We start from the raw sequence: 72,089 nt of genomic DNA, 5'->3' as shown, positions 1-72,089 counted from the left end.
CATAACAAATCCTATATGGCACTGACCTTGATAATCAACAGTCTTAAGGTAAGCTCCAGCAGCTATTGCTTTGGTTGAAGCATCACAGAATACACAGAGTTTTCTCTCCTTTATTCCTACAGACAGAGTAGAAGAATATTGCCTCGGAATGTGTATGATAGACAGTGTCTCTAAAGAGTCTCTCCATTCTATCCACACTTATTCCTTTTCTGATGGAAGTGGTGAATCCCAGTCACAAGATTCTGTTGTTAGCTCGCAAAGTAAAGCTTTGCCTTGCATGGTCACTGGAGCTGCGAACCCTAGAGGGTCATACAAACTATTAACTGTAGAAAGGTTTTGTCTTCAATGGAGAGAGAGAGAGAGAGAGAGAGAGCAAGCTGGTTGTCATCTTTGGAAGACGGTATAGCCTAAATGAACCTCATCTTAGCTGCAGGGATACCTGTTATAACAAGGGTTTCCTAAGAAGTTGGTTAGCTTAGGGTTATTCTGAGTTTCTTTGATCAGAAAATGATTTGGACATGGTTGAAAGAGAGAAGGGCTACCGTTCTCTAGTGTGTTTGTATACAAAGTGTTGATGCTGGTTGGCCTATGTACATCTCCCAGGCAAACTTCCCCTATTCAAAGTCTGGCTTCTGTGCTTAGGGTGCATTGGGAGGCCCATTTATCTGGTCCCTTGCTTTGTGGACTTGTAGGATATCTCTTCCAAGAAGAAGCATTATCTGGGCCTTGGGGTCGAGTTCTGGGATCAAATGTGTTATACATTTCAGGTGCATATGGTGCTTAGTCACATCTGGTGTAGTAATTTCGGATCTATTATCGGGAATCCGATTGCATTCAATTATAGTTGGCAAGGGTAAGTGTATTTATCCATCTATGGACACCACTTAATAGCCAGATGCTTTTCTCCCTGCTGTCTCAATAACTCCTGCACAAGTTTTGAGGGAGTATGAGGTGCTTAGGCCCTTGATGTTGAATACATCAAAGAAGGCTGGACAGGCTAGAGATCTGTTGCTCTGATCATCCATAATTGCATAAAGCTTAATGGCTTTACCCTTTAGCCTGTCGGGTACACTCTGACTAAGCAAATCTTAGAGCAGGATCTGCCACCTATGGCTCCTTTGCAGACTTCTGTACATTGAGAAGTGACCTCTGGCATGGTTGTAGCAGTGTCACCTTCCTCCCCGTCATGCTCGCTAACACCCTTGTGTAAGATACAGTCCATGGGGCTGGCCCAGGGTGTAAAGCTGTGTTGTGATGTGTGCTGTCACATTCTGTGCATTTTACACTGACCTTACAGTCCTTGGCAAGATGATATGTAGATGAACAGCACTTGTAGCAGATGTTGTTTTCCTTTAAAAAGGCTTTGCAGTCCACTATGGGCTTTTCTCTGAAGCCTCTGCATTTAAGAAGGGGGTGTGGCTTCTGGTGTCGTGGACACTGCTTACCAGGGTCTTTGTTCTTTGTCTCCTCATGGGAGATGTCAGCTGACCTGTAAGAAAAAGCTGGAGAGAAAACATTAGTTTTGTGAACTGTTATTGCTGTTTTGTGAGTGTTAGGTGCTGAAGGGGTGGAATGTGGCAGAGTGAAATCAAAACTGGGGTCATTTCTCATCTTGGCTTGTTGGTATACAAAGTCAATGAATACAGTGAAGGAAAAAAATGGAACATTGTGCACTTCTTTGAACTTTGACCCATGTGCCATCCACCATTCTTGTAAGTTGTAGGGCAACTTTTGCACTATGGGGTTAACACCTCTGGCTGTGTCAAGGAATGCAAGCCCCGGTAAGTCCCCTTCAGCTTTGGCTACCTGTAGTTCCATTAACAGGTCACTTAGATATTTTAGGGAAGTCATCGATTCGATGTTGTGTAATCATACCTGTCTGAAGGTTCTACTTTAGGCTGACTTGTGACATACCACTTTAACATCATAGAGGAAGCTGGTGCAGGGTTACCCTTAGGCTTGGGTACTTGGCTGGCATGGGTGCTGTAAGCGATATCACTTTGATCAGTGTAGTCTCTTTGGTGCACTTGTGACTTGCTGCTGATGCACTGTCCCGAACGGCATTCTTGCTCCGGCTCACCAGTAACATGTTGAGCTGGTTGTTGTGCTGAAAAATAATCTGTATCCTGCTTGGAGTGCTGGTGGATGTACTCCCTAGTGCATTGTAGTGGGTCTTGGCTTGGGCCTCAAACTCAATCAATGACTGTCTCTAAAGCTTCCGCTTCTGCTATGGCTGCTGCAGTTTCCTTCTCTATGGTGAGCTTTTCTAGAAATGCTTCTAGACGTGCACTCTCTATTTTTGCCTCCATCTCCCTCTCTGCAAAGGCGGCATTGGCCTTCGCTGCTTCTGCTTTAGCGTGGGCAATCGCGGCTGCATTAGTAACAGATGAGCGTTGAGAGGAGCCCGAAACTTAGGATCTGGTTATTAATCAAGATGTCTTTTTCTGTGACATTATGCGACACTGGATAAGCCTTTGCCTGATTTAGCTGTCGTGGCTTTCTGTGCTGCAGTGACTTGATAGCAGTGGCTGTATCTGAATCACTGTACTAGGATGTTGTATGCGCATGCAGTGAGTTCTAGTTCATATACCTGCTTGGTAGTTGTTTTACTGTGCATGCAGTAAACTACAGATCCAGTTGTTGGATAGCCATTGTTTTACTGTTCTATCCTCACTCCTAACACCTCATGTGTTACCCTGGGGTACTGTGTAGCTTGACATGCAGCTAAACTCCTTCCTTTATTAATCCACTGACACAGGATATTGAGCTTCAGTTTTATTAACAAAGGGCAAGGTGTAAAACTAGGGGAGATGACAAATGACAGTGCATAGTAAGCTTTACAACATAACATAATATATATAAATACTTTAACACTGTGTAGCATATGTAAACTAAAAGGGGTGAGAGGTATCTGCATATAATATAAGGCCTAGATACCTAGGGAGAAACATATACTGTATAGCAGGGCCATGAGGTAGCTGCGTATATAACAGATATAAACTTGCATAGAAATGTACAAAACAGGTAAATAACTATCTGCCTTTAAAAATAGGCTTGGGATATAAGTAATATCTACCAACGATGCTACCATGAGGCTGGATGGGGTAGGAATACTGCGGATGGTGTTATACTAGCTGTGAACACTATGAAGATGGCAGCTAGAGTGATCATTTCCTGGTATTACACAGGGTCACATGGTAAGGGTATGGTGGCCTAAGAAGAACATTTCTATAACAATGCAAAACCATACAAGTAAATGACAAGGTGATGCAATACAAACAATAAACAGTGCTGGAGGCATAACAGCACTCATTTCAGAGCCACTTAACAGAACAATTCAGCATTTTGTCTTTAACCATTCCTGGGTGCATTATGAAGTGTGCTTAGGGTCACTGTCCTCCTGGATCCTCCTATCATCGGGAAAAGAGACCCACTTTTCTGCCATTGTTTTACTAACCTTCCAATTTCATGATGCCATACACAAACTCATGGCACCCAGTCCAGGGGCAGCAACTGAACCCCAAAATATCAATGAACCTCCTCCATGCTTGACTATAGCAATGGTGTTCTTTTCATTGAAGGCTTAATTTTTTTCTTGTAGACTAGGGTTGCCACTTTTGCTGGTGCCTAAACCCGAACAAAGGGGATGGGGCGGATAGCATTGGGGGTGGAGTAGTGGTGACATAAGAGGCAGACACATTGAAGTAGGTGGAGTTATGACACTAGGATGGGGTTATTGCATCACTAAAGGCCCCCATACACGGGCCGATAAAAGCTGAGTCGGCAGCTTATTGGCCCGTGTGTAGGGTTGCCACCTGGTCGGTATTTTACCAGCCTGGCTGGTAAAAATGATGGTTGATCCCAATGTTATTAATAGGGAAAAAAGATAAATATATAGGAAGGCCAGTATTTTTTTCCAGAAAAGGTGGCAACCTTACCCGTGTGTGGGGCCATCCGATGAGCAGCCCCTGATCAATATCTGGCTGAAAGTCAGGTAGATGTCGTTCAGGCAAGGTAAAAAATCCCGTCGGATCACGGCTGCATCTGTTAGTTGATGCGGTACCGCGATCCGACCGCTGTATTGCCTCCATTCTGGTCCGATTATTGGGCCCTAGGGCCTACGATCGGATCAGCCCGATATCGCACACCTCAATGTGGGCATTTTGGGGAGAGATCTCCCTGTGTATGGCCACCTTTAGACGCAACTAGCTGGCTTTCCATCCAGTTTTCTCAATGTTGTAAACCGGACAGAAAGTCTTGATGTCCAGTTCAAAAACCACACTGGTGGCAACCCTATCTCTTATCTATATTCTTTTTACTGATGAGTAAGCCCAATCCTTTAATTACAGATATGGGATCTATTATACAGAAATCAGTTATCCAGAAAGCTCTGAAATGCAGAAATGCTAATTTAGAAAAACAGTTTTTTTCTATTTTTGATTGATTTGCTCTTTTTTGTTCTTTCTGTAATAAGACATTTACCTCACTTGATAATTTATTGGCCAGATTAGTGTTCGGTTTTCACAAGGCTCAAAACCGAACAGAAACTGGAGACCCGAACAGGCCTAAGAAAAACCGAACTGTTCGGGTCAAACCGAACAGGTGGCAACCCTACTGTAGACAGAGATGTTTACAGAGATCAGTAACTTCTAATTATGTCTCATCTGTCTACAAAACATTCTCCCAAAAGGATTTTGGCATGTTCATGTGGGTTTTGGAGAATGTCATTTGGTATTTCTGCTTCTCTGTCATCAGAGGGGTCTTCCTGGATCTACTACCGTAGAGCCACATTTCATTGGGTTGGCAACACATGGAGCAAGTTAAAACTGTTGTACCTTCTGTCTGAAGTTTAGCTCAAATCTGTTGACTGAAGTTCTTTCACCATAATTAGAACAATCCTCTGTAATTTGTTTTTATCTTGTCCACATTCAGGAAGATTAGCTACAGTGCTATTGCCCCCAAACTCTTTTAATAACAGTGGATACAAGAACGTGAAGTTCTCTACCGGTGGACCGGAAGCCTTGAGATTCTAATCTACATGATATCTTACATTTTCCTAGCCCTAACTTGAGGTTGAAATCTTAAAGGAGAACTAAATCCTAAAAATGAATATGGCTAAAAATGCCATATTTTAAATAATAACCATATTGCACCAGCGTAAAATTTCAGCTTCTCAATAGCAGCAATGATCCAGGACTTCAAACTTGTCACAGGGGGTCACCAACTTGGAAAGTGTCTGTGACACTCAAATGCTCAGTGGGCTCTGAACAACTGTTGAGAAGCTAAGCTTAGGGGTCGTCACAAATTATCAAGCAGAAAATGAGGTTGACCTGTAATATAAACTGATGCTACAGGTTTGCTGATTATTAAATTCTGATGCTAGTTGCACTGGTTTCTGTGCTGCCATGTAGTAATTATATGTATTAATTACTAATCAGCCTTATATTGTGACATTTGTAGTCTATGTTTACTGTATATTTTGAGTCTTTTCCTAAGCAGAAAAGAAGATGGGGAGCTACTGGGGCATTTTGGAGGCACAGGTCTTCTGCTAAAGGGCTGTGGTTGCCTTGGGCTGGTATACATGCCAAAAACATAATGTACAACATCTCTAGCCTACTTTTAACTTTTAGTTAAGCTTTAGTTCTCCTTCAGTTTGACTCGATGCCAACTTTGTGCCAATAGCGATCCTAGAGGGGGGCGGGCCCTGGTGCATGATGCGCAGCCGGGCCCTGCCCCCCTCCGTACGGCCGCATTTGGCTGCATTTCTCAGTGGTGCATGGACTGCCGGGGGGCCCTGAGGGGGTGCGGGCCCGCTCGCACCCCCTGCTCCCCCGGTAGTTCCGCCTCTGCTTTGTGATTTTTATTACATTATTGGCACTTTGTTCTCGCAGGCCAGCACTCATGCCTACTGGTTAATACGTAAGCCTTGCAAGGTCAGTGTATTTAAGTATATAGCAAAACAAGAAACCTGTGGCACAACTGATATGGTTGATTCAGTGATCGGTGTTTTATTCAGCTCACAAAACAAAGCGGCAACGTTTCGGGCCTCTGCTGGGCCCTTTGTCAGGCCTGAAACGTTGCCGCTTTGTTTTGTGAGCTGAATAAAACACCGATCACTGAATCAACCATATCAGTTGTGCCACAGGTTTCTTGTTTTGCTATATACAGTTCTTGGGCTTTGGGCAGCTTTGAGCCCGATACCTGACGGCACCTGACACCAATCCGGTGTTCCAGACCTGGAGCAGCACTCCAATCTTTGGGAGTGTATTTAAGTATGTGATGCTCAAACAACTTCAACAATAAAACCACTTGCAAAAATGTGTACCGACAAACTTTAAAACTTTCAAAATCCATTCACAGTTCAGTAATACTTGCCAGAATTCTATTTCTATTGAAATTGATGGTAAACTGTGTATAAAGTGAGATTGCAGTTTCTGGCATGCTGGTCTTGTTGCCATTAGAATGCAATAAATATGGACAGTCCAGTTTATTTTGTATAGCATCTCTGAGTGTGCCAAACAGTGCATCATCCCAAAACTATCATCTGCCTCATTTTCATGATGATTAGCAATTCCCTATTCAGTGCTGTTTACCTAATACAGAAACAGTTTATTCGATGTATTTTAGATTTGTGTGTTCAAACAGAATCCTAGAAATTATTCAGTCTATTGCATTTAGTACTTTTGGTCGCTAGAGGACAGCAAAGTGTAGGGAATGCATAGTGTTTGGACATTTCCAGCACAAGGTGGTCTCCCCCATGTAAACAATAACAGAAGTTATCGCTGGTACAAGGGCTCATGACCAAGGTTCCATACACCCCACACACCCCTGGACCCCTGGGGAATAAACACTATTCTAAGCCTAAGATTTCTGAGGGGGTATACAATAGAGGAGTCAGAGTTCTCAGGCTCACCTGATAGCTGCACTGTTCGCTCAGCTCAATCTAGTAAGTGGCTGACTCAGAAAATGGTTTATAAAGCTTTAATAAAAATTTATTTAAACAAGGGACCAGGGTCAAATGGCATACACCCCCGGGTTCTAAGAGAGCTTAGTTCATGTTTAGACCGCACCGATTTCTGATTTTCTCAGATTTGCTTTCATATGGTATGGTACCTTTGGATTGGAGAAAAGCTAATGTCATTCCAATATTTAAAAAGCGATTACGATCTCAGCCTGGCAATTATAGACCAGAAAGTTTGACATCTGTGGTGGGCAAATTATTTGAAGGCTTGTTAAGGGACCACATTCAAAATTTTGTCCTAGTGAATGGCATTATGAGCAACAATCAGCATTGCTTTATGAAGGATAGGTCATGTCAGACTAATTTAAGGCCTTGAGCTGTATTAAAAGGGGCATAGATTCACAGGAGGAGAGGGTCATTCTTCCACTGTATAGAGCACTGGTAAGTCCCCATCTAGAATATTTTGTACAGTTTTGGTCTCCAGCGCTCAAACAGGACATTATTGTATTAGAGAGGGTACAGAGAAGGGCAACTAAGCTGGTAAAAGGTATTGAAAATCTTAGCTATGAGGAAAGACTGGCCAAATTGGGGGATGTTCACACTGGAGAAGAGGCGCTTAAGGGGTGATATGATAACTATGTATAAATATATAAGGGGATCATATAATAATCTCTCTAATGCTTTATTTACCAGTAGGTCTTTTCAACTGACACAACGTCACCCATTCTAATTAGAAGAAAGGAGGTTCCAACTAAATATTTTACTATGAGAGCTGTGAAGATGTGGAATTCTCTCCCTGAATCAGTGGTACAGGCTGATACATTAGATAGCTTTAAGAAGGGGTTGGATGGGGGCTGGGGAAGGGGAAAATTATACAGCAGACCACACCATCCGGGCCCCCTTGTTGCCTGGGTCCCCACACGGGGTCTTTTGTATATGTAGTTACACCAGCGGTGACCCTGATCATAAAGAATTATGAAAAACCAACCACCAGATGGCAGCATTATCTAAATTATTAATGAAAACCTAATGCACCATGAGGTTAGAGACACCCAAGCGTTAGAAAAAAAGTGGAAAGGTACAAAATAAATTTCAAAAACATGCACAGAACACTGTGTTATTTGCTCTTTGCACCTTGATCCATTCAGATTTCTTGTTGGCCATAAACCCCAATAACTGCATACATGAGGGGTGGGAGTTAATGGACATCACCTAGAACATGATTGTGGGTCATTCAGAACAATCAAACAAGTGCTTGATGTATGAGCCCCTTATGGATCCAGAATTTGCACCTGAAAATGAACGATACTCTGTTTCTCAGAAACAGAAGGAGAAAGTTTAATTGAATCAGAATATGGACATGTATATGTGAATGTTTTGTATTACCTTTCCTAATCCTTAGTTCCTTAATATAATGGACTAGTGAGCCTCCTAAAGTGCACAATGGCACAAGCAAACAGGATTCAATTGTAGGTGGGTTGCACATATACTGTAGGTTGCCCCCTTTCTTTTAGAAAAATTCTGTCCACATTTGAGGGAGGGACCCACAGGAGGCAGATGTGTGATTTAAAGGGGGCAGGACAGGGGAAGAGCATTGATGCAAAAAGGATTGCACCAGTGACATAGATTGGCAGGCTAGTGGCTAAACAGGAGCAATTTGATTAGTATGGGCAATAAGCCCCTCTTGAAGCTAGGGTTTGGGGTGAGTTGCGAGGGGGTGGAATGACAGGTAGTTACAAATTTACAGGTAACATAGTAACATAGTAAGTAAGGTTGAAAAAAGACACATGTCCATCGAGTTCAACCTTTTTTTTTTTTTTTTAACTACCTATCTGCCAGTTGATCCAGAGGAAGGCAAAAAACCCATCTGAAGCCTCTCCAATTTGCCTTAGAGGGGGAAAAATTCCTTCCTGACTCCAAAATGGCAATCGGACTAGTCCCTGGATCAACTTGGACTATGAGCTATTTCCCATAACCCTGTATTCCCTCACTTGCTAAAAAGCTATCCAACCCCTTCTTAAAGCTATCTAATGTATCAGCCTGTACCACTGATTCAGGGAGACAATTCCACATCTTCACAGCTCTCACTGTAACAAACCCCTTCCCAATATTTAGGCGGAACCTCTTTTCTTCTAATCGGAATGGGTGACCTTGTGTCAGCTGGAAAGACCTACTGGTAAATAAAGCATTATAGAGATTATTATATGATCCCCTTATATATTTATACATAGTCATCATATTACCCCTTAAGCGCCTCTTCTCCAGTGTGAACATCCCCAATTTGGCCAGTCTTTCCTCATAGCTAAGATTTTCAATACCTTTTACCAGCTTAGTTGCCCTTCTCTGTACCCTCTCTAATACAATAATGTCCTGTTTGAGTGATGGAGACCAAAACTGTACGGCATATTCTAGATGGGGCCTTACAAGTGCTCTATACAGTGGAAGAATTACCCCCTCCTCCCTTGACTCTATGCCCCTTTTAATACAGCTCAAGACCTTATTTGCCCTTGATGCTGCCGACTGGCATTGCTTGCTACAGCCAAGTTTATCATCTACAAGGACTCCAAGGTCCTTTTCCATAATGGATTTGCCTAGTGCAGTCCCATTAAGGGTATAAGTGGCTTGGATATTTTTACATCCCAGGTGCATGACTTTACATTTATCAACATTGAATCTCATTTGCCACTTAGCTGCCCAGATTGCCAGTTTGTCAAGATCATGTTGCAAGTGCCACATCCTGGATGGAATTAATTGGGCTGGATAATTTTGTGTCATCTGCAAACACTGATACATTACTTACAACACCCTCCCCTAAGTCATTTATGAACAAGTTAAATAAAAGTGGACCCAATACTGAGCCCTGGGGGACCCCACTAAGAACCTTACTCCAAGTAGAGAATGTCCCATTAACAACCACCCTCTGTACCCGATCCTGTAGCCAGTTTCCTATCCACGTGCAAATGACTTCATTAAGCCCAACAGACCTTAGTTTAGAAAGCAGTCATTTGTGGGGCACAGTATCAAACGCTTTGGCAAAATCCAAATAGATCACATCTACTGCCCCCCCACTGTCCAGAATCTTACTTACCACATCATAAAATGCAATCAAATTCGTCTGACATGACCTATCCTTCATAAAGCCATGCTGATTGTTGCTCATGAGTCATAATGCCATTCATTAGGACAAAATTTTGAATGTTATCCCTTAACAAGCCTTCAAATAATTTGCCCACCACAGATGTCAAGCTTACTGGCCTATAATTGCCAGGCTGAGATCGTAATCCCTTTTTAAATATTGGAATAACATCAGCTTTTCTCCAATCCATAGGCACCATACCAGATGACAGTGAATCTGAGAAAATCAGAAATAAGGGCTAATCTAAAACTGAACTAAGCTCTTTTAGAACCCGGGGGTGTATGCCATCCGGCCCTAGAGCCTTGTTTACATTAATTTGTATTAAAGCTTTTTGAATCATATCCTGAGTCAGCCACTGACTAGATTGAGCTGAACCATTCGTGCAGTTATTAAGTGAGCCTGTGAACCCAGACTCCTCTATTGTATACACTGAAGAAAAGAACTGATTTAACACATTTGCCTTATCTGTATCTGCTACAACCATACTGGTACCATTATTTAATGGAGCAACACTCTCAACCTGCATCTTTTTACTATTAATATATTTAAAAAACTTTTTAGGGTTAGTTTTCACCTCCACCGCAATTAACTCTTCATTTCTTTTCTTAGCCTTCCGGATTGCTGATTTACAACATTTATTACAGTGTTTATATTCATTAAATGCAGCTTCTGTCCCTACAGATTTGTAGTTTTTAAATGCCTTTCTCTTCTTTCCCATTAACATCTTTACCTCTGTATTAAGCCACACAGGATGAGTCTTAGAGCTTCTACGTTTAGTCCTTAAGGGAATAAATTGAGAACAGTAATGATTTAATATCATTTTAAAGGACAACCATTTCTGTTCTGTGTTTTTAGCTGAAAACCTAATGCCCCAATCAATGCTCTGTAGGGCAGCCCTCAAGGCACTAAAATTAGCTTTTCCAAAATTCATGGTTTTTGTTGCCCCAGTAAAAAAATTTTTTATGCACCAGACATTAAAAGATATAACATTATGGTCACTATTACCCAGGGGTTCAATGACTTGCACATTTGCTATAAGTTCTGGGTCATTTGAGATCACTAAATCAAGAATAGCATTTTTTCTGGTAGGCTCCTCAACAACCTGTGCTAAAAAATTGTCGTGCAATAAGTTTATAAACTTGTTCCCATTAACTGATCTAGCAGTACCGTTGCTCCAGTCAATATCTGGGTAATTAAAATCCCCCATTATCATCACTTTACCCAAACTAGCAGCCTTTTCTATTTGCATTAGGAGCTTTGTCTCTTCCTCCTCACTTACATTAGGGGGTCTATAGCATACGCCTACAATTAATTTGCTGGATTCTTTACTATTGGTGAAGAACTCCACCCACAAGACTTCTGCCCCCTCATTTTCTAACATAACCTCCTCCTTTATATGAGCTTTTAAATCCTGCCTAACAAACAGACATACCCCTCCTCCTTTTCTATTGCCTCTATCCCTCCGAAACAAAGTATAGCCACTGATATTAACTGCCCAGTCATGCGACTCATTCAGCCATGTTTCGGCCACACCAATCACATCATATTTTCCTTCCAACACCAGCAGCTCCAGCTCTCCCATTTTACCAGTCAGACTTCTTGCATTTGTAAACATACATTTAATACTGGTACCATATTGAACATATGACATGTGGTCCTCCCTATCCGTAACAGTATCCCCAGCCAAATCTCCTCCCCCATTTTCCCTTTCTTTGCCCACTATCTCATCTAAACTGTCTTCCACTGAATCTTTTACTGAACCCTCCCCCCCACACCTAGTTTAAAATCTCCTCTAACCCTCTAGCCATCTTCTCTCCCAAAACAGCTGCCCCATCATCATTGAGGTGCAGCCCATCCCTAGCAAAGAGCCTGTAGCCGACTGAAAAATCAGCCCAGTTCTCCAAAAACCCAAAACCCTCCTCCCTACACCAATCTTTCAGCCACGCATTAATCTCCCTACGCTCCCGCTGTCTCCTTAGCGTTGCTCGTGGCTCAGGTAATATCTCTGAGAAAATTACCTTGGAAGTGCTCGCCCTCAGCTTTGCACCTAGTTTTTTAAAATAATTTTTGAGGACTTCACCACCTCCTCCAACTTTGTCATTGGTACCTATGTGTACCAAGACCGCTGGGTCCTCCCCAGCCCCTCCCAATAATCTGTCCACTCGTTCCACCACATGCCGAACCCTAGCACCAGGCAAGCAGCAGACTGTTCGGCATGTAGGGGCCTTGCGACAGATTACCCTATCCACCTTCCTAATAATTGAATCCCCTATAACTAGCACCTGCCTTTCCTTCCTTGCACTCCCCCCACCACCCGTATTAGAGCCACTGCCTCCCAGGGTGCTCCGAGAGTCAGCCTGCTCCATACACGCCAGTTTGTAGTTTTCCTCCCCAGCATCTTCAGCCAAAACGGCGAATTTTCTGTTTTGGACAAACTGTGGACCAGCCCCCCTATTCTTCTGTCCCCTACTTCCCCTCTTGACTGTCACAAACCTTCCTCCCTCATTAGCCTCCACTGCCCCTTCTCCTCCCCCCACTCCACTAGCCCCTGCCAGTGGTTGCTCTGCGAGCCTCCTGTCATTCCCCTTGTTTGCCGGTGCTCTCAGTGCTGCAAGTTCACCCCTTAGAGTCTGCAGCTCAGATTCCAATATGAAAACCCACCGACATCTCTCACATGTAAATACTGCATGGAACTGCTGCTCCAACACCACATACATGTGACAAGACACACACTGAGTAATACCAGCAAACCCACTCATATTTACACTGGGTACTTACAGTCTCCCAAATGTAATTCCTCACCAACGCCTTTTTGGTTTTAAAAACCTTAAGGTTTTTAACGCTGCTTAACACTTAATTCACATGCAACACTCGCTAAGCAGCTCCCACACTCGTTTTGCCTTCACAAGTGTAAGGTTTCAACCAGAGCACACAAAGCCTGTTCAGAATTTACCTGATTAACCCCTCCCCCTTAATTAGAAGAAAGGGAAAGGAGAGAAAAAAAAATGCTATTTGCTACCAGCAGTAAAACAAACCCTTATTAACTTTTTTTTTAAAAAAATGTTCCCCTTAGACCACTAAAGCTAAAACACAAAAAGAAAATAAATGCACTTAATGTATCAACTAGTTTACCCCAAAGAGAGAAAAGAAAAAGCTGTTTGTCTCAGTCAGATAACTCACAGAACACACAGCAGTCAGTTATTTGCACTTACTCCCTCCTTGCACCCAGCACTCCCAGCATGCACAGCAAACACCAACGCCTTAAGGTTTTTAACGCTGCTTAACACTCAATTCACATGCAACACTTTGATCACATGCAACACTCGCTAAGCAGCTCCCACACTCGCTTTGCCTTCACAAGTTTAAGGTAAATATATTAGCTGGTATTTTAGCAGCTGGCCTGGAAAAATACCACCCCTGTGGCAACCCTAGCCGCATATCCCTTCTGCATTTATTTCTGACGATCCCCCCTTAGCCTGTGCCCACCTTCAATCCTATCCTCAGGGGCCATGTCTTTTCTACTTTTGGCCACCGCTGTTTTTCACCAGATCAAAGTATCTGACAGACATCAAGGCCAACTCTTACACTAGTTATCATTGTAGTTACATACCTCAAAAGAAAACCCTTAAAATACCTATTTGCTTTCTGTTTAGAAATCAGCAGCCACACCTTGTGACCAGTGCAATGGGCTCCAATCAACTGGTTCCAACTGCTGTCACCCCAGCGATTACTTTTATTTATCTTTGTAATGTTTGCTGTTTATAAATCACACGATTAGTAGTCTTGGCTCTATGCCAAAAAGCCTCGTATTTAAGTAAGTTTCAGAATCTTTTTCTGGCATCATTGCAGGAGATCGAACAGAAACTCGGGGCATTCGAATGAAAATCCTGGCCTGCGGGCTGACCTGTTAGAATCAGGACTGTCCCACACAAAAATCAGGACAGTTAGGAGGTATGTAGTATAGTTTGTTGCAAAACTACATAGCACAATTCCAATGCAATCAAAGTTTGCCCTTATCTCATTTCGCCCACAACGTAGCTTTATAATATGGTATGGATATGGGACCTGTTATCCAGAATGCTCAGATTTCTCAGGTTTCCAGGATCTTCATATCTTAAAGGATAAGTAAACCTTAAAAATAAGTGAATGTAAAATTGATGGGGATGCTTTTCTAAGCACTTTTGCGATGTACATTCATTATTTTTTTTTTAATTCCAAGATATTAAAATATGCATGTACTATTAACATCAATTAATTTTGTTACAGACTGCACCACCTGCTGGTCATTTTCTTTTTTTTTTTTTAACTTATTTTTTATTGACAATTTTTAAAATTTTACAATGTTCAAACATCATTCTAATTGTCATTTGCATGTCAGTACAGTATAACATACATAGATTCGTCTAGAGCTAGGGCCTTTATGGCTTGCTGGTCATTTTCTGATCAGTCTGACCACCAAGTAGTCAAGGAAGTTGTCAGGAGAAAGAAAGAGGCTGCTCTGATGTTCTTCTGATTAGGAATAAAATTAGAAGAAACCTTTCTAACCAGATAAACAAACCAACCCTGATAACTTCCTTGACTACTTGGTGGTTGGACTGGTCAGAAAATGACCAGCAGGTGGCGCTGTTGGAACAAAATTAATTCCTGTTAACAGTACATGTATCGCTTAATATCTTGGAAATAAAAAAAAATGTACTTTGCAAAAGTGCTTTCAATAGCGCCCTCATCAATTTTACTTTCACTTATTTGTACGGTTTACTTATCCTTTAAGTAAATAATTTTTAAACCCCTTGAAGATGTTTCACCAGTCATCCAACTGGCTTTCTCAAGCCAGTTGGATGACTGGTGAAACGTCTTCAAGGAAAAAAACCACAGCAAGTCTAGTTGATTTGACTTACTTCTACATACTTACATTGACCTGGATGAATGAGAATCTTCACAAACACAATAGGCTGGTTTTGCTTCCAATAAAGATTAATTATATCTTAGTTGGGATCAAGTACAAGTTACTGTTTTATTATTACAGAGAAAAGGAAATCATTATTAAAAAATTGGACTATTTGGATAAAATTCAGTGTATGGGAGATAGTCTTTCTGTAATGCCGAGCTTTCTGGATAAAGCATTTACCATAGGCTCGATTCCCGTACCTGTATAGTTTGTTGCATATCTGCATACCACTTCTCATAGTATAAAAATTCCAATACAGTCATATCTTGCCCTGATGTCACTGGGCCCTGCTGTTTCTACAACTCTGCCTTAATCAGTGGTACAGGCTGATATATTAGATAGCTTTAAGAAGGGGTTGGATGGTGTTTAGCAAGTGAGGGAATACAGGGATATGGGAGATAGCTCATAGTACAAGTTGATCCAGGGACTGGTCCCATTGCCATCTTTGGGGTAAATTTCCTAAAGAGCGAAGTGGGTAAAGCTAGCGACCTTTTGCCAGCGTTGCCACCCACAGGGACATCACCAATTTACTTACAGGTGCAGGCGCCAATTTGCTTCAGACTCTAACGCCAGGCATTTTTTCGCTCTGGCGAATGGACGCTACTCCACAAATTTACTAAAATGCGGATTTTACTGAATGTTACCTCTTTCGCCAGAGTTGCCTTCGCCACCTCAGACCAGGTGAAGTGCTATAAAGCAGTTAGATCTTCCTCAATCTTCTGTCACTTACATCATATTCTGTGAGCTGAAAATGCATCAAAGTCCAAAAAACGTTGGCGACTTTTCCTTTTTTCAGCCTGCAAAAGACCTAACTTGAACTTTTTTGGGGTAACCGGTTTTCCCCATACATTTGCAAACATATGGAACATTCATTTTACAGTGGGCTCATGTGTAGGGCATTAGAATAACTCTATTGTCTTTATTAAGGTTCCCTGGACATGTGTTTTAAAAAGTGTAATTTGTAAGTATATGCACCAACATTTAGCATTAAGAAGTCCATACAACTTTAAATTTCCCGCCCTATGCAAAATGACCTGAACGCCAGATCCCTAGCGAAGCTTCACTATGCAGAAATGAACGCTCTCGCACCTTCAATGTCAAATGTTCGCCCATGACGAAACTCTTTTAGCATTTAAGTGAATTAGCGTAGTCTGAGCGCATTTTCGCTAGCGACGGGTGAGAATCGGTCGCTGGTGACAATTCACCCTTTAGTAAATCCCCTATGAGTCAGGAAGGAATTTTTTCCCCCTCTGAGGCAAATTGGAGAGACTTCAAATGTTTTTTTTTTTGCCTTCCTCTGGATCAACTGGCAGTTAGGCAGGTTAAATAAAGTTAAAAGGTTGAACTTGATGGACGTGTGTCTTTTTCAAACTAACTTACTATGTAACTATGCAACTCAAATTTCTAACACAATTTAAATCTGGGTGAAATATGCACCTCTATAAAAAAAAACATGATCTGATTCCAGTTGATGCCAATTGCTTGTTCTTACTTATGAGATGCAATGGTGGGATATAAAGGGGATTAAGTCCTTTTATGAAATTGATTCGTACTAAGAGACAAATAAATACAATGCACGCGTCACAATAAAATCTATTTTTTATTGAAAATACACCTACAAAGTATATATATATATTTTTTTTGTTTTGTTCCTATCAACACCAAAACAAATGAAAGTAGAACCAGTAATTGCAAAGAGAAAGTTTTATAGTACCTGATATCCTTGACAAACAGTTAGTTAAGAATCACAGACATAGAAAGCAGGTGATTTCTTCTTTTTTTTCCCCCATAACATTTCAGACAAACATTAACATTAAGACATTGTCATAAAAAATTCACATATGTCAAGGAAAACACTGGCTAAAGTTAAACTTTATTCACACATGTAAACAGTATCTATTATAAAAAATATCTCTAATTACAATTGATAAGATTTCTTTCTCTATTCATATTAGCAAAATAAAAACTGTAAAATCTGTTGTGCCTTTGTATCCATCCACCTCCCTTGCCTGACAAGGTCATCTCAAGCCCAAAGTATGAGATGACCCAAGAGATGACCAAGAGCTGATGTAAGAGGTGAACCTTACATTCTAGAACACAGAAACATTTCTGGGCTATTACTTTGCACTTACAGAGGAAAATCACTTTACTCATACACACACACACATATATATATATATATATATATATATATATACAGACCAGTTATTAAAGTTCCCACTAGGACCATCAGTTGAATATCTGAAGTTATTTCCCATTGTGACTGTGTTATCAGTGAGTCTTCTCTGTTTTATGTACCGGGTAGGTTGGTCAGGCTTTGTTGTGCTTTCAGTTCATCTTTACGATTCATGATTTAATGATGAAAATTGGAGTCCGTGTATTTTTAAATATTTGTATTATGGGCTTTCAGATGCAAACCAACGTCACGGGTGGCAAAAAAAGCGCCGTTCTCTATCAAACATAATGATGAACTGCAAGTTTAAAAATGTTCAGTGTTTGCATTATAATGCTTTGTGAGCTAACTTTAGGAAGCTCAAGGGTCAGGCTTCAGAAATTTCTTTCCAGTGTCACATCCACAGCTAGAATATGTAACATGGAACAGCTGAGACTTATCTTTTTTCCCTACAAAGTGGTTACTTAGCAGCTTGTATGGAGTCCTGTAAAAATACATGTTCCTTGTATATCTTTAAGTGTAAAAACATTAGTTGATTTAATATTTTAGGCACAATTGAGGGATGCACTTGTCACAGTTATAAAAGATGGCCAGAATAAACTTTAAATTGGGAAAATGCCTTAAAAATGATTCTTGTATATAGATTGTTAAGGAGCGGCAATAACACTTTGATACAGTCGTACCCAACTAGTAGCTCATGAGCAACATGTTGCTCTCCAAGACCTTGGATGTTGCTCCCAGTGGCCTCAAAGCAGGTGCTTATTTTTTAATTCCAGGCAAGTTTTGGTTGTATAAAACCAAGTGCACTGCCAAACAGAGCCTCAATGTAGGTTGGTAATCCACATAGGGGCTACCAAATGGCCAATCACAGCCCTTATTTGGCACCCCTGGAAAATGTTTCATGCTTGTGTTGCTCCCCAACTCCTTTTACTTCTTAATGTTGCTCACAAGTTCAAAATGTTGGGGATCCCTGCTTTAATACTCGGGGAGAGTCAGATTTCAAAATATGTTTTGACTGTGATTTCTATGAAGCAGTTTTGATCTATCAACATGCTTATTAGAAAGTGGCAATTGTATTCTGGAATTGTAGGTGGATGCTATCAGCCATACTGTTTTCAACAACAAGAAACATATGGAAACCCTTGGCTACAATCCCTACATTTTACAATATCTATTGTTTGTGCAAGTAAAGGCTGAATACAGTTACTTTCTGTTTCCAATAAAACCATGACCACTACTCTAGTCTCCTCCAATTCGTGATAATACAAATTTCCTATACAGATTTATTTCATCTAAGCAGGCAGAGATTTTAAAATAATCATAACATTTGTATTTATAAGGGATTTTGGCACCTGCTAGTTCTTTTTGTTTTATGTATGTGTTCTTGGTATCACACCAGAGTGCAAGAGGGAAGTGGCATGACTGTGTTTCTATGAGACGAAGAAATGTAAGAGGTGATCGGGTCTTTTACATTTTAGTTTCACTGTCTACGGGTTTCTCTGTTTCATTTTCCTGGGAGACAAGCTGGTATGGTTTCTTCATTTCATTCTCCTCAATGACTGAATTGCCCATCTCAGCATCACCTCTCTTAAGCTCCTGCTTTGACAAATGTTCTACGATGCCGGCACCCAAAGAGTCTCCAAGTACATTGGTTGTGGTACGAAGACGGTCCCTGGAAGAAAAAGATGGTAATCAGTGTGACTATTGCAAGGTGCCATGGAGTGCATCAAAAATAATATATAGGTATTTAGCCTAATTTAGAGAAGATGGCTTCCTTGGGTACCATCCATGAGTAGATAATGACAATGTTTCAGGTCTGCTCAATGAAAATGTCAAACACTTACTATCTCAACACAACATTGTCTACTTACTGCTCTTCTCAGCTATTATGCACCTTTTTCAAAACCTTCAACCATAAGAGTTTGGGACCTACATATCATTCAAGGGACCTGCACGGATACTGCTTTTGTTTGTTTGGTCCATGAACCAGTTCTGGCAGACATCGAAAAATCTAATTTTAATCTGGTAAAAATTCACTAAAACTACTGCGCTATTGATTGTTAAATATGTTACGAGACTTAAATCCTTAACATTTAGGAACATTGGGGCAAATTCACTGATTCGTAGTTGCGCCAGGCGTAACTTCGCCGCACTTCGCCACACTTCGCCAGGCGTAGTTTCGCCAGCGCTTCGCAAATTCACTAAAATCCGAAGTTGCGCTCAGGGGTAGCGTAAGGTTGCGAAGTTGCACTAGCGTTGATTCGTTAAGTGAAGCGAAGTTGCGCTAGCGATGGTTAATTTGCATACGGCGCCAAATTCAAATTTCAATGGAGGAATACGTACAATCACTACAAATGCCTGGGAAACCTTCAAAACATCAAATAAACATTTTATTTTGCCCTACACATGTGCCCACTGTATAGGTAAGTTGCCATGAGTCAGGAAATGTAGGGGGGAAGGAGGGGTGCCCCAAAAAATTGTTCGATCTTTTTCAGCCTATCACCCATAATGTAGAAAACACACCAGCATTCTTTGGGACTTAGAAAAAAATTTGACTTTTTTTGAAGCAATCCCTATCTACTCTATTGCGCTTCGCCAGGTCTGAGGTGGCGGAGGAAGTCTAGCGTAAAAGGTAGCGTTCAGTACACTGCGCTCGTTAGTGAATTTGCGTAGTTACGTCCGTAGCGAAAATTCGCCAGGCGTAAGGGTGCGAAGTAACACTAGCGAATCTACGCCAGCGTTCGTTAGTGAATTTGCGCAGCAACGAAAATGCCAAACGCTAGCGAATTAACGCTAGCGTTCGGCGCTTCGGCGCTTAGTGAATTTGCCCCATTGAGAGACAGATAAAATTCCAAGTAGACCTTACAATGTGAGGTGCCACTTGTTCAATGCTTGTAACATCTATTACAAGTCTATGCCTGTGAAAAATACTTACAAAAACCAGTCTACGGCAATGATCAATGTGATGTCTTCTGTTGGAAGCCCCACTGATGTCAAAACAATAACCATGGTGACCAAACCAGCTTGAGGGATTCCTGCTGCTCCAATGCTGGCAGCTGTAGCTGTGATACTGGGATGTACAAACAACAACAGCATGAATATCCAAAGGCTACAGAAAAGTGCCACTTTGCATATTTAGAGCACCTGCCCCTTCTGTAACATTTCCATGTAAAGTTGCTAGGATGATTCCTGTTTTATAATATTTTAATATTATTGATAATATATAATGATATATTGTTATTATTACAGCATTAGAGGGGGCCCTTTGTGAGGAACAAAGGAAATAGCAGCACAAAGTACGTTATACTGTATAATAGTACAGGTATAGGATCCCTTATACGGACCCCATTATCCTAATGACAGGACGATAATCTCCCTAGTTTCCATTTTTAACGAATAATTCACATTTCAAAAAATCATTTCCCTTTTCTCTGTAATAATAAAACAGTACCTTGTAGTTGGTGGGAACTAAGATAAATTAATCCATATTTGTGGCAAAATAATCCTGCTGGGTTTGTGTAATAACAAAATGTTTTTTAGTAGATTTATGGTATGGTGAGCCAAATTATGGAAAGATCGGTTATTTGGAAATCCCTTGGTCTCAAGCATTCCAGATAATGAATGCCATATTTGTAATATATTCACTATATACATCATTGGAAGACACATTTGTCAAAGATCGAATTTCGAAAATTCATGCGAATTTTTCTTAACTCTAATAAATTCGAAAAAGGCTTGAAATTTTACTTGAGGGTTAGTTATGAAAAAAAATCGAATATCTAAAACTCAAACCAATATTACCGACTCAAAAACTCAAATCGCATTTGAATTGAATTCGACTAAACTCGAATCGAGTTCTTTCTCCAAAAAAGCTCAAATGTCAGGAAGGCTAGTAACATCTTCAAATTGGTCACTGGACCTCTCCCATTGACTTATAAATGAACTCAGCAGGTTTTAGGTGGCGAATAGTCGCGTTTGGATTATTCACAATTCAGATTTGAGAGTTTTGACCATAAAAAAAATTGAAAATTTGAATTAGAATTTTCAATTCGACCCTTACTAAATCTGCCCCTTAAATGGAGCTCTGCCATTTGTCAACCCTTGTTCTATATTATGATATATTTTCAGTATTATAAGGGAAATTGGTTTCTTTTGTTTGAGGCTTTATAGTCATCTGCAAAAGTCATATTCTCATTAAAACATTTGTAATTAGTCATTTACCTGATTGTGATAATCTGCCCAAAATTCAGGTCATAATTGTTGACTTGAGCGATAAAAATGGCAGCCAGGGCTTCATAGAGGGCAGTGCCATCCATATTGATTGTGGCTCCTACTGGCAGCACAAATCTTGTAACTCTCTTGTCCACACCATTGTTCTCTTCCAGACATTTAAATGTGACTGGTAATGTAGCAGAACTAAACAAAAAAATATAGTTGTTGTAAATATAATCATTGTAAAAGTAGGACTAAAATGCTTGGAGATACATCTCAGGTGGTTCCTTCTGTTTGGATCCTATAAAGCCAGGTCTGTTTATAAGATTTATTTCACCCCATTTATCTAACCCATTAAAAATCAATGAATAAGGGTGCATCTTCTAAGGACCACAGAACATGTGTGTGAGTTAAGCACAGGAGCGGACAACAACATTGAATACAAAAGAAGACCCATTTTTTACTGCATAGAGTAAAGGGTTCAGCTCTTTTTGGTGCAGAATATGCTGATTTTCGATTGTTCTGACACTTCTGGGAGATGTTTCATTCAAATTTCATAGATCAAATAGTATGAAGATTCTTCATAGGTTCTAGGGCTGGTCTACTGCTGTTTCTAGTGAAAATGATACTGCAAGTAGCACAGAAACTTTTATACTGTTTTGAATTTGTAAATGATTTCATTCAATTTGTAGCTGCCACACCGGTAGTGATACTGCATCTATAGGCTCTAATGAAACATGGGCACCAAAGAAAAATTCTCATGGAAAAACGTATCGGTCCTTGCTTGGCTGTACCAACAAATAGTATTTGAACAAGCACCTAGGGAATAGTAAAACCCTTGGCAAGCAGATGTTGAATAAAACAAAAGCCAAGAACAATTGACGAAAGAAAACAAACGATTCCTACCTTGAGGAGGTTCCTAGAGCAGTGATTAAGGCTTGTATCAATCCACCAATGAAAACCCATGGGTTTTTCCGTGTTACCAAAAAGTAGAGGAGCGGTAAAACAAACAAAGCATGTATAAGCAGTCCTACAATAACTGTGATGGTGTACATTCCAAGCTGCCCTCCAACCACCCCCATATCTTCCATCTCGGCAATCTTTCCAGCAATCAGGAAGAGGATACCAATTGGTGCGTACCTAAAGAATGTGGAGAAGACAGATCTCAGTACAATAATATCCAAAACAACAGAGGGCAAGCAATATCAAAAGTGAATCAGACTCTTGGAATGGAGTTGAAATTGAATTTATAGACATCTATGAACCTTCGGCTTAAATTGTTTAACAAAGAAAATTCAATTCAATGTGGATTTTATGGAAAACACTGTAAAAAAGAGATGGACCAGACTACTCCATCTATATAGGGTAATATGGAAGAAAGGTTATGTATACATTGAAGAACCAGCTGATACTCACCACATGATTACAGCAACCAATCTCATAATTGCTTCATTGAGGGAGTCAAAGAAGTCCTTCAAAGCTTTCCCTTGTTCTTTCATGTTCCCAATGACCAGCCCAAAGCACATTGAGAAAACCACAAGTCCAAGGGCATTGACTCCATTCACTGCTCCTGGGATGGGTATCATCTCCTCCCTCATCTTGACCAATGATTCCATGGCTTCAGATACATTATTGGCTATTGATGATAGCAGTGATTCATTGTGTGGAACAGGGACTCGAAACAGTTTCTTCTCATAGTTTGTCTTGAACTAAAGAGACAAGAAAAAGGACAAATAAAAATTTGAATGGATAATATACAAGGGGTTGAAGTAGCTTTGTATTAGATCATGTGTTGCTTCCTTTTTTGGATATATTTGTGGTGTTGGCAGAAGTTCTTTGTAAGGCCTTTGCAAGTTGTTATCTCACCATGTTTCACTACTGTCCATTTGCTTAAAGGGGTTGTTCACTTTTAAATTCACTTTTAGTATAACGTAGAGCATGATATTAATTTGCAATTGGTTTTCATTTTTTCTTATTTGTGTTTTTTTAGGGTCCAAATTCCCCTAGCAACCATGCATTGATTTGAACAAGAGACTGGAATAGGAATAGGAGAGGCCTGAATAGAAAGATGAGTAACAAAAAGTAATAATAAGAATGTGTAGCGTTACAGAGCATTCATTTTTTGGTTGGGGTCAGTGACCCCCATTTGAAAGCTGGAAAGAAGGCAAATAATCCAAAAACTATAAAAAAGAAAAAATGAAGACCAATTGAAAAGTTACTTAGAATTGGCCATTCTATAACACACTAAAAGTTAACTTAAAGGTAATGCACCCCTTTAAGTTGTGCAATGGTCTGTGGAGTTCCACTGGTATAAACATTCATACACCCTAAACCTGTTGATTGTAGTGTCAACACCAGGGGGGGTTATTTACTAAACTCCGAATGCAGAAAATCCAATAAATTTGTGTTTTTTTAATATTAAATCGTAATTGTAAAAAAACACGAATTTTTCAGAATTTCTTATCCCCCGAGGATGCAAAAAGTCTGAATCCGAAAATCCAGCATCTCAGACCTGCCGAGGTTGCATATAAGCCAATGGGAGAAGTGCCAAAGATTTTTTGATCTGTAATACCCTGAAGATTTCAGGGTTTTCAGGCAAAAATCTGAAATAAATCTGAGTTTTCGGGTGGAAAATCTGAAAAATTAGTAAAATTCATATTTTCACTTTTCCGAATTTTTTTTAGGAAAATTTATTAATAAATAAGCTTAAAAGACCTGTGCGGATTTGATCTGAGTTTTTTCAGAAAATATTGAGATAAATTTGGACTTAATGGGCCTCCAGATGTCCCCCATATATCTTTTTTAGCCATATCGCGGTGGGTGGGGTGTACATTTTTTTGTATATATCTAGATGTGCTTTGCCTTCACCAATTCATCTATACCATGTGACACATTCCAAAATTATGGGTAAATTGAGCCTACAGCAGGTAGCTTAAATGTAGTTACACCACGTGGTGCAGCAATCAATGGGGAAAACATACATGGATAACTTAAGGCAGTTCATGTTTAGCAAAACAAACTCTAAATTTAAAAAATGTAATACAGAACCTTAATAAACCAGATAATTAAACCAAATAACAGAGAAAATGATGTACCTGTTTAAAGCAGGCTTCTACCATGTTAGGAGGAAACATATTTCTGTTAAAAAGAAAAAAATATTATGGTAAACAAATTCTATATATAAAACCTGCATATTAAATATGTTTTATTTCAAAATCAGTTATTTTAACATGGAAGCTGAAAGTCTGTAGGGAACCACCGTACATAAGCCACTACATAACCTGAGTCTAACGTTGGCTACACATGTCGTTAGATAATTTTCTTTTGTACTGAAAGACTTGATAGTCATTTTGACCCTTGAGCCAGTTGTGGTCAGATCATTGTATCCCAAAAAAGGCAATCTGTGAGACTCCTGAGTCCCTCATTTACATTTCTAGCAGACCGACACAATTTTGTTTTAGGGGTGTATGCTATCTTACCAGTGAGAGCTGTGCACAGGTCCAATATCACATATTGTATATAAATCAAAGGGCAATTCTCATTTCAAATGGACCCTCCAATTATGATTTAAATTAGGCATAATTTACAGAAGTTCCAGCATCTCTTGTCTCACACATTGACACTAGAGCTTATTACCTTATTAAATCCAGAAAAGCATCAGCCGCGGTTACTCGCTCAATTTTTCCTTCTCGGTGCATTTTATCCTTGCTGCCCTTTCCCGGGTGGATTATTATGACAATAATGATACCGATGAACACCGCAATCACCGTTGTCGTCATGTAATATACCACGGCTCTTATACCCATCTTTCCTGATGCCTTACTGTCAAGAGCAGCCATTCCTAGGAAAGAAAATAATTATGGTTCAGTATGATGGCTTTGTGATTCCACAAGAGAGCATCCCAAACAAATGGACCTCATTCACTATTGAGGGCTGCAACTCTAGGTGCTAAAGCAGGTGCAAATTATTGTGCATTGCAACATCCTACACAAAGTGGTTGCACCTAGTGCCAACATGGTCCTAAATAGGGATGGGCGAATTTGACCTGTTTCGTTTCGCCAAAAATTTGCCGCCGGCGAAATGTCGCAGACGGCCATTAAAGTCTATGGGCTTCAAAACATTTTTGCCACACGGCAAAATAAAATAAATAAAATAGTGGGGGAATAAAAACAACTCTCTCAAATGAGTGAGTCTACAAGCTCAAAAAAAATTAAAAAACTCAAAAACCTTGAATTGAAAAAAATTGCTAAAATTTTGCCTTGAGCAACTCCCCTTGAAATGACCTTCACACATTAAAGATGCCAACTTTTTAAATTCGAGTTCAAGTCTCTTGTACCTAATAAATCTCTGAAATTCAGGTTTTTGAAACTCGAATTAGAATTTTCGATAAAAGAAAAACTAGAGCTCTTAAAAATGGATAAATGACCCCCCTAAGTGTCAATGCACCCAGCGCAATAGTGGACTTCTAATGGATATTAGACACTCCCCTTTCATACTAAACAGCCTATCAGAGCAACATGACAATAAACAAGTTTATTCCAGCCTCTTCAGAGGCTGATCATTTTTCCCTTAAAGGAATAGTGACACCAAAAAAAAAGTGAAAAAGTGTTTCAAAGTGTTTCAAAGTTATGAAAATATTGTGTAGTGTTGCCCTGCACTGGTACAACAAGGGGCACATTTACTAAGGATCGAATATCGAGGGTTAATAAACCCTCGAATTAGACCCTCGAATTTAAATCCTACGAATTTGAATGTCGAATTCGAAGGATTTACCGCAAATCCTACAATCGATCGAAGAAAAAAAAGATAACATCCTTAGAATCTAATGATTTGAACGATTTTAAGCAATCGATCGAAGGATTTTTCTTCGATCAAAAAAAGCTTAGAAAACTGATGGGGAAGGTCCCCATAGGCTAACATTGTACCTCGGTAGGTTTAAACTGCCGAAGTATGTAGTCAAAGTTTTTTTTAAAGAGACAGTACTTGACTATCGAATGGTCGAATAGTGGAACGATTTTTACTTCGAATCGTTCGAATCGAAGTCAAAGTCGAAGGTCGTAGTAGCCTATTTGATGGTCGAAGTACATATAAAATACTTCGAAATTCGAAGTTTTTATCATTCGAATACTTCACTCGGGATTAGTAAATGTGCCCCCCTAGTGACTAGTGTGTTCGCTTCAGAAACACTACTATAATTATATAATTATATAAACAAGCTGCTGTGTAGCAATGGAGGAAATTAAAAAAAAGGCTATATGGCACAGGTTAAATAGTGGATAAAAGATAACACCATTATGTTCTACAGAGCTTATCTGTTATCAACTTGTTTATAGAAAAAAATGTAGTGTTTCTGAAGCAAACACCGCAGTTTTACCAGTGCAATGAAACACTGCATTATAGTGTTATTACTTTAAAACACTCATTTTTTTATGTTACTGTTCCTTTAAGGCTGTATCTGAAAACAAACTGTTCAGGGAGAAATATCTCCAGATTTGCTGTTGTTACTGAAAAGAAAACTTAAATGAACCAAAGAAGCTTTTGCTGTTGTAGACCATGGAAATCATGGAATGGAATCCATTAACCAGAAACCCGTTATCCAGAAAGGTCTGGATTGCAGAATGGCCTTCTCCCACAGAAATAATCAGAATTTTCAAAAATGATTTCCTTTTTCTCAGTAATAATAAAACAGTATCTTGTACTTGATCCCCACTAAGATATAATTAATCCTTATTGGAAGCCAAACCAGCCAATTGGGTTTATTTAATGTTAACATGATTTTCTAGTAGATTTAAGGTATGAAGAGCCAAATTACAGAAAGAACCGTTATCCAGAAAATCTCAGGTTCCAAACATTCTGGATAACAGGTCCCAGACCTGTAATAATAACATTTCAAGTAATGCAGTTCCAAATCTGAGGTAGAAGCCCATACAAAGAAAAGGAATTTTCGATAAACGTAATGATCAAAACCATTTGCATGTATTTATATGAAACGGCGAGAGTCTATTATATGTTGCATTGATTAAATGGAATTAACGGCTCCTCTCTTTTGGCGTCAGTAAAGACTTGTGGTGGTGCTAACAGGGGTTTTATGTAGTGAAGACCTTGTTATGTCTTTCTGTGGTCTCACTGTGATCATTTCACCTTATCTTAAGGAAAAGATCTGAGGAAAAAAAAAGATGAAAAGCAAAGGGGATTGAGGGCTATTTTTCTTTTTTTTTTTCCCTAACGTCATTCTTTTCAACAAATGAGTGTGTGTAGAAAAATAAATTGCCAGGGTTAGATTTGGAGTTGCCCAGGCAACATGAGAGGCATCCTTGTTTGTGGAACCTGTAGGTTCTGCTTGTTTCCCAGGGCCTATTAGGGACAAGAAGGGGATGGGAAGACCAAGCATGGACATGAATACAATATCGGGATGTGGGAGAGAGAGCACTTTGAGATTAAAGGAGAACATACATCTACTTTCAACAATGGAGACCTTTGCTAGCTGCTTGTGAAAAGAAAAATTTCTGACAAAAGCCTGTGACACATGAAAGCCCCAGAACTAAGTTTACTGCTCCTCTATCAAGTGTTTATACCGGATTTCCATTCAATCCTGACCCCACTTACAGGCCTTATGTTTAGCTCACTGTATCCACATACTTTCATCCAAACTTATAACCACTGCCACCATATGTCTCCACTATGTAAGATGGATCTAAACCCAAGAATGTATTATCCAGACACTGCCCAGTATTGTAACTGATCCATCCAAAATATATCAGCTGAATGCTACAAAAGATGGATTTAATTAGTATAATGGGTGTAGGCAGATACTGTAGGATTGTAAATAATGGAGTTTTTGAATGAACAAATTGAGTCGCACTTAGGGCAGAGACACACGGGAAGATTCAGGAAGATTAGTTGCCCAGCAGTTTTCTGCTGAAGAGCACCAGCCCGGGGTGTGAGGTAAGTATCTACAATCACTTGGGGGTGCCTACATTTTGGAAACCCCAAGTAAATACAGCCTTTCCTGCTCCTTTAAGGTGGAGTTTTTTCGGATTCATACTTTTAGCAGCTTCAGGGCATAACTCTCCTACTGAACAGACACTGCTTGATGCCCATGTAGGGGAATTCTATGCCCGCAAAAAGGATCTGCACCCGGTGGCCATCTGGCGTCAAAATGGGCACCAGCGTCAAAGTTGACGCTGGCGCCAATTAAAGTCAAAGGGTGTCCATTCATCGCCGCCGGCATAAAAATCAGGCAAATTTGCACCTGCCGAATAAATTCGCCTATCACTATGGGCCCATAGCAAGGCATTTCATTTGTATTTTGTAGAAAACACCCACACCTCTTCTGATACTGCAAGGATATTGTGAGAAATCCTGAGGTGGTGATGTGGAACATAGAGTCCTGTGTCCTTATCCATGCTCCCCTGAATTGGGGTTATGCACACTATGGAAATGTTGTGATCCAACTTGTACAGGACAAACCAATGCAACATGTTGTACAGAAATCACATCCTTTTAGTCATGCTAATGCCCATGCACATGCCTAATTGGCAGCCAGATCTCAGATTTTTTTGAGCAAATTGGCAAGCCATTGGTCTGTGTACACTCTCTATAAAATAAAGTTTGCGTAAATATGCGCGCGTAATGCGCCTTCAGTCAGTTCCCACCTCTCCTGCTGCTGGCTGCTGCCCTCATTTGTCTGATCTGGTCCGGTGCAGTCTGAATGGTCGGCCCCCACACATTTTCACCTCACCAGATCTGGCCTTCGTCGCAAAAAGTTTGGACACCCCTGAGGTAGGCCCTTTGTACAGCTGCAGGCCCCATTGTTTGCATTAGACCCTACCCGGTACTTGGATAAATAAAATGTAATTCACTGCGGTGTGTCAGTGTACCAGGAGCTGCACAGCATTGAGCTATACAGGGCTGTCCAACTGGCGACCCCTCTTGAGTGGCCCTCCACATGAAAATCTGCCTGCTGTGTCTGTTTACCATGTGTAAACTTTAAAAAGTATCACTATAGAGATTAAATGGCCCCTGCATTGTTTAAACCTCAAATTCTGTCTGTAATCTCCTGTATTGTTCACACCTGTAATCCCCCCTGCCCTGTTCACACCTGTGACACCTCTATTGTTCACACCCTAAAGCCTGTACTGTTCACACCTGAGACCCAGACTGAAACTGCCCACATTGTTCACCTGTTCACACTCATACAAACTGCTGGAGAGGCACCAGCACTGTGTCACTGTATGTAGTACATGTTAGGGTGGTCCTGATAGATTTCCCTGTCTCCTGCTCTATTCTGCCTTCCATATGCTCCCTGTGTGTGCCCTGCTCTGCCTGTGGAACATAAGCCTAGTATTTGTTCTGGGGGTTTGTTAGCTTTTAAAAATTATTGTTAGGGGCCCTTAAGGTGTTTACTCATGTGCTGGGGGAGCTGTGTTATGCACAGGGGAGGAGTATGAGGAATATGGATTAAAGGGTGTGTCTTAATATGACTTCACCTTTTCACATATGAGTGATAAGTGATATCCCTGCAGTGAGCACCAATCATTTGGTTTTTTGGTGTGCTACCACCATTAATGTTTGCATGGTCTTGTGCTAACATGGGTGTATTTTGAAGTGGGCAGTTTAAAAACATGGAGTGGTCAACACTGGCTTCCATTATTGCCCCTCCATCACGTAAGACAGAAAAATTCCAGCCCTCGGTACAACAGAAGTTGGACAGCACTGCTCTAATGGTTTCCTTGATGCCCTCTATATCTGTGTTGATCTTTTTCCCAGATGGGCTGCTGCTGACTGAGACAGAGTAACTAATCCCCAAGCATTGCTGTGGAGGAGGTGAGTGGTCACCGAGTGTTTAATGGGATGATGTACTAGCCAGGGCCTGAACTAGGGGTAGGCAGAAGAGGCACATGCCTAGGGCACAATGATTTGGGGGCACCAGACCTCATTTTTAGCCTACCCCTAGTCTGGGCTCTCTTACTCCTTAATGCCCTCAAGTTTTCTCTCTTCCACCCCCCATGGGCAAGACAAGTGGGTGGTTCACGCATGGGTGCGCCCATCCACTCACGCATGCGAGTGTCCGTTTGCTCGCGCTTGCACTTGCGGGCCAGGGGGGACATGTGACTACCCAGGTTGCCTAGGGCTTCTTCCTGGCTTGGCCCGGCACTGGTACTAGCTGTCCTGAGGAAGACAGTAGAGTGCATTTGCAAAACCCTTGCACCCCTTAGTGCTAATGCACTCAAGAATGACCCCAGTAGCTTTCGGTGCTGGAAAGATAGCACCATAAAGTGTCTACTAAAATCTCCACAAAAGAACTGGATTGACCAGCTATTGGGCTCCGGTGGGGCCATGACGTAAAACATTCTCCAGTCCTAAGCACATTCCATCTCAAATTTTTTAAACTATACCAGGACTTCAACCATTTGCCTATATTAAATAACAGAATCTAGTACCTGAACTCGAATATAGATCAAGTCAAAGGGTTAATGCTGGACTTATGGGCACAATGTATTCTGCAGACTAGTGCCGTATATTACGCAACCTCAAAGGGGACAACATTTGCTGTGAGATACAGGGTGGGTTTTCAGGTATCAGTACCTAGAACATTAATAGAATGAAGAATATATTGTATAAAGAAAATAACTGTGAGTCCCTCAATCAGTGTCAAACTGGCCCACCGGGATACCAGGAAAACTCCCGGTGGGCCCAGGTGTCGGTGGTCCCTCATGCTGCTAAACATTTGGCCTATTTCATGGTCATTCCATATTTCCATGAGAAAAAGAGGCAAAATAGACGGAATAATCCATTATAGTATGTAAAGAAAGAGACTAGGAAAATAGCGGTTGTGTGAGGAGAGGAAGAATTATAGTACTGAGAGTGAACCCCTGGTAAAAGGTTTTTGGGTGGCCCCCTGGTGTCCTAGTCCGACATTGCCCTGAATGATCGCAAGCTGTGGGGCCAGTGTAGGACACAGTAAAAGAACTTTGCAGTTGGATACAACAACAAGACAATTGTTACGAAGGGTTTTCTTGTGGAAATTCACAAGCCAAGCAGCATAATTACAGGAGGAACAGATGTTGTGCCCTGAGGAGACCCTAATTGAGTGCACACCATTATCTTCTTCCAATGCAGTGTCTCTTTTAGAGGGGCCTGTTTGTAGAAGGGTGTGGGGGGGCAGTAGTGACTGTCTCTGGCCATGCACAGCAGTGGTTGTAATTAAACCAACAAAAAGAAGAAAAATGAATTAATGGGGAATAAACAGGAACTCAAATAACTAATTGCTGGGAAGGAATCATTATTCATTGATGATCACTTCCCCTCCGATTAAACCCTCCCTCCAAAAGCAGTAAAATTAAAACCTTTACCTTATCGACTGTTTACACTGCGCAGAATAAGGTGCAGAGAATTATTATTATTATGATTTTTTTACATTTTAGTACATGAGCTACAGTGGAGATTTATTGCATTAAATGAACCATTAGACCAGAGCAAGATGGCGACAGCAGTGCTAGTAGGGTTGCTACTTTTGCTGGAATAAAGGGGGTGGGGCATATAGAATTGGGGGTGGAGCAGTGATGACATAAGAGGCAGGCACAATGAAGTAGGTGGTCACGTAGACGCAACTGGCTGAATTTCCATCCATTTTTCTTAATGTTGTAAACCAGACAGCACACCACAGTGGTGGCAACCCAATCTCTTATCTATATTCTGCCAGATTATTGTTCGGTTTCCACAAGGCTGAAAACCGAACAGAAACTTGAGACCCAAACAAGCCTTAGAAAAAACGAACTGTTCAGGTCAAAACCAAACCAGCGTCAACCCTAAATCACAAAAGGACAAGATGGCAATGGAGACAGTTTGGGGCAGATTTGTATTTTCAATTTTTTTTTTATTGTTAAAACTGTCAAATTCGACTAGGGAATTATCCAAACTCAATTGAAGTTTTTTTTAAAAAAAATTCAAATTCGATTTTCGAGATTTATCATACCCCGCCCTTGGGCACCTATCACAGCCAAAATCAAACACATATTAACAATCTGACTAGTACAAGCTAAACACGTTTAATCAAACTACATATATAGTTTTTTGAAAAAACTGCAGGTTTTAAAAAAATCCCTTACTTTGTCAAATGGATTCTTTCACTGAGGGAGGCCATATTGAGACTCTAACAGAGACTCTAATGTGCAAATTTCAGGAGCATGCTCAGATTGTAACACTGCTTTGAGTATTCTACCCAGAATGCCTTGTTTTAGTAAACTCCTCCACTAGAAGTATCCACTAGAAGTGCTGCCACCTGCTAACTTCCAGCAGGTGGCAGCACTACTGTACAGCAGCTAACACACAGGTTTGGCTGATTTGAAAATAGCTTAGAAGGGTTGATAAGCAACAAGGAATTTGAACTGAGCATGTGCGAGATTTCAGAGCTACAGTTGGCTGGGAAGATATAGGTAGGAGGAGCCAGTGAAATCCAAGATGGCTGCCTCAGCTAGAACTGCAGGGGAGATAGGGGAGATCTTGCAGAAGGTATAGTGAGCTGATCATTTACATTATACAAACAATTCTAACTGTTTTAAAAATTGGATTTCTTAAACTTTCACACAGTGTATTTACTTAGTAAACGATTTTGGTCATGATTGGTGCCCTTTAAGATTTCAAATTTGACTATTCGCGACCTAAAACCTACCAGGTTCATGTATACGTCAATGGGAGAGGTCCAGGAACCAATATGGAGGTGTTTGTAGCCTTCCTGACATTCAAGTTTTTTTCTGAGAAAAACCTTGAAACGAGTTTGGTCGAAGTTGAATAGAATTCTATTTGAGTCGGTAAAATTAGTCCGAGTTTTATTTTTTTCATAAATAACCCCCAATCGAATTTCGAGTAAAATCAAATTCATTAGAGTTAAAGAAAACTCACATGAATTCAAAATTTGAACATTGATAAATGTGCCTCCCCATATCAGGACTGACCCTTGTCCTTTTCGTTGCTGATGTACAATTGCCAAACGTCTTACTATAAGTCAGAATCTTATTGTATCTCCCTGTCTTAAAACTGATGGGAATAGGAGTCTAGAGAGTCTTGTGCGTAATCTACTGGGTTTCAGTTCTCAAAAGATAGACTGCTTAGACAGAACTTTCTGCGGCAAACACAAGAAACTTCTGCATCTTGAGTTCTCCAATGCTTGCCAATAGAGACACCAAGCACATTACGATGTTATCTTACGCTAATGCCAGTGTACCTACCCAAAATACTCAACACGCAGAAATAGGGATGTAGCGAACGGCGGAAAAAATGTTCGCGAACATATTCGCGAACTTGCGTCAAAAATGTGAACGGTTCGCGAACGTCGCGAACCCCATAGACTTCAATGGGAAGGCGAATTTTAAAAGCTAGAAAAGACATTTCTGGCCAGAAAAATGATTTTAAAGTTGTTTAAAGGGTGCAACGACCTGGACAGTGGCATGCCAGAGGGGGATCAAGGGCAAAAATGTATCTGAAAAATACATTGTTGACACAGCGCTGCGTTTTGTGCTGTAAAGGGCAGAAATCACACTACGTCACTCAGGTGATGTTTCTGGACACGGAATGTGAAAAAGCTCACACAGCTAGGTGGCACTTGGTTAAAGACTGGGCAAACAATGCCTGCAAGGGCAACGTATACAGTAGTGGGTACGGAATATATTATTGCTGCTGTAAAAACATCACTCAGGTGATGTTTACGGACACGGAATTATTATTGTTATTTAGACAGAATGTGAAAAAGCTCACACAGCTAGGTGGCACTTGCATACCTCCCAACTGTCCCTCTTTTGACCACTCAACCCCCTGTCCCTCTTTTGTACTGGAAAGTCCCTCTTTTCTCTGAACTGAACAGCCAGAAAAAAAAGTTTCTAACTTAATTAGCTTTTGGCAGAGAGCTCAGAACAGCTAACAGGTGCAAATAAGATACTTTGTAACAATTTTGACTCTGGTTGGTGCTGGTAGTGGTGAACTACTAGGAGGAGCAGCACACCAGTCCCTCTTTTCTCTGAACTGAACAGCCAGAAAAAAAAACAGTTTCTAACTTAATTAGCTTTTGGCAGAGAGCTCAGAACAGCTAACAGGTGCAAATAAGATACTTTGTAACAATTTTGACTCTGGTTGGTGCTGGTAGTGGTGAACTACTAGGAGGAGCAGCACACCAGTCCCACTCCCCAACACAACTAGACTAATAGCACTGGGCTCTTATAGTAGCAAAGTAAAAAAACAAAAAAGAAAATAAAAGCAGTCCTTACAAGGACTATTGGGTTATTACAGCAGTCAGCAGATGAGATCAGAAGCAGTGCCCACAGCAGCTACATACAGAGCACTGCAGTAGAAGGTAGATTACTAGTCAGCAAAGCTAACTAACCTAAACTCACTGTCCCTCAAATCCCTGCAGAGTTCTGTCCCTACAATACAGAGCAGTATCAAGTAGATTACTAGCCAGCAAACTTACTATCAACTGTCCCTCAAATCACTAAACAGCTCTCTCCCTACACTAGCTCTTCCAAGCACACACAGGCAGAATGAAAAAACACTGCAGGGCTTCAGTTTATATATGGAAGGGGAGTGGTCCAGGGGGTGTGGGGGTGGTCCAGGAGGGAGAGCTTCCTGATTGGCTGCCATGTATCTGCTGCTCTGGGGTGAGAGGGCAAAAATAAGTGCCAGCTAAGGCGAACCCAAATTGGCGAACTTCGCGCGACGTTCGCGAACATTCGGTGGACGCGAACGGTCGATGTTCGCGCGAATTAGTTCGCGGGCGAACAGTCCGCGACATCCCTGCGCAGAAAAGGAAGAGCACATGCCAACAACAGCCAGCCAAACATAACCGGCACCTTTATGATCAGCAGAAAACAGGCTGTAGCACATCTCATTGCCTTCAGGCAACCAAAGGTCAGTGTCTTTGAACAGAATAATGGCATAACTGAAATAAGGATCATTTCTATTTGATCTTGGTCACATTGAGTCCATTTCCATTTTACATCAAAAGAAAAAGTCCCAAGATAATAATTAGCTTCATCCCCTGACGCCGTTAGGGTCACAGGGATGTCAGACAGAACGAAACTATAACTCTCAGAAACTGGTTAAGGGTGCAGCTTGTACTACATAACAATCAGAGAGTATTAGTAGTGATGGGTGAATAAATTCGACTGATGCGAATTTGAGGTGAATTCCAGCGTTTCGCCGCTGGCGAATACATTCGTGAAACTCCCGCAAAAATTTGCCGGTGTCATAATATTTTGGACGCGCGTCAGAAAAGTCGCTCACGTCAAAATCGCCGGGTGTCAACACTATTCAGACGCCCATTGACTTTAACACCAGCATCAAAATTGACGCAATCGACTTTTCGAACACGCGTCCAAAATTTAATTCATAAATTGGTTGTTTGACAAATTTTGTGGGAATTTTTTCGGTGAAGCGAAACGGGAGAAATTTGCCCATCACTAGGAATTAACCTTTTTCTAGCTGTGTGTTTTTAAAGGAATTTATCCTTTTCCTGTTGCTATTTACTGTTTTACTATTTACTTTTAGTTCAGTAGCCAATGGGACCCAGCTTTGCATTGGAACAGGCATTGGGTGCTCTGCTGCTGGCCATGGTGTGGTAAGAAAGGTAAGCCATTTTATTTTTGACTGGGACACATTTGAGGACATGTTTTTTGTTATTTCTGTTGATATAAAGCCTTAGCACCACTGGACTGAAGGGAAATGTTATTTATAGATTGCTTTGGAGAAGGAGAACAGGAAAGTAAATTGGTCAAAATTAGAGATGCACCAAATCCATAGATTGTAGATCCAGCCGACTTAATCCTGAATTAGGTTAAAAACTTGAAAAATTCTAGGTGTTTTTTTTTACAATAAAATCCGAATTTTTCGAGATTTATTATATCCCGAGGATGGAAAAAGTCTGAATCCGAAGATCCGGCATCTCAGACCTGCCGAGGTTATATATAAGTCAATGGGTCAGGTCCCTATCCGATTTGGAAGTTTTTGTGGTCTGTGCTGGAATTAGCCAGAAAATCCGACTATTAGCCCAAAAATCCGTCTATTTTGGGCTTTTCAGGGGAAAAATCTGAAATGTTAGGACTTTTTCAGGAAAAAGCCCAAAAAATCATAAGATTCGGGGAAAACTCTGAAATACTTGTACAATTCGGGTTTTCGCTATTGAGTTTTTACACAATCCGATTAAATAGAGCTTTTTTTAATAATAAATAAGATCCCATTATAGATACATTTAAGATAATTCTGATGAATAGTAGTCAACTGCACATAGTCACTCCAGGGAACCACCGTAGACCTGATGCTAGCTCCAAGGTTCTCAGAGTAAGCTTGCTTTGTTGCATTGGACATAAATGCAGCATAGTAAACTCTGAGTGCAAATACTTTATTATTATGTGAAAAAAGACCCTGCATCATACGTAAAAAAAAAGCGGCCCTTTGCACACTCCTCTTGCAGTTGTAAATGACCCTTATAGTTAATAAACAAGACATGTTATTGTTCGCATCCTCTGATTGTATTTTAGTACAAAACATTTCCAACCCCTTTCATTTAATAAAGCCTGACACCTGTTAACTTCTGGTGAGACTAGCTGAATCACAAGTTAAATGGCCCCCTACAAATGTAAACATACAGAGCAGACCACAACAGAGCCTGACGCGCTTCCACTTTCCCAGCTGCACTTGACTCTGACCCAAAGTATTTCATGAAAAACATGCCTGCCAAACTACATAAGCTGCTACATGTGCAACAGAGCATGCACTTATCTCTGCATATACCCAGAATGAAGCTGCTACTCTTCAGACTGGGATGCCAGGGACCCACCAGAAAAACTTAAGAGCATGGGCCCATTAGAAAACCTAAGACTGTGGGCCCACGTTCCAAATTATTATTCCTACTCTCCTAACACAAACTCTTTATTCTCCAAGTCTTTTATTTCTACTTACTATACTCAATTCTTCCATTATTAAGTATTTTTTTTCCCCATAAAGAAATAGGTAATGACCATGAAATAGACCAAATGTTTAGAAGCAAGAGCCCCCCTGACACCTGGGCCCACTGGGAGTTTTCCTGATATCCTGGTGGGCCAGTCCGACACTGTCTGTTACGAGAGGTTAGAGAAAAATAGCCCAGTGGGATATACATTGAAACATATAAACATTTGCAATTAATCATTTCATAACTGCATCTTTCCGGCTTATGAAGCTATTGTTGTCTGGGAGATTTGTTCCAAAAAACCCATCTTTTGTTCCCAAAGCGCTTCCTGAAACCAACGCTGATGGCGGCGAGATTACCCGCTGTTGCTGTGTTTGGATCCCCATTTAACTCTTTGCAGGATCCTATTCTCGCTCCCAGTATTGGAATGTGCCAACAATAATGCTCTGAGAAGGGAAACGATGAAATCATTTATCTCCTTTATGTGTGCTAAGCCGAGCAGGAGGGAAGGGCAAGCAGGGGGTTCACAGCAAGCTATAGAGTGGTGATTAGTAACAGCTGACAGTTGCAGACTGAGACTCTCTTTTCTTTGGTTACCTCATTGCAATTGGCAAATACAAAGAGCCGACTGTCCGAGAGCCAAGAATCAGGAGAGCAGAAGCAGAGAAAATAGCAGCACAGATTCCTGTAACTGAACACTGCTGCTACCTGAACAATGGCATCCCCAATAGATACCTTTTTATGTTCAAGCCATTCATGGAGCATGGCACAACATGGCACATGGATTTCTTTCCTGGGGCTGGAAAACCTCTAAGAAACAGATATCTGATGTCTATTGTTCAGGATACATACATCTGAGGAAAGAAAAGGCTTCTCCGGCAGGGAAAGTGCTTCCCACTGATATTTTCTGCCCTGATTGCCAGAGTGTGTTCATATCACATTTTTGTTGTGATTATTTAGAAAATAGCAGATTTTTTCAATGCAATAACATGTCTTGCTTTAGCATCAGCCTCTGTTGGAATTGCTTCTGCTTCCAATGTCTGTCCTTATTTTAGCATCAAAAATTACTTAAATTCATCAACTTTATTGTTGCTCTTTCTACTTAAATCCATAGGAAGGAAAGCGAACCAATTAAGTGGAACAGGATGGGAAACTTCTCTGCCGTCCCTCAGTCCTCTGTCTTAAAGGGATTCTGTCATGATTTTTATGATGTAGTTTTTATTTCTAAAATACACTGTTTACACTGCAAATAATTCACTCTACAATATAAAATGTCATTCTTAAACCAGCAAGTGTATTTTTTTTTTAATTCTAATATTGGTGTGTATTCAGCCATCTCAGGTCATTTTGCCTGGTCATGTGCTTTCAGAAAGAGCCAGCACTTTAGGATGGAACTGCTTTCTGGTAGGCTGTTGTTTCTCCTACTCAATGTAACTGAATGTGTCTCAGTGGGACCTGGATTTTACTATTGAGTGTTGTTCTTAGATCTACCAGGCAGCTGTTATCTTGTGTTAGGGAGCTGTTATCTGTTTACCTTCCCATTGTTCTGTTGTTAGGCTGCTGGGGGGAAAGGGAGGGGGTGATATCACTCCAACTTGCAGTACAGCAGTAAAGAGTGATTGAAGTTTATCAAAGCACAAGTCACATGACTAGGGACAGCTGGGAAACTGACAATATGTCTAGCCCCATGTCAGATTTCAAAATTAAATATAAAAAAAATATGTTTGCTCTTTTGAGAAATGTATTTCAGTGCAGAATTCTGCTGGAGCAGCACTATTAACTGATGTGTTTTGAAAAAATTAATTTCCCATGACTGTATCCCTTTAACTAAAGAAGTAGCTAGAAATGTTGTACATTATGTTTTGTGCTTCTGTACCAGCCCAAGGCAACCACAGCCCTTTAGCAGTAAAGATCTGTGTCTCCAAAGATGCCCCAGTAGCTCCCCATCTTCTTTTCTGCTGATTCCCTGCACATGCTCTGTGCTGCTGTCACTTACTGAGCTTAGGGACCCACTCACAATATACAGTTCACATAGAATAGAAATGTCACAATATAAGGCTGATTAGTAATTAATACAGATAATTACTATATGGCAGCACTGTTTTTTTCCCGGTGTCCTGTTGGCTCAGTCCGACCTGTCTTTTTATAACTTAATACATACAAAGACAAGGATGTGGAGGAAGAAATGGTTACACCGACTATATTCACTATTAAATATTGTTTCAATTTTGTAAAATTTCAATGATGTAACAAATGTGAGATTAATGTATATACAATATTCCTAAATCATTTGGTCTCAAAGCTCTCCAATAGGATCAGCCGTGATGCCCCAATGGCCCAGTTCACATGCCATGTCACTTATACTGGTCATGGGAGTCATGCCCAGCTGCAGCCATTGGCTGTTTCTAGTGAATGTGCCTTTGCGTCGATCGCTTTATAATAAAGGGCTTCTTTGACCTTTAATCTCAGGGTCAGTAAGGCGGTGAAGGCCATCCAGGATCAAAGCCTCTCTGTTACCACCCAGTCTTGGATCTGGCCCACAAAAGGAACAGAATAAAGTCAATGCTGAATCTGTGCATTGCTTTTGTTTACCCGGACGGCCCTTTCATTGATAAATATGTGGGTTCCACACAAACAACTTGCATTGCTGCATAAGGGTCAGGGCACACGGGCAGATTCGGGAGATTAGTCGCCCGGCGACAAATCTCCTCTTCTTCGGGGCGACTAATCTCCCTGATCTGCCTTCCCGCCAGCTAAAATGTAAATTGCCGACGGGATAGCACTTGGAGCAATTTGTTTTCCAAAGTTCCTCTTCAGGCAACTTCGGACGACTTAGTAAAACGAATCGCCATCCTGCTGGCGATTTATATTTTACTATTTGTCACTGGGCGACTAATCTCCCCGAATCTGCCTGTGTGCCCTGACCCTAAAGAAACAAATTTACAAACAAATTTTTCTGAATCATACAATTTTGCTCCTGTTTAGCACAGTTGCCGTTTATATACATATATGGTAAAGGTATAGGATCCGTTATCCATTAACCCAGTATCAAGAAAGCTCAGAATTACGGAAAGGCCATCTCCCATATACTCCATTAAAATCAAACAATCTAAAAAATTTTTTCAAAAATTCCTTTTTTCTCTGTAATAATAAAACAGTACCTTGTACTTGATCCCAACTAAGATATAACTAATCCTTATTGGAAGCAAAACAATCTATTGGGTTTAATTAATGTTTATATATATTTTAGTAGACCTAAGGAATGAAGATCCAAATTACAGAAAGATCCATTATCTGGAAAGCCTCAGGTCCCGAGCATTCTGGATAACAGGTTCCATACCTGTATATATATATATATATATATATATATATATATATATATATATATATATACATATATGTGTGAAGAATGGCGGCACTCACAGGATTTTCAGGCGAAATAAAGAAAAACTTTTTATTTAACTCAGAGCTAAATAAAAAGTTTTTCTTTTTTCTTTATTTTGCCTGAAAATCCTGTGACTGCCGCCATTCTTCACCTATACATTTACCCTGCTGGCTCGGGCACCCAGGTACTCTATCCTGTAAATGGTGTGCACCTTTGGGACGAGTAGGATTGTTTTGCCTTTATTAAGCGTGACATTTATCTTAGTTGGGATCAAGTACAAGGAACTGTTTTATTATTACACAGAAAAAGGAAATCAGTTTTAAAAAATGTGATTATAATAGATGCTATGGGAAATGGCCTTCCCATAAGTTCGAGCCTTCTCGATAGTGGGTTTCTATATAATGGATACCATACCTGTACTATATATATATATAATACACAAAAGCCATGAATATCCTGTAAATTATATCCTTATAAACGGTGAGTAGTGATGTCATCAGTTATAAACGGTGAGTAGTGATGTGATTTCTGTCACATGACTTACTAAAATTTGTGTATTATAATAAATAAAGTACCCCCTGTTGTAAAATATGAGGATATTAGAAGTTACCTCGGAGTTCCATGACCTGTATAAAAACACTCGGCCTTCGGCCTCGTGTTTTTATATGGTCATGAAACTCCTCTGTAACTTATAATATCCTTATATTTTACAAGAGGGGGTACTTTATTCACTATATATGTCACTGTTTAGATGACAACATTCTCACACACACACCATGCCATGCCCCTGTGCTTCTATCCTTTCTGGTTTCTTGTAATGGGAATAATACACAATAGAAGACCTATGGGAGTTGACGGAAATAGTATGTGGCCAGCCTACTAGAGATGCAATGGTTGCCTGGCAAAATGCTGAAAGACATCATTAACTCTGCAAAAACTTGGACAAATAAAGCAAAAGGAAAATAAATAGACATCCAACTGCTTATATTTCTGCTGGACAATATAATAATAAATAATACATACTGTGTATCCTGTGCTTGAATGGCTGCCCCCATGGCTACACATCAGCTTGATTATATTAACTATAGTAGTACTTATCTGTTATCTACTGTGTATCCTGTGCTTGAATGGCTGCCCCATGGTTACACAGCAGCTTGTTTATATAAACTATAGTAGTACTTATCTGTTATCTACTGTGTATCCTGTGCTTGAATGGCTGCCCCCATGGCTACACAGCAGCTTGTTTATATAAACTATAGTAGTACTTATCTGATATCTACTGTGTATCCTGTGCTTGAATGGCTGCCCCCATGGCTAAACAGCAGCTTGTTTATATAAACTATAGTAGTACTTATCTGTTATCTACTGTGTATCCTGTGCTTGAATGGCTGCCCCCATGGCTACACGGCAGCTTGTTTATATAAACTATAGTAGTACTTATCTGTTATCTACTGTGTATCCTGTGCTTGAATGGCTGCCCCCATGGCTACACAGCAGCTTGTTTATATAAACTATAGTAGTACTTATCTGTTATCTACTGTGTATCCTGTGCTTGAATGGCTGCCCCATGGTTACACAGCAGCTTGTTTATATAAACTAAAGTAGTACTTATCTGTTATCTACTGTGTATCCTGTGCTTGAATGGCTGCCCCCATGGCTACACAGCAGCTTGTTTATATAAACTATAGTAGTACTTATCTGTTATCTACTGTGTATCCTGTGCTTGAATGGCTGCTCCCATGGCTACACGGCAGCTTGTTTATATAAACTATAGTAGTACTTATCTGTTATCTACTGTGTATCCTGTGCTTGAATGGCTGCCCCCATGGCTACACAGCAGCTTGTTTATATAAACTTTAGTAGTACTTATCTGTTATCTACTGTGTATCCTGTGCTTGAATGGCTGCCCCCATGGCTACACAGCAGCTTGTTTATATAAATTATAGTAGTACTTATCTGTTATCTACTGTGTATCCTGTGCTTGAATGGCTGCCCCCATGGCTACACAGCAGCTTGTTTATATTAACTATAGTAGAGTTTCTAAAGCAAACACAGCAGTTGTACCAATGCAGCTCAACAGTACATAATATTGTCATTTATTTAAAACATGTTGGTGTTACTGTTCCTTTAACTTTCCCCTTGAGTTCCAGCTTCTCCCTCTGTGTACTCACTTTCTGATATGCAGATTAGCGCAGAGCGGGAGAATGAATCGCTACCATTGTTGCCGTGAATTACTAATTAATTGTATACAAATACAGCTCTATAATTAAAAAGGGAAGGACAAAGTTTTCTGGGTAACATTGTGTATTTCACTAAAGTCATCTACATTATAAAAAAAAGTAACTGTAGAGAAATCCTGATATTTCCTTGTTTCAGATTTACAAGCAAAAAAAGATAGGTTTTGCTGGATCTTGAGAAGTAAAGAATCTGCATGTTATAAAGTTTTAAGAAAGTTTTAAGAAAAGTAATACAGACTTTTGCTGTAACGAAACTCACCTTATAGAACTAATTCATGATGAAGATAAGTATTGTAAAAAAAAAATAGTGATTTATGATTTAAAAAAATAGTGAAATGCTTTGATGCTGAATGGTAAAACCTGTTCTGTTTTCTCTACTTTTTGTATTTCCACCCTGTAAAAATGCAAGTTGAGTCATGATTGTATATAAGATACTGCTGACTCAAGGGCAAGGAGGGCCTCTCTTCTTGGTTTGGCTAAAAACATTCAAATTAGTTAATATCATTAGAATTATTAATCACAAGTATATAGAAACACCACCATATTCTTCAGTGCCTTACAATAGAAATGTATATACATAAAGGAGAAGGAAAGGTCAAATCACTGAGGGGTGCCCCCCTCGATGATTATAATGGTTTATACCCCGAGTCGCTATTCCTATTAGCAGAAAACTGTACCAGGCCAGGGTACTTCTCAGCGAGCACCATGGAATCCTCTTCTACTTTTTCTTTCTTCAATTGATCAGGTCCAACCAGGGGCGATCCGTGGGGTACTGCCGCCTAAGGCAGCAACCCTGATGCTGCCCCCTTCTCCCGATCCGCGCTTAAAAGTTTTAGGGGCGCCCCTTATTGAAATCCAGCGCTGTTAACTCTAGGGATGAAAACATAATTCTGCCTCTTTATAGGTCCCTGGTGAGGCCTCATCTGGAGTATGGGGGCAGTTTTGGACTCCAGTCCTTAAGAGGGATATAAATGAGCTGGAGAGAGTGCAGAGACTAAGTGCAACTAAATTGGTTAGAGGGAGGGAAGAGTTAAATTATGAGGGGAGACTGTCAAGGTTGGGGTTGTTTTCTCTGGAAAAAAGGCGCTTGCGAGGGGACATGATTAGACTTTACAAGTACATTAGAGGACATTATAGACAAATAGCAGGGGACCTTTTTACCCATAAAGTGGATCACCGTACCAGAGGCCTCCCCTTTAGACTAGAAGAAAAGAACTTTCATTTGAAGCAACGTAGGGGGTTGTTCACAGTGAGGACAGCCAATGAGGACAGTTAATGACTATAAGAGTGGCTTGGATGATTTCTCAGACAAACATAATATCCAAGGCTTTGGTGATACTAAACTCTACAATGAATATACAGTAGATATTGGTGTATATAGTTTATGTGAGTGTATGGAGGGGTTGGTTTGAGTGTGTGTAGGCATGTGCACTGGGTTTTATTTGGAGGGATTGAACTTGATGGACCTCAGTCTTTTTTCAACCCAATTTAACTATGTAACTAACTATGTAAATTGCCATAAAGTGCTACAAAAATACTTGAATACAAATAATCTGTTTTCAAAGCCACTAGCCCTTGAAACCACTTCCATTGGACTTAAATAACATGTAGAGTTCCTCAGCATCATCATCACAGCTGGTTTCTTGCTGGAGATTAGCCTTTTTTTTTTTTTAAACATCATGGAACAATCCTTTCCATAGAGCCGCCCATATGGAGCTGTTGCTTCAGTCCATCCTCTCTGGGGGGCACATGGCACACTATTTGATTTATCAGACAAAATACAGCCTTGCCAAGTGTCTCCAGGCAACAGAGTTTCATGATTCTTCAGCAGCTCAACAATCTCATGGGAAATTGAACTTAATAGCTGTTCCCTTGCAGATCCTTTGTTTGCACAAGGGTCCTATACCGTATTTCAGACAATATTCAACAGTACTTGTTCTTTTTCAAATGAATCACCTACCTAATCATGGCCCATAAATAGCAGCAGTTCTGAGAACCTGCAATTGTGGCAGATACTTTAAGCTTGAGGGCTGCAAGTTGGACATCCTTACAGTAATGTGTCCGGCAATATGAATCGGATAATAATAAGGTAGGGTACAGGTATGGGACCTATTTTCCAGAATTCTCTGGACTTGGTGTTTTCTGGATACGGGATCTTTCTGTTATTTGGATCTCCATGCCTTAAAGGGATACTGTCATGGGAAAACATGTTTTTTTAAAAAAAAACACATCCGTTAATAGTGCTACTCCAGCAGAATTCTGCACTGAAATCCAATTCTCAAAAGAGCAAACTGATTTTTTAATATTCAATTTTGAAATCTGGCATGGGGCTAGACATATTGTCAGTTTCCCAGCTGCCCCAGTCATGTGACTTGTGCCTGCACTTTAGGATGGAACTACTTTCTGGCAGGCTGTTATTTATCCTACTTAATGTAACTGAATCAGTCTCAGTGGGACTTGGCTTTTACTATTAAGTGTTGTTTTTAGATCTACCAGAGAGCTGTTATCTTGTGTTAGGGAGCTGTTATCTAGTTACCTTCCCATTGTTCTGTTAGGCTGCTGGATGGAGAAAGGTAGAGGGGTGATACCACTCAAACTTGCAGTACAGCAGTAAAGAGTGACTAAAGTTTATCAGAGCACAAAAAGTATGAATAAATGCCATTTTCTATGCTGAAATCCAGCTGTTTAACAGTTCTTCTCTTTCTGCATCATTTGAAAGCCTGGCAGGGAAGGAGGGACTAAACACTGATGTTACAAATTGTAACAACTACTCCACAGCTTACAGACAGCATGCAGGAACTACATAACCCACAATGCATTGCACTGGGATCTTCCTTATTGAAATCACATGTGCTGGGAATTGTAGGGTTTGGAGGATGCAGGCTAAGGACAGATGGCTGCTGATACAAAGTAACAGTAGTCAGACAGCTCAGCAAAGTTGTCAGACAGATCAGCAGGAGAGCAGGGGGCTAGGCTTAGGGAACTGACAGAAACCATTAGAAATCTGCATATTGTTTAATTGATGTATATTGCAAAGTTGCTTGAAATTATGTTTATTTTTTAAAAAGCTTAAGTTATGTTTTTATGGGGTTCCCCTTTAAATGTGAACCACCCCTTTAAAGTTACTAATATCCATATTTGCAAAAGGCAGGTATTTCAACCACCCCATACCTCCCAACATTTCTGAAATAAAAAGAGGGACAAAAAAGTTTTTACCATGCCGACTTTGTGGCCACACCCCTCTAATTACCATGTTCATTTTACAAAATTTGGCAAGTTATGAAAGTTTGAACATAATTCTGTGGTTTCTTTTCAGTTATTACAGTTTTGCTAATGAAGGTGAATTGCCTTTTAAGCTGTGAGTCTGACTTCTCCCAAGGGACATGTTATCTTATATTGTTACAATGACTTATTTACTTATCTAGAAATTGTTACAAAAGTATCTTATCTGCAGCTGTGGCTGTTCTGGGCTCTCTGCCAAAAGCCAATTAAGTTAGAAACTTTGTTTCTTTTTCTAGCTGTTCAGTGCAGAGAAAAACGGGGTTTTCCAGTACGAAGGTGGGACTGCGGGTTGAGCTGTCAAAAGAGGGACTGTCCCACTAAAAACGGGACAGTTGGGAGGTATGCCATCGCATGATATAAAATTATTATCTCACATCCTATAGGGTTTGCAATTGCATCTAGCTGGTTATATAGTCAAATATTTCAATCACAAATACAACAACGTAGAGCCAAGACTAGGGATGGGGGAATTTGACCCGTTTCATCAAAAATTCCCCACCGGCGAAATGTCGCAGATGCCCATTAAAGTCTATGGGCGTCAAAAACATTTTGTCGTGTGTTTTTTTTTGGACGCACGCCGCCATACAAGTCTATGGGCATCATTTTTTCAGCGAAACGAGGCGAAAAAATTCGCCGATCCCTAGCCAAGACTAATAATATTTCAACATTTTACTTAAATCTCGTATTTAGATTTCCTCTATCTGATGGAAAGCATTGTATAACACCATCAACAGCTATTTTAATGGCTTAAAATAAGGGAGGGTTGTGCAATTCTTTTTTTTTCCTTTCAAGGGAGAAGGATATCATGTAAATCACCCCAAATCTTGTAAATCTATAGGACAATGGACCGGACAATGAGCATTCCTCACTGAATCACCGCCAATAATGCCTCGAAAACAAGCGCATCCATTCAGGGCCTCTATGCTAAACTCAATCCATCAGATGAGCCTCTGTCTCTATCACTGAACTTCTGCTTCAGACGACTGCAGATAACTCATTGCAGGTGGGACGGAGATGCAACAACAGTTCAAGTGATATGCTAATAAAGGGAATATGTTAAAGGGTAAAATATACTCTACAAGATTTAGGGAGTTATTTTAAAATACTCTACTTTTTCTCACTATATAAATAAAAATTATTTTGACCAAACTCCCAAACCCGAAGCCCTTTAATTTACCAATAAATCCAAATGAAAAAAGTAATTGCGGGGAAAAAGTTACAGCAAAATCATGCGTCAAATAGAATCTTGCCACTTTTTCGATTTCATGCCAGAAAACTGAATTATCGAACATAATTGTTATAGGGACACCTGCCATTGACTTTTAAATGATTTCGATTCTGATTTTTAGTAGCTTTGAAGCAAAATAAATCTCCAAAAATTTGAGTTTTCCCCCTAAAAAACTCAAACAGAAAAAGTCGACTAAAGAAGTAGCTAGAAATGTTGTACATTATGTTTTGTGCTTCTGTACCAGCCCAAGGCAACCACAGCCCTTTAGCAGTAAAGATCTGTGTCTCCAAAGATGCCCCAGTAGCTCCCCATCTTCTTTTCTGCTGATTCACTGCACATGCTCTGTGCTGCAGTCACTTACTGAGCTTAGGGACCCACTCACAATATACAGTACACATAGAATAGAAATGTCACAATATAAGGCTGATTAGTAATTAATACAGATAATTACTACATGGCAGCACAGAAACCAGTGCAATTAGCATCAGAATTTAATAATCAGCAAACCTGTAGCATCAGCTTATATTAAAGGGGAAGCTCATTTTCTGCTGGATAATTAGTGACGAGCCCTAAGCTTAGCTTCTCAACAGCTGCTCAGAGCCCACTGAGCATGTGCGTGTCACAGACACTTTCCAAGATGGTGACCCCCTGTGACAAGTTTGAAGTCCTGGATCATTGCTGCTATTGACAAGCTGAAACTTTAGCCTCGTGCAATAAGTTCAGCGTATAAAATATTTGGCATTTTTACCAGTATCAATTTTCAGGGTTTAGTTCTCCTTTAATTATGTCCCTTTTATACCCCCAATCACAGTAGTCATCAACTTAGATTTGTAATATTGACCTCCACCAAAGGGTTAAAACAACTTTCCTTAAACACTTGTTTAGGTGGGTACTCACAAACAGGGAATATCAACTTGCACGTAAAAACATGAGGCGCTTCTTCTTGTATGAACTGTGAATCAACATGCAGCAGCGAATAGTGTAAAAATACCTTTTTAATATTATTAAAAACAAAGCTTAAAATGCACTCACATGGCAAAAGTTTAAAAAGAGCATATCTTTATGCACCGTCCACCTGGAGGCTCCCCCTATATGCACCAGTCCGCACAGAAAAGTCCCAGGTTGATCAGGCTTGGGAAGTTACGTGAGCGGTCGTTTGTGTACGTTCGTTCCTTGTGTACACCATCACAATCGGTTTCCACCGATAGGGGGGACACTTTGGTGCTTCACACTTTGTGCTTTCCTTCCAGTGTAGGATATAACGGTATCCCTATTGCTCCGCCGCTAACTCCCGACCCCAACCATCTTCATAACTAGCCACAAGCGATGTGTTTAGCCTGAGATACCAATTGCTTCGAATGCCAGCGAAGCAATTGGTATCTCAGGCTAAACACATCGCTTGTGGCTAGTTATGAAGATGGTTGGGGTCGGGAGTTAGCGGCGGAGCAATAGGGATACCGTTATATCCTACACTGGAAGGAAAGCACAAAGTGTGAAGCACCAAAGTGTCCCCCCTATCGGTGGAAACCGATTGTGATGGTGTACACAAGGAACGAACGTACACAAACGACCGCTCACGTAACTTCCCAAGCCTGATGAACCTGGGACTTTTCTGTGCGGACTGGTGCATATAGGGGGAGCCTCCAGGTGGACGGTGCATAAAGATATGCTCTTTTTAAACTTTTGCCATGTGAGTGCATTTTAAGCTTTGTTTTTAATAATATTAAAAAGGTATTTTTACACTATTCGCTGCTGCATGTTGATTCACAGTTCATACAAGAAGAAGCGCCTCATGTTTTTACGTGCAAGTTGATATTCCCTGTTTGTGAGTACCCACCTAAACAAGTGTTTAAGGAAAGTTGTTTTAACCCTTTGGTGGAGGTCGATAGCAAAGGAGGGTAACACATATATGGTGAAACAAGTGGTTTGTTTCTCACACAAGAGGTGGCAACATCCTATAACTATATTACCCTATTTGCTTGTTTGTCTGTCTCCCGCGCCTTTGTCGCTGGCTTTTTTATTTCAGTAACAGTTTTGCGGACTTGGAGGGATACAAGTAGGAGCCGGCTGGGATCTGTGGACACAATTGAACCTTGGGCCTATTCTCCTTTTAGGATACTTCTTAGATTTGTAATATGTCTATATTTTTTAATTATTTTTGCACCTTTGTATTGTGCCCTTTCTCAACCTGGCAATTTAAAGGGATACGGTCAACAAAATGAAAAACCTAAAACATATACAGGTATGGGGCCTGTTATCCAAAATGCTGGGGACCAGGGGTTTTCCAGATAAAGGATCTTTCCATAATTTGGATCTTCATACCTCAAGTCTACTAGAAAATCATGTAAACTTCAAATAAACCCATTAAGCTGCTTTTGCTTCCAATAAGGATTAATTATATCTTAGTGGTGGGATCAAGTACAAGCTACTCTTTTATTATCAAGTACAAGCTACTCTTTTATTTTATTATTTATTATTTTATTATTACACAGAAATCATTTTTAAAAAATTTTTATTATTTATTTATTTTATTATTACACAGAAATCATTTTTAAAAATTTGAATTATTTGGATAAAATGGAGTCTATGAGAGAAGGCTTTTCTGTAAGTCGAAGCTTTCTGGATAACAGATTTCCGGATAACAGATCAATACCTGTAATAGTCTTTGAATTGTAATATTTTCTGAAAATTTGAGATTACCTGTCACTAAGCTGGATACAATCAGAGGGAGGACCAGCATCTGCAGCATTCTCATGAGCAGCTCCCCTGGGAAGGAGAAGTACTTGATCTCTCTGAACGTCATGTGATACTTTCGGACAGAAAATCCCAGGATGATTCCTACAGGGAACAGAAGAGGAAAGGATGTGATCATCTCATGTCAAACCAATACTAGTCAATAACACAGCAAATACAGCTCCAATCACCAATGCTGCTCTAATAGAGATATTCATTAGGGCACTTCTAACTATCAGGTACACCAGTTACATCAAACTAGTCGCCAGTGGACTTCAAGATCGGAACTAATGCTTAAAGGTGTTGGTCGCCGTTAAATTTACTTTTAGTATGGTGTATCTCACGATAATGATATTGTGAGACAATTTGCAATTGGTTTTCATTTTTTTTTTACTATTTGTGGTTTTTGAATTATTTAGCTTTTTATTCAGCAGCTCTCTATTTGCAATTTCATCAGTCTGGTCTAGGGTCCAAACGACTCTAGAAACTATGGATTGAATTAAATAAGAGACTACAATATGAATAGGAGAGGCCTGAATAGAAAGATGAGTGATCAAAAGTAGCTACGATTATAAATCTGTAGCCTTAACGAGCATTTGTTATTTAGATGGGGTCAGTGACCCCCTTTTCATCTGGAAAGAGTCAGAGGAAGAAGGTAGGTAATTCAAAAACTATTAAAAAAAATGAATGCCAGAAAAGTTGCTTAGAATTAGACTTTCTATTACATACTAAAAGTTAACTTAAAGGAATGTTCAGTATAAAAATAAAAACTGGGTAAATAAATAGGCTGTGCAAAATAAAAAATGTGTCTAATACCGTTAGTTAGCCAAAAATGTAATGTATAAAGGCTGGAGTGACTGGATGTCTAACATAATAGCCAGAACACTACTTCCTGCTTTTCAGCTCTCTTGGTTTCCACTGATTGGCTACCAGGCAGTAACACTTTAAAGGTAAATTGTTTTAAAGGAATTACAATAGAATGTACTGTTGAGCTGCCCTGGTAGAACTAGTGTATTTTCTTTAGAAAAACTACAAGCTGCTGTCTAGCCATGGGGGCAGCCATTCAAAGCTGAAAAAGGAGAAAGGCTCTGGATACACAGCAGATAACAGATAAGCTCTGTAGTATACAATGGGATTCTTTAGCACTTATCTGTTATCTACTGAGTATTCTGTGCTTGAATAGCTGCCCCCGTGGCTACACAGCAGCTTGTTTATATAAACTATAGTAGTACTTATGTGTTTTCTACTGTGTATCCTGTGTTTGAATGGCTGCCCCCATGGCTACACAGCAGCTTGTTTATATAAACTATAGTAGTACTTATATGTTATCTACTGTGTATCCTGTGCTTGAATGGCTGCCCCCATGGCTACACAACAGTTTGTTTATATAAACTATAGTAGTACTTATCTGTTATCTACTGTGTATCCCGTGCTTGAATGGCTGCCCCCATGGCTACACAACAGTTTGTTTATATAAACTATAGTAGTACTTATCTGATATCTACTGTGTATCCTGTGCTTGAATGGCTGCCCCCATGGCTACACAGCAGCTTTTTTATATAAACTATAGTTGTTTTTCTGAAGCAAACACACCCGTTTTACCAGTGCAGGGCAACAGTACATTACATTGTCATTGCTTTAAACCACTTGTATTTTTTGGTGTAACTGTTCCTTTAAGAGACGTTTAGGAATTTAGTCCCTCCCCCAGAGGAACTTTTCATGCCTATCAATGGCAAAACAAGCTGTATGTATCCGCCATTCTTAAGTATTACTGTATGTAAATGCACCCTCTGAGCACAATAAGCCGTACCCTCATATATTGCTATCGTCTTACTTCAAATATAAATGGAATACAAAGCGTTCATGTGTATCTGATACCATAATCCTGAACAGCAGGTAAAGGGTTATAATTAGGATCAACTAGGGCTTCTACCTGGCTGGTATTTTATGCTTGATGCCAATATTATTAATAAGGAAAAAAATAAAAATATGGGAAGACTAGTATTTTTTTGCCCAGGTCTGGTAGGCCATAACAGCCAATGAGATGTTAGCATTGCTATTCTAACAGCCGCAGAGCAGTTTTTGTTAGCGGCTGATCCACTGATATGATTAATCAGTCCAGAAAAGATTTTGACATTTTCGTTAATGGGAAGTAGGGATGCACCGAATCCACTATTTTGGATTCGGCCAAACCCCCGAATCCTTCGCGAGAGATCCGGCCGAATACCGAACCAAATCCAAATCCTAATTTGCATATGCGAATTAGAGGTGGGAAGGTGAAAATTTTTTTATTTCCTGGTTTTGGGACAAAAAGTCACGCGATTTCCCTCCCCTACCCTAATTTGCATATGCAAATTAGGATCCAGATTCGGTTCGGCCGGGCAGAAGGATTCGGCCGAATCAGAATCCTGCTGAAAAAGGCAGAATCCTGGCCGAATCCGAACCGAATCCTGGATTCGGTGCATCCCTAATGGGAAGCAATGCTAAATACGGAGAGTAGTGAAAAGCTGCCTTCAGAGGGGTAAGAGCACCCAGGGGCCTCAAAGCAGGTGCTTATTTTTGAATTCCAGGCTTGGAGGCAAATTAATAAAAACCAGGTGTACTGCCAAACAGAGTCTCCTGTAGCTGCCAGTCCCCATAGGGCTTACAAAATAGCCAATCACAGCCCTTATTTGGCACCCCCAGGAACATTTAGAATACTTGTGTTGCTCCCCAACTCTGTTTACATTTGAATGTGGCTCACAAGTAAAAATGTTGGGGATCCCTGCCTTAATATCAAGTGACGAGGGAGTGTTTTTTTTAGGGGCAAGGGGTGATATTGCTGTTAGATTTAAACAAGTAATAATTCTATGGGCAATGGGCTGGCATAGCAAAACTTTGCTAGAAAATGACAGTTAGTGAAGGCACAAGGCCAGCACAGCAAAGTGCCTGTTCTCCCAAACCACAATAAACAAACTGCAAGTTCCAAGAGGTGCCACTATAGTAGTAAATGAGGTGGTTTGGCTATTGCTGTGCATCTAATTTATGGAAGAGAAGCAGAGTAATACAACAAGGGAACAGCTGCTGTAGGTCAGCGACTTTCTAACAGCGCCTCCTGCAGGACTGGGGTGACAAAACAATTCCTAAAATGCAATAACTTTTCTTATACCTTTAAAATGTATTGGCTAATTACACTTAACTTTAGGAAAGACTATTTATCAATGTTTTACTGTAATATAACTTGAGACTAGAAGCACGTCGTCCTTTCCATTATTTTATGCAATACCAGCAGCTGACCAGACCAGAAGGGCTTATTTACGAATGCAGGACAAATTGCAAAGTGCAAATTTCGGATGCAGATCTTTATGTTTTTTTACCCACAGTGCAGTATTTTCTAGAATTCAGGCATATTAGCAGTTGCTCACTAAAAAGCATCTGCAGGAAGGTGGTAATGACAAGGCTTGCACCCACTCTCACTGCACCGTGCCCCTTTGTGCTTTTCCACTTTCATCTGGGATGTCTGCCAATGACCCCCCAATAACTACATCAGCATGCAGCCCACTTGGTGCAAGTCAGTAGGGATTCGGAATTACAGGCAGGTCTAGTCTGCCGGCAATAATACGGGTTAACTTGCATCCATGCATTAAGTTGTAGGCAGCTCATCAGAGAAAGCTGGGAAGGTGCACTGGTGCTTGCTGCAAGTAGCATATGAGCATGTTTGGACATTGTGCATTAAAGGAGAACTAAACCCTACATGAATGAATATGGCTAGCAGCACCATATTTTATCTACTCCAATTATTGGACCAGCCTAAAGGGTTCAGCATCTCTTTAAAGTTGTCACAGGAGTTTGCCATCTTGGGTTTTGTTAGGAGTGTCTGCAACACACAAATGCTCAGGGGGCTCTGAGCAGCTGTTGAGAAGCTAAGTTTAGGGGTCGTTGCTAATTATCCAGCAGAAAATTAGGTTTGCCTGTCATAGAAGGTGATGCTACAGGCCCCAAAACATAATGTTCAACATTTCTACCCTACTTCTTTAGGAGAACTATAGCTTAAATAAAGAAATAGGGCAGACATGTTGTATGTTATGTTTTGGGCTTCTATACCAGCCCAAGGCAACCACAGCCCTTTAGGGACTTCAGGCAAGATTTGTGTCTCATAAGATGCCCCAGTAGCTCCCCATCTTCTTTTGTGCTTGATAATTTAAGACAACCCCTAAGATTAGCTTCATGACAGCTGCTCAGAGCCCACTGAGCATGTGAATGTCACAGACACGCCTAACAAAATCCAAGATGGGAAACAACTTTAAAGGTCTGGATCATTACCGCTATAGAGATGCTGAATCTATATGCTGGTTTAATAAATTCATTGTATAAAATATGCCATTTCTAGCCTTATTCATTTTTTAGGGTTTAGTTCTCCTTAAAGTTTTAGTTCTCCTTTAATGGCCACTCAAATTTGCATCCATTTTAGCGCTTAGGACTTATTTAATGAAATATTTCATTTACCTTGCCCATACAATTCATATGGCAGTTACCATTCATTTTAATTAACACCAATATATAGACAAGGGCTCCTTTAAGACTGCTACTGGTGCAAACGCTCAGGCACTAAGGGCACAGGCACACAACAATTCGGGGAGATTTAGTTGCCCGGCGACTAATCGCCTCTTCTTCGGGTGACTAATCTCCCGAAAAGCCTTACCACGGGAAAACTTTGGGCGGCTTCGGAAAACAAAGTGCTTCGACAGACATCCTGCCGTTGATTTAGATTCTAGCCAACGGGAAGGCTTTTCTGGGAGATTAGTCGTCTGAAAAAGAGGTAATTAGTCGCCGGGAGACTAAATCTCCCCGAATCTTTGCGTGTGTCCGTGCCTTTAGGGTAGAGGCACACGATGATATTTGTGGGAGAATAGTCGCCCAGCGACAAATCACCTATTCTTCGGGCGACTAATCTCCCGTGTTGCCCTCCTGCCGGCAGGATGGCACTCGGATCGCTTCTGAAGTCGCCCGAAGTTGCCTCACATTGAACTTCTATCAAGCTATTATTGACTTGCAGTTGAAGTCTTGCCTAAGATCCAGTGTTCTTGGTTTCTCAGGCACATTTCTTATCAATTCTTACAGCCTTTTAAGTTGTGTTATAATAGCATTACCCAAAAACCACTTGTGTTATTGGGGTGATGTCAAAAATGAGAGTCCATAGACTAATTTTAATTGTGTGTTTTGTGTGTGGACAATGGTCACCTGCAGTCATCTATTTGTCAACAGCTCACCATCTACCTTGTGTTCTCCTGCGCTATACATTAGAACCTGTACTTGGAGATACCAGAAAACCATTCCATTATAGGTATGAACAAGTCAGTGGCTACATTTTAGGGTACAGTGGTCATTTTTACACCAGCCATAACCTGGAGAAAAGTATCATGAATTTCTTGACATAACTAGATATTACTGGGCCCCATAGCAAATTCATTTTAGGGCCCCCAAAATATCCAGACATTGTCCTTTTACCAAGATATGTATTGAAATTGCTCATTAATTAGGGCCTCATTGGGCCCCTATACCTCCTGGCCCCCCCTGCAGCCACAGGGTCTGCTTCCTCTATAGTTATGTCTCTGACTGTGAGCATACCTGTCCACAAGGAAAAGTGGGGCTATATAGAATACATGGAGTCTTTTGTTATGTTTAGCACCATATATGTAGCAGAGTAGTGATGTGCAGGTCGGGGTTTTTTTTCCACCCACAACCGCCCAATATCCGGCCTCCCTCCACCCACGCCCGCCCGAGCCCGACTTCCATGCTCCTTTAGACTCGCCCCACCAATGATGTCACAAAAGGGGTGGGTCTAGCAGGCATGCGGCTATAAAACCGGAACCTGGAAGTCAGAAGCCAGCAGTATGAGGTGGCAGACGGGGAGACCAGAAAGATGAGGGGCGTCCCATGGGTATCAGGCCGGCTCGCACATCACTATAGCAGAGCTTCATTTTTATATCTAACAATTATGTAATAAATGACATTTTCTGCAACCACAAAATCACTTTCATTAATTCAATACAATGGATGTTACAGAGAGGATAGAGTTGGTGACTGGGGTAAAAACTGTGGGAGGAAGTTGTAGAACTATGTCATAGTTACAGGGGCAAGAAGCTGGGGTGCAGCAGTTCATGGGGCCCTGTGGAACATTGACTGATAATATGTTAAACTTGATTCTGGTGTTTTACTTAATCTGTACAGGGCCTGGAGGAAAGAAGTTTAAGAGAGGCTGGTTAATATGAATAAGCCTTGCGGGAGCAGAGACATGTTCTGAAAGTATCAGGTGGCAATAGTTTAGGCGTGGCATTGGGAAGAACAGTGTCACATTTCAGTAGCTGAGGTGTGGCACCGTGACAGAGTGAATCCAACAGAGATAGCTAAGGTGGGGCACTGCAAGAACTTCTACTGATATCTTCTTGCAGCCTGTGGGATACAAGATATTTCCTCTGGTCAAATTAAAAGCCTCGAAACTTAATTGTAGTAACCGAGTATGGAATGCAACAGTGTTAAGGGCAAGTAGAAGACACCGGACAATGGTAAGACCAGTTAGGGAGCAAGATATTAGGGACACCAATACATCCCTTTGCCTGACTCTATATGGAACTGAAGACATGATCATGACCAGGGCTGGACCATTTCAGGCCACAACAATATTTTGTATATTATATTCTTTTTGCCTCTATGATAAGAAACAATCTTCAAAGGGGAACTATCACGAAAATGAAAATTTAATATAAGCTTCAGCATACGGAAATAAGACTCTTTGTAAATATAATCAATTAAATATTCTGCATCCTTGCTGAAATAATCAAGTTTATGTTCACTATTCCTCTCTCAGCATCTGTTTCTCTTCATTCTGTCTTCATGCAGCAGTTGGGTGTCAGATAATCATTGACAGTTAGATCCAATATATCTTATAGGGAGGCTCCTTTCCTAGCAGATGTATTAGAGCTCACTCAAATAACTGATTCCAGTACAAACAAAATGTAACAAAATAACTGACTTTTGCACAAATCCTGCATGTAGAGAGACATGATGTCTGGTGATTTTAATAGAGTGACCTCTAATACATCTTCTAGGCAAAAGGAGCCCCCTATAAGATATATTGGATGTTATTGTCAGTGATTATCTGACACCCAACTGCTGCATTTAGAGAGAATGAAGAGAAACAGATGCTGAGAGAGGAATAGTGAATATAAACTTAATTATTTCAGAAACAATGCAGAATATTTAATTGATTGCATTCAGAAAGTTTCTTATTTCAGTATGCCGAAGCTTATATTAATTTTTATTTTAGTGATAGTTCCCCTTTAAGAGAAAAACCTAACCAGCCAAACTGATTAACTGTGACTGGTTCTAAGGCACAGGAAAAAAAAAACAAAGTTAGACCGGTGCCAGTTTTATTGACACTTAGCATCAGCTTATGTTTAAAAAATTGAAGAAACTATATTAAGTATTTATAAACAAATAGGAAGCCGATGAATTTATTTTGCCTGACCTCTTATTTATGTTGCATTTGTGTGTAGAGCGTGCATGCAAGTTAGAATATTAGTCACCGTTAGTGATGGGCGAATAAATTCGGCAATTTGTGGCGAATTTCCACATTTCGGCACCGGCGAATAAATTGGCAAAACATCGCCAGAGTCAAAAAATCTTGGACGCAAAATTGACAGATTTGACATCAAATTTCACGTTTCATGAATTTTTCTCCGTTAAGCGGGGAATCTTCATAGCGAAACGGGACAAATTCGCACGTCACATCTTTTCCATGGATGTATTTATCACACAATATACAGCTGTACATTCCAATGCTTCTATTTCCCAACTTCAGTTACTACTCTTCCAGTTGTATCTTTATATATTTCTTTAAAACTTCACATGAGACTCAATAATAGCACGAGCCTACTGAGTGTTAGTAAGCAAACTTGTACATGAATGTGGAATAAACAGCCTTCAGATTTCAATGGACTATTCAACCACTTACCAATAATGACAGCGAAGACAGTAAAAAGAACAAAGCCATTCCGCTTGAAGAAACTCTTCACATCATCTTTTGTTATGTTCTGCATCTTTTTTTTGGCCATCAGTGAACGCTGGCGAACCCCTTCCTGGAAGCGTTCCATCCTGTTCCCTGAACGTGGATCTTCCCCGTTGCTTTTAGTCATCTTCTTCTTCCCCTTTAAATGCCTCTTGTTGGGATTAAATTGCTGCTAAAACTTCCAGTGGATGATGAAAGGGACTAGGCTGAGTAGCAAGAACTGGAACACAAATGAAGAACTTGTCACTGTTAGCTTCAAACATGACATCCAACTATAAAACTTAATGTTTAAAGAAGGGATGAACCAAATCCAGGTTTCGGTTTGGGATTTGGCCTTTTTCAGCAGGATTTGAATTTGCCCAGAATCCTTGTGCCTGACCTAACCAAATCCAAATCCTAATTTGCATATGTAAATTAGTTGTGGGAAGGGAAAGCACGTGAGTTTTTATCACAAAGTAAAAAAAAAATTCTACCTTTTCCTTTCCTGCCCCTAATTTACATACGCAAATTAGGATTCAGATTTTCGGCCAAATCTTTCACAAAGAATTCAGGGATTCGGCCGAATCCCAAATAATGCATTTGGTGCCTCCTTAGTTAGGAAACTTTTAATATGTTGTTTAAAGGATAAGTAAACTTTTAAAATAAGTGAATGTAAAATTGACGAGGGTGCTAGTCCCTTTGCTAGTGCTAGTCCCTTTCATAGTCGTTTGCAATGTACATTCACTATTTATTATTTTTAAATTCCAAGATATTAAGGGATACATGTACTGTTAATATGAATGCATTTTGTTACAACAGCGCCACCTGCTGGTCATTTTTCCACTAGTCTGACCACCAAGTAGTCAAGGATTTTGTCAGGAGAAAGAAAGAATCCACTCATGGGAAAGATTTGAGAAAGGTTTCTATTTTTTTTCCCTAAGCAGAAGAACATCAGAGCAGCCTCTTTCTTTCTCCTGACAACTTCCTTGACTACTTGGTGGTCAGACTGGTGGGGAAATGACCAGCAGGTGGCGCTGTTGTAACTAAATTCATTCATATTAACAGTACATGTATCCTTTAATATCTTGGAATAAATAATGAATGTACATTACAAAAGTGCTTAGAATAGCCCCCTCATCAATTTTATATTCACTTATTTTAAAGGTTTACTTATCCTTTAAGGAGTTGATTGATCAAGAGCTTGGCTCATCCTCCTATAAGAAACCAAATCTGACATTCATGTTGACTAGTGGTTAGGACATCAGCCTATCAGTCCTTTTACTGTTTGATAACCAAGTACTAAAGAGGAACCAAGGTATTCTAGTATTTCAGCAATATCGCAGGACAGATAGATTCTAACTAACAATTACGATGAGAAGGAATAAGGACTTTGTATAAAAGGTACTGAAAATATTTTTGGAATTCAAATTTATATTTTCCGTTTCTATTTCAGTTTCTCTCCGAAAGATTTAAACAAACCTGTAAGGAAATAAAGGCAGACTTTCTATATATAAACACTTTTACGGAAACACAGTATACTTATGCTGCAACTTTAAATTCTTTGATACCGTACTGCCTGTAGGCAACTTGGGCAACAATTACAGGTATGGGACCTGTTATCCAGAATGCTCAGGACCTGGGGCTTTCCGGATAATGGATCTTTATTTAATTTGGATCTTCATATCATGTCTACTAGAAAATCATATAAACATTAAAAAAAAAACAATAGGCTGATTTTGCTTCCAGTAAGGATTAATTATATCTTAGTTGGGATCAAGTTCAGGTATGGGACCTGTATTCCAGAATGATCGGGACATGGGGTTTTCCAGTTTTCCAGATAATGGATCTTTCTGTTATTTGGATCTTCATACCTTAAGTCTACTAGAAAATCATGTAAACATTAAATAAACCCAATAGGCTGGTTTTGCTTCCAATAAGGATTAATTATATCTTAGTTGGGATCAAGTACAAGCTACTGTTTTATTATTACAGAGAAAAAGGAAATCATTTTTAAAAATTGGGATAAAATGGAATCTATGGGAGACGGCCTTTCCGTAATTCAGAACTTTCTGAATAACAGGTTTCCGGATAACGGATCCCATACCTGTAATAGCAATTTTGTCCTGTTTTAATGCAAGATTCAAGATAAATTATAATTTGGGAATAAATACATTTGCAGTCCCCTCCCCCCGCCTTTCTATTTAAAAGATTTCTAGACCATAATAACATTGACTGAACTTTGCTTGTGAGACAGCTGCAGAACATTTTCACCTGTCTCTTCAGATTTTTAGCCAGAGGACTATAGAATGGAATCTTGTATCTGTTGGTAATTCGAAACAGTTCAACTAGTATATTCGCTTTACAAGATGCTCTCTGCACAATCCGCACGTGAATAGATCCTGCGCATACATTTGTTTAACCATTTGTGATATTATTGAGTTTGGTAGCTACATAGAAACATATCTATTAATACAGGTGTGGGATATATTATCCAGAAACCCATTATCCAGAAAGCTGCAAATTGAGGAAATTCTGTTTCCCATATACTTCATTTTATCTAAATTATCCTCATTTTTAAAAATTATTCTCTGTAATAATTGAACAGTACTTTGTACTTGATCCCAACTAAGATATAATTAATCCTTATTGGAGGCAACACTAGCCTATTGGGTTTATTTAATGTTTAGATGATTTCTAGTAGAAAAAGGTATAAAAATCCAAATTACGGAAAGATCTGTTAGCCGGAGAACCCCTGGTCCCGAACATTCTGGATAACAGGTCCCATACCTGTATAGAAATGTTCTTAATTGTAATTGTATTATAGCACAACTACACTATATTTTCCTATTTTTCTTTTTTTTTTATTAAATTCTCCGCAAATTGTTCATCTAACTTTTCCATCAGCCATTCCACAAGTTCTTTTTTTGTTTGTATAAGTAGATGTTTGTCCAGTGAAAGCTAAATCTGATACCAGCAGAATATTTTCACTATTTCAATAAATACCAACAGACACTATCTATATTCATGTGCTCCCAGCTGGAATCCTGTTTTTGAAACCAGAACCCACTAAATATTTTTCCAAACTATATATATATATATATATATATATATAATATATATATATATATATATATATATATATATATATATGATCCGTTATCTGGAAACCCATTATCCAGAAGTCTCCCATAGACTCCAATATAATCAAATAATCCAAAATGTTGAAAATTATTTCCTTTTTCTCTATAGTAATAAAACAATATATTTTACTTGATCCCAACTAAGATATAATTCACCCTTATAGGAAGCAAAACCAGCCTATTGGGTATATTTAATGTTTATATGATTTTCTAGTAGACTTAAGGTGTAAAGATCCAAATTACGGAAAGACCCGTTATCAGGAAAGACCCAGGTCCCATACCTGTACTATAGGTTCACCAGACTTGAATTCCAATAACTAGTTCCATTCAAAAGTCGCCATAATCGAGACTGACTGTTGCTTTAGTTTAAGAAGAACATAATCCTTGGGAAAAGCCACAGTAACGGGGTTATTTATCAAGCTCCGAATATTTGAACCTCGAATAATTCGTAGTTTTCAGAGCAAAAAAAAAATACGAATTATTTGAGATTTATTAAAGTCCGATGGTCTAAAACTCAGAATCCGAAACCCCAGCATCTAAAATCTCTCGTGGTCCCGTATAAGTCAATGGGGAAGGTCCCAGTGTCTGTCCTGATGTCTGTACCGATATCCGAAGATTTCAGGGATTTGGAGCAGAAAACTCTGAAAAAATCTTCGTTTTTGCGGAAAACTCCGAACAATTCTGAGTTTTCGGGGAAAGCTCAGAAGTTTTCGGAGTTTTGCCCGACCCTTTTTTTTCAGATTTTTTACTTCATAAATAAGGTCCATTCGGGAATTCGGAGTTGCTCGAAGTTGGATATTAGAAATACTGAGATAAATTCGGACCTTGATAAATAACCCCCTAATAGTGTTAAATCTCTACCAATGTACACCTTATATTCACAAAACCTTATCAATTCCTAATAACTCATTTCCCAGTGAAGCTCATGGAAACAGTGAATCAGCTACTGGAGCTCTTGCCCTGCACAAACACTATAACAATATAATGCATTGCCTGGAAAAGGGGAATCTATTTCAAAGCTGGATATTGGGTTTCATTCTTGTAAAATAATGAACGAATTGTTTTGGGGAAATTCTATTAAATCTAATCAGAGCGTGATTTTTAAGGAATGCACATGTTCCATGAACTCGTGCTTGGCTCATTAAAATCCCCAATTACGGCAGGTTTCTCGTAATTATTGTTTGCCAGTGGTAACTAGGTGAATCCCTTTACTGGAATTAGGATAAACAGATTTTAAAGGGGATCGGAAATAGCTGGATTATTTTGCATTCCAAATTCCTCTCTGAAGTTTGCAGTAGAAAGTATTTTGTATGTCCCAGAGTCACTGAAACGCAGATTTAACTTAAATCGTGATCAGAGCAGAGCAAAATGCACTTTAGAGGAGGCAGAAAGGATAAGCGTTCACTCACCTTTATCCAGACAGGGAAACAGGAGCTGAGGGATGTGGAGTGTTTAGCAGCAGAAGCACAGGGAGGACAGTGATTATGTGAACTCAAACCTTCACTTTACTGCTGCTCTCTGACTTAAGAAAGTGGGATGGGACTGCACAACATAAGGGGGGAAAATTCAGCCAACAGGAGCGCAGAAGCGGAGTGTCTGGAATATTGATTCGCCCCAGTATAAATAAGCCAGACCTCCTATCTTTGTTATCTGTGTGTGGGTTTTTTTTTCCCATGTTTCTTGTTAATTCAGACCATTTTCACGCTGTCAGTTGTGCTCTATTAGAAATGCAAAATGAGTGTCCAGGTAGAATAGAGAGTGAGAAAAATGGCACATTAGTGAAAGCTTGGATTTAGGCTAAATTAACCAACTGAGAGTCTGGAAATCCTGCTAACACATACGGGTTATTTATCAAAATTTGATTTTTTCTGATTGAACTTTTTAAGGGGAAAACCTCCAAAAAAACCTAGAATTTTTCATGATTTATTAAACCCCAATGGTGTTAAAAGTCCAAATAAAAAAGTACTCCATCTCAGACCTGCCCTGTAGAAGTCAATGACAGATGTCTCGAAGTCATCGTGATTTGCGCTGGGTTTCCGAAAAGTAGTGGTATTCTTAACTCGAATGCAAAAAAGTTGCGGTATTTGGGCGTCAAATCCAAAAACGTTGCAGATTCAGCTTTTTTTTTAACGATCTTAGCAAGACTGTTGCACAAGAATTTTTTGGGAAAATGTAATGTGTGGATTTGGTCAGAATGGCTTTTCAAATATTGTGAGATAAATTTGGATTTTGATAAATAACCCCCTAAAGAAAGACTATTAAACAACAGAGAATGATCATTTTTGTTGCAGATCAAAAAAGTTTCAATGTCTTTTCAATGCATGGAAAAATGATATTCTTAAAGGAGAAGGAAAGCTATGGAGGCATTTATTGCCAATAGATTAGCTGCAATAGTACAAGCTAGAATGCAATATTTATTCTGTAGAATGTTTTTCCATACCTGAGTAAAAAGCTCTAGAAGCTCTCTCTGTTGGTTTAGGATAGCAGTTGACATATTAGCTTGTTGTGACATCACTTCCTGCCTGAGTCCCTCCCTGCTCACTCATAGCTCTGGGCTCAGATTACAGCAGGGAGGGGAGAGAGGGAGAGAGGAGCAAACTGAGCATGCTCAAGCCCAAGCCCTGGAGGTTTATGCTGAAAACAGGAAGTCTGATACAGAAGCCCATGTGTACACAATAGAAGGAAAGAAATTCTGTGGTTTCTTTTGAGGACTCAGAGCAGCATTACTTTGAGGGTTTACTGGTATATTTATATACACCTTTCTGATGAAGCTTACTTAGTTTTAGCCTTTCCTCCTCCTTTAACATTTTTAAAAGCAAAAAGTTATTTTTTTTCAATGACAGAACCATTTCTTGCAGTAGCACCACTATAGGGGATAAACAGAAATATAGTGACAAGCACTTGTATTTTTTTAACACACGATAATTGTCTCCAATTATTGCCTTTTAGGGATACTTGGAATCACTGTGTAAATGGCACAACAAAGCAGCTTTTGCATGAATACGTGGAATGTATTGGCGATGGGCGATTGCCTAAGCCATTCCCAGAGTTTCCTTTCTACGACTGCATGTAGTTTATAGTGTCCAATTCTAACCCAAAACTTGTACTGGTATATGAACGATTGCCCAAGCGCAGAACCAGCATCTTTTTTTGCAGTCCTAAAGTGCTCACAGTTTCAATGTTGCGATCCCTCCTGTCTTGATTAATATTAATTGCCGCAGCAATCAGAATGACTCATACACTGTAGACCTATCACAGGCAACCTTTTTCCCTTGTAAGAAACCACCATTTTTTTTTTTTAAAGTAATTATCACTGCAGGAAGATTTGGGATTTACAGGAAAAGCTAAACTCTAGCCTAGGGCTAGGGCTTGAGCATGCTCAGTTTGCTCCTCTCTCCCTCCCTTCTCCCCTCCCTGCTGTAATCTAAGCCCAGAGCTATGAGTGAGCAGGGAGAGTGATGTCACACCAAGCTAATATGGCAGCTGCTATCCTAAACAAACAAAGAGAGCTTCTAGAGCTGTTTACTCAGGTATGGTAAAGCATTCTGCAGAATAAACATAGTGGTATAGCTTGCATTGTGGCTAATCTATTGGCAATAAACTGCTTCGGTAGTTTTCCTTCTCCTCTAAAGGTCAGTTATGGGAAAATTTAGGGGGAAAGTCAATATGCTTTGCTAGATACCCCTGCATACCCAGCTTTCAAGTCAAATGAGATAAATATGGCATCAATGCTTATTTGATATTCTAGATACTCCAGAATATATTAGTAAATAACTAAATAAATACAATAAATATGGGCCTTCAAAGCTGTGGCTACAAAAAAATAAAAAGTTTGAATACCACTGGGATTCCCAGATGCTGATATAATACAAGTCAAATGTGCCAGTTAGTAAATTAAAAAAAAATATAAAAATAATTTCATTTGAATAATGAATCACACTTTTCTTTTGAAAGTAATTTACTTTAAAAAAGTATTTATACATAGGGAAACATTAGTTACATGGGTGTATATAGTATTTATTTTGGTAGGAACAAAGCCTTTAAAAAAACACAGGGAATAATGTGTCACCTTCTCAATGTATACGTTACATGCATTATATGGGGCAAGTAGACTGTTAAAAGCAGCCTTGGAGACAATGTGCCTTTGTGATCAGTTTGCAAGGAGGAGGGGAGTATTTCTATCAGACAGGACATATATTACAGCACTCAGCTCTGTTTGTCTCATGAAAGGACCAGAAGAAGCCCTCGTGGAATTTATGAATGGAATTTTAGTTTAAAGCTACTTCCAATGAGAAGCTGAGTTCACTTCAACCCCAAAAAAAAAAAAACTTTACCAGCAAAAATTAACCACCTAGACTGGCCTTGAAATGATTATTTACATTTTGGTCTTTAAAATCACCTTTCCTATAGTCCCCACCACTGTTGTGCGATGCCTATTCCATTTATCTATCAACTTTTCGGTAATGAAATGTAGTCAGTTAGGTTGAAAAAAAGCCACACGTCCATCTGGTTCAAACTTTTCTGTCTGTACAAAAAGGGGGAAAACCCTTCTGAAGCCTCTGTATTTTGTCTCAGAGGGGGGAAGTTCCTTCCTGACTTCCTTCCTGGGAATTGGACCAGACCCAGGAGTCTCCTCAGCGAGAGAATCCCACACCTTCACAGCTCTTACTATAAGAATAAAAACCCTTCTAAATATTTATACGGAACCTTCTTTCTTCTAATCGGAATGGGTGCCCAAGTGACAGTTGGTAAGACATCCTATTGTATGTCTAGTCCTCGCCAACCTCCGGTTCTGAAAATATCTTACATTTTGAACTGCATTCGTTCCCTGTAGTGATGGGCGAATTTATTCGCCAGGCGCAAATTTGCGGCGAATTCCCGTGATTCACTGCCGGCAAATAAGTTTGCGAAACCGCCGTGAAAATTCGCCAGCGAAAATTCGCTGGTGTCAAGAAAAATGGAAAAACGGCGATGGCGCCCTTTCGCGCATTTTCGCCAGTGAACTTGCTCCGGCGTAAAAAAAAAAACGGACTGGGCTGGCGGGACACCAGGAAAAAACCCAGTAGGCCCCACCAACAAGTGATGTGCGGGTCGGGATTTCCCTGTCCCACACCAGACCATAACCCGCCTTCACTTGGCTCGCACCCGCCCGCATCCAACTTCCGCGTTTCTTTTATAGACCTGCGCCAACACACCCTGACGATGATGTCACAAAAGGGGCGGGTAAGCAGGCACAGCATCCATAACAAAAAAAATTGTCAGTAGTATATAGTTTTTTCCTATTTAGGGGACTTAATTGTGAGTCGGATACCAAATTAAAAATTTATACCCAAAGAATATGGCTTTTCGATTACTGATGGAGACTAGGGGGATATTTAAATCCATTGGAGGGATACATTATTCCCACAAGATTCCAATTAGATTTCTGTGTTTTATGTGCTGCCGCCACTATATATACATAAAGTGGTCCCATTGTTTTTAGGTTTTGTAGTTTTTTTTTTGTAAGTTTTTCAGGCTGAATTGTGGATCCCAAGGTATCAACTGACTATGCAGAAAAAAAAAGAAAGAAAGGCATTTGTTACTTTCTTCTAAAGAGATAAAAGGATCCGACCCTGGGACCTTAAAGAGTCAGGGTCACTAGTCTGACCCCCCAGCCTCCAAAAGAACATTAAATAGGGTGTGGGATCCTAGTTTATGTCTTTAGTGGATTTTTATTCCATGGACTTGAGTTAAATGGGGTGGAGTATAGGATAGTATTAATAGTAGGAGTCTCACCCAATCCAGCAGTGGGACAGTAGAGACTGATAACATCTATTAAAGTTCTCTCTATTCCAGCTTTTAAGTTAAATGGTAAGGTTCCATTTTGACCATAACTGCCTCAGGCGGGAAAGAGGACAAACAAAGTACTAATTTAAAATGTAACTCGTGCCACTGAACAAGATATGAGATGAAAGAACAATGTTCTAGTAGGCTACAAAAAGAATTTGACCAACAATCCTGCTAATGTTCTATGATTTAAAGTTGCATAAAGAACTTTTGAATGTGTAATGGAGACAGACACACTTAAAATGCTGCACCAGTAGTCAGGCTATAAAATAAAAGTAGGTTTTATTACCTTGAGTTTATGAGCCTGACTTTTGGAGGGCACCTGACTTCATTACAAATCCAGGTTTTCTGCTCCCTTGACCGAAGGCCCAAGATGGTACACCTGAGTCAAGACACTGGTGAGAACTTTTTAAACCTAGGCAGCTACAGTTATGGGATCCCTTATCAGAAACCTGTTATCCAGAAAGCTCCACATTATGGGAAGGCTGTCCATAAATGGAGTCTATGGGAGATGGCCTTCCCATAAATCAGAGCTTTCTGGATCCCATACCTGTACCTTGCAACTGATCCCAAATAAGAGATGCATAATCCTTATTGTAGGTAGGGATGTAGCGAACTGTTCTGCGGCGAACTTGTTCGCGCGAACATCGGCTGTTCGCGTCCGCCGCAAGTTCGCGAACGTCGCGCGATGTTCGCCAATAGGCGTTCGCGTCAAAATCGTTCGACCATTCGACCATTCGATCGCTAAAATCGAACGATTTTCGTTCGATTCGAACGAAAATCGTTCGATCGAACGATTAAAAATCCTACGATCGTTCGAATCGAACGATTTTCGGATGTTCGAAGTTCGCGAACAGTTCGCGAACTGTTCGCATTTTTTGCCGGTGTTCGCGAACGGCGTTCGCGAACACATACTCGGCGGTTCGCTACATCCCTTGTAGGCAATGCAATCCTATTGGGTTTAAAGTCTTATCTGTAAAATCCCAGGTCAACTCAAAGTGGCCACACACAGGCCGATAAAAGCTGCCAACAGATCGAGTCGGCAGCTTATTGGCCCGTGTGTGGGGCCCTCCGACGGGCTTCCCCAATCGACATCTGGCCAAAAGCTGGGCAGGGTTAAAAATCCCGTCGGAATGCCCTAGGGCCCATGATCGGATTAGACCCATTTCACCCACCTCAATGTGAGCATATGGGGGAGAGATCCTTTTGTTTGGCAACATCGCCAAACAAACGGATCTCCCTGTGTATGGCCACCTGTATTCATAACAACTGATTAAAATAGCTATCACTACTGGTATTCTTTGCAAAGCACCATGATGTGGTTTTCTCATTTTGAGTGCCTTGAACTGGCGAAGACAAACAGTGCAGCAAAGTTGGTTCTGCCAGACAGGGCAAACTGTCAGTTCTGTGAAATGTACTGTTCACCTGTGAAATGATTCGCCCAAGGAAGAAACACAAACACAGGGGAAAAAAGATCATCAGATTGTCTCATGGTTACCTTTGTAAATTTGTGAAAAGAATTGTGGATTTAATAGCAGATTTAATGTGATAATTGACCTGTTGAGGGATTTATTTTAGAATTGCTTCCCTAAAGTTTTATAATAATTACTAATTGCTTATTACTATTATATCCATACTTTGGTTGGTCTGGAAGGCATGTATGTAATGCTAACAGACTGCTGTAAATACAGTACCTAGGCTATTGAGAGCATCTTCATACTATTTTGTATCCGTTAATACCCTATATGTTGGGTTCTTGTGCAACAACTCTTCATTTTGGATGGAAACTGTTACTACATTTTTATGACTCACCTTTATTTATATTGAGAAACAGATGGGCATTTAAACTGCTGTGTGGTTTCAATGGTCACTGGCCCTGATAAAAAGGCAATGGTATGAATGACAGATACATAGGAGAGATACGATATACATTAAAAAAAAAACATTTTGAGCCTCACCGTCAATCCACAATCTGGTCATGTTTTTGCAATATATTAATAGAAACAACGGGGGTCATTAATGAACGCTGGGCAATTTTGTACCTAGGCAGTAAACCAGGTCTATTGCAGTATATATAGGAATGCCTCCGCTGAAACGTCACTTGCACATAGCACAACTTTCATTAAAGTTACGCAGCATTGGACTAGGCATGCGGGACACCAGGAAAAAACCCAGTGGGCCCTGCCGGCCTAGATTTGCTCCACAGAGCCGGCGCTCCTGACCTCCACCCCCTCAATTGCATAAAGAAGATGCAAAGCAGGTACTCGCTGGTGGGAGGGGAGGCTGATGTGGAAGCCCTGGTGGGCCAGTCCGACACTGGCAACAAACACCGAAAATAACGCCAGACAGACTTTTAAAATATTTTGCAAAATTGTGGCCAATATGCAATTAAGTTCACACCCGCACTTGTATTCATTTTGGAGAATCAGACACTATTAGTAGGCACATTATTGCCTCTCCAATGATACTGAAATTCTGGGGGGAAACCCTGCATTTTGGGGAGAAAACATGGTGAATATGCTCTGAATTGCACTTTTCTCACATGTGCCCTAATGTTATTTGTGAAATTTTAGGACCACCAAATTATCTTGCAGACCACCAAGCTAGCATACAAATATACAAAAATGATAACCATCAGAAGGAACAGACTTTCTGGAGCCTTTATGGCCAATTTGCTGTCAGGTTCCATTTCCTTTGTATTCCCCATTTATAAAAGTCACCTTGAGTTTACAACAGAAATCACTGGTCTGTCCTGACATACTGTATACTAATCTGTATCCTCGTGTGGTTTGAATTGTTCAGTCAGTACTAACAATCAAGGCCTTTGTATTATCTACAATGTTTTGCTATAGGCAATAAATGAGAAAGGCACCGATGGAAAGAGGCTAAAAATGGTAAAGGTCCTTATTAATAAAGGTCCTACATTTCTGGTATTTTTTATTTTAATTTATTCAAGAGAAATTGTAACAGTGGCATTTCACTTAATAGTGGCCGTGGGCAAAAAATTCTTAAGCTTGGATTCTGGATGTGCTAAAATAAAGTCTGCTTCTTGACACGTTTTGCAAGTCTCTTAATCTTCATTCACCCCAGGCACCAGCAAACTCCATTGCCCCCATTGTCTGATCATCAGTCAATACTGAATTCTGCTCATTGTTTATTTGATTGCTTTTTCTGCTTCCTCTCTATAAAAAGGACTTGCAGACTTCCAGAGCATGTATAAAAAAACAGGTATAAAAACTTAGCCGTTTTATGACTACAGTTCAGCCATAAAGTTCCCATATAAAGGTAAAGACAAAGAAATGTAATATCTGATATGGGTATGGGACCTATTATCCAGAATGCTCAGCCCCTGGGGTTTTCTGGATAATGGATCTTTCCTTAGTTTGGATCTTCATAATTTAAATCTATTATAAAATCATGTAAACATTAAATAAACCCAATAGGCTGGTTCTGCTTCCAATAAGGATTAATTATATCTTATTTGGAATCAAGTACAAGCTACCATTTTATTATTTCAGAGAAAAAGGGAATGATCTATGAAAATTGGGATTATTTATAATGGAATTTTTAGGAGATGACCTTTCCGTCATTCAGAGATTTCTGGTGTCTGGTTTCCGGATAACAGATCCCATACCATTACCGTTGTTTATGGCTTAGGACAAAAAAGAGAGTAAAATGATTAGCATCAAACGCAGAGATAAGATTGTCATTGAATGTGACGACAAACAGAGCAACCCATGATGTCCATTCTGTCATTTGATCAGGTCTATGAACTCATATCTTCTGTTGTCCCTTATATAATTAGGCCCAGAAGCAGTAAGATATGGTTGACCAGTTCATCAGCATCCCATAGGGTCCTATAAACAAGATAATATCTTGTATTTTAACATCCCCCCCATATCCAACTCCCTAACCAGATGTTACACTGGATGTGGGTATGCACTTATTTACATGTATCACCTTTCATATTATTGTGTATATAATAAACTCTGGCATTGCTTGCCTTCTGATCCTTATCTTATGGGTTGAACAATCCAGCTTGGCCCATCATGTTGTGACAGGCTCTGGGTCTTCCTACTTGCTATTCAGACACCTTAAACATACTGCTGATTAAGTCTTCTGTTTATTTAACGAGTCTGCAGAACTAGTTTCTTTCAGATCCATGGGGGGAATATTTATTGAAGAGTGAAAACAGAGTTCACCAGAGGGCAATTTCACAGCTTTTTATTCACATGTATAGGATTTTTCAGTGCATATTTATCAAGGGGTCTTTATTCCTATATAAGTGAACAGAGAGCTGTGAAATTGAAATCTGGCACACTCTATTTTCACACTTTGATTAATATGCCCCATAGTATTTGTCATGGTATCTATTTTATTGTCTTGCACCACAATAATTCACTTTTGTTAACTGATGAGAGGCAAGAGCGCTCTCCTTCTTCTGCTATTATCACCAGAGGGTGTATACTCAACAGAATTACTGTCTTTCACTTGTTTATTCATTAACAGACCAAGAATGTTTATTTAGATGTGAACACCATCTGCAGAAATGGAAAGGGAATCCCCACTGGAAAGAATGTTCTGCACTGGGCGCTGCAGATGTTGTATTCTGTTCTACAGAAGGTGTAGGATCGATGTGCCTATGTGTTGTGTTCAGGTCAATTGAATGTTTTCTGTTACTCCAGGAGCTGCAGGGTGGTCGCTTTTAGTTTTGATCACACTGTAACCCAAAGACATATTCTGTTGTGTCGGTTGGAGACCCTCCATAAAGCCACAGGAAAATGTTTTTTATTAGCTGCTTGACATATGGAACCAGCCCTCTGAACATGTGAAGAGGCATCTCAATCTATAGGTCAAAATGT

At 40.0% G+C, this 72,089-nt stretch overlaps 1 protein-coding gene across 1 annotated transcript; it reads right to left on the bottom strand.

Annotated features, from left to right (window-relative positions):
- Positions 1–16,899: 16,899 nt before the first annotated feature.
- Positions 16,900–62,939, bottom strand: slc1a3.S (solute carrier family 1 member 3 S homeolog). Its single transcript, XM_018244526.2, has 10 exons — positions 62,811–62,939; positions 58,229–58,502; positions 50,203–50,340; positions 25,067–25,271; positions 24,526–24,568; positions 22,847–23,139; positions 22,337–22,570; positions 21,440–21,634; positions 20,154–20,288; positions 16,900–18,890 (listed from the first exon to the last, which is right to left on the bottom strand). Exons 2-10 carry the CDS (start codon positions 58,407–58,409, stop codon positions 18,686–18,688), a joined length of 1,629 nt encoding a protein of 542 aa, XP_018100015.1. The 5' UTR covers positions 58,410–58,502; positions 62,811–62,939; the 3' UTR covers positions 16,900–18,685.
- Between the last annotated feature and the right edge of the window lie 9,150 nt (positions 62,940–72,089).

This window comes from Xenopus laevis, chromosome 1S (assembly GCF_017654675.1).
Source record: "Xenopus laevis strain J_2021 chromosome 1S, Xenopus_laevis_v10.1, whole genome shotgun sequence".
NCBI classification, from domain to species: domain Eukaryota; kingdom Metazoa; phylum Chordata; class Amphibia; order Anura; family Pipidae; genus Xenopus; species Xenopus laevis.
This window is presented reverse-complemented; position numbering and strand designations above follow the sequence as displayed.

Coding starts and splice junctions, on each gene's coding strand:
- slc1a3.S (XM_018244526.2), bottom strand. CDS start 58,409: ATGACTAAAAGCAACGGGGAAGATCCACGTTCAGGGAACAGGATGGAA. Junction 24,569..25,066: donor GCTTTTCTGGATTTAATAAG/GTAATAAGCTCT, acceptor TCTTTTTAACAG/AAATATGTTTCCTCCTAACA. Junction 22,571..22,846: donor TTGGTTGCTGTAATCATGTG/GTGAGTATCAGC, acceptor CACATTCTTTAG/GTACGCACCAATTGGTATCC.